Here is a 72,089-nt window from a genome sequence, read left to right on the forward strand (position 1 = left end):
GTTCTTGTGGCATTTTAATGTCCACATGTTTCAGGTTTCAAAGAGAATGAATGAATGAGAGAGTTTATGTTATCGTTTTAGGTTCACTGCCTATACGATCAGAATGAAGGGTCCTCTTACAACTGTTTGAGTACCACCCAAGAATGTCTTGGTAATGTTAGTCGTGATAGCCCCGCTTGATCGATTTAAGTAAGGACTGGTAAGATAGAAACGTTTAACATAGATATGTTATAACGTAGAAGCAATGAGATAAGATTAAGGATTCACTTGAGTATTCCACCCAGATAGATCAGTTTCCACATAGAGTTGGCCTTTCATAGAGTCACACTATAGAAGCAATATACTTTAAGTATATCTATGTATGTATATATATATGTATGCATACATACAGAATGAGTCTCACTTTTGTGTTATTTTCGTTCGTAAACCAGAATGGAAGATGCACCAAGAGGACGCGGTAGGGGACGAGGACGTGGTCGTGGTCGTGGTCGCGGACGTGGCAGGGGATTCATCCCTGAAGAGCCAATCCAACAAGTAGCACCAAATCGTACTGCTGAAGAGAAGTTTCGCAAGGAAAAACCTCCAACATTTGACGGGCTGGGCGATCCAACAGACGCCGAAAAGTGGGTTAGGGCCATAGAGCGTATCTTTAACTACATCCGTTGCGATGACGAAGACAAAGTAACTTGTGCAACCTACCAACTGGTGGACGAAGCCGACTTCTGGTGGGAATCGGTGAGGCGCACAATGACTGAGGAACAGTGGGAAAATTTCACTTGGGAAGATTTCAAGACTGAATTATACGAGAAGTACATACCGGGATGCTATAGACAGAAGAAGCAGAATGAGTTCTGGAATCTGAAGCAGAGGGCTGGGACAGTTACTGAGTACGATAGAGCCTTCAATCAGCTATCAAGATATGCTCCGACGCTGGTGGACACTGATGAGAAGCGTGCAGAAAAATTTAGGAATGGACTGCGCCATGAGATATCAATCTCCCTAGCAAGCCAGGGAGGTCTCACCTACGCACAAACTTTGAGCAGGGCTCTCACCATTGAGTCATTGCTACCAAAGGAAAAAGGGAAAGCTCCGGGACAGTCTGGATTCGTACCACCTCAAGATGGTGGTAAAGGAAAAAGAAAGTGGAACGAGGGAACTGGAGGAAACCCCGGGAATGGAAATGGAAAGAAGCCGTGGGTTGCTAACCAAAATCAGAATCAACGTCAGAATCAACAGCCGCAAGCAATGGGACGACCACTCTGCCCAAAGTGTCAGCGACCTCATTCAGGGGAATGCCTGAAAGGAATGAATATATGCTATAGATGTGGGGAAACTGGGCACTATGCTTCAGTATGTCCGAAGAAGAACGGAGGAGCACCTCAACAGCAAAACCCCAGAAATCAACAGCGACAAAATCAGGGCCCTGGAGGACAACGGGGACAACCACAGAATGCTAGGGCCTATGCCCTTAACCAAAAACAAGCAGCGGGAAACCAAGGAAACTTGGCAGGTATGATTAATGTTTTTGACGTGCCGATTATAGCTTTGTTTGATACTGGAGCGTCCCACTCTTTCATTTCACATGCTGCTTGTAAGAGATTAGAATTGACTCCACAATTGGCTGAGACAACTTTAGAAGTTAGCACCCCTGGTGGTGGAAGATTGGCTGCTAAGGACATTATCTCGAACTTAGAGCTGAACATAGGTGCTGAAACATTTAAGGCAGATTTGTATGTCATCACTATGATAGAGTTTGACATAATCCTAGGGATGGACTGGCTTACTCAAGTCGGTGCCACGATACTGTGTAGCGAGAGAAAGATCTCTTTCCAATCCGCTGGAAAGGAGAAGGCAAGTTTTCATGGCATAAGAATGGGAGGAAGAGTACCAGTGATTTCGGCGATGAAGGCCACAAAGATAATGAGAACGGGAGAATGTCAGACTTTCCTAGTCAGTTTGACAGGAGAATGTGAAGCAGATAAAAAGATCGAAGAGGTTCCAGTGGTGCGAGAATTCAAAGATGTTTTTCCTAAAGAATTGCCCGGTTTGCCACCGAACAGACAACTAGAATTCACGATTGATCTAGAACCCGGGGCAGCACCAGTGTCAAAGGCACCATATAGAATGGCCCCGCCAGAGTTACAAGAATTGAAAGTGCAACTACAAGAACTGTTGGATCTAGGTTTCATACAGCCTAGCGTGTCACCGTGGGGAGCACCAGTCTTATTCGTCAAGAAGAAAGATGGTTCACTAAGGATGTGTATCGATTATAGAGAATTAAACAAGCTCACGATAAAGAATAGATATCCTCTTCCAAGGATAGACGACTTGTTTGATCAGTTGAAAGGAGCCGGTGTGTTTTCCAAGATTGATCTAAGATCTGGTTACCATCAACTCAAGATGAAAAGAGAACACATTCCAAAGACAGCATTTCGAACGCGTTACGGACATTACGAGTTCACAGTGATGCCCTTTGGATTAACGAATGCCCCAGCCGTTTTCATGGATTTGATGAACCGAGTGTTCCATCAATATCTCGATAGTTTTGTCTTAGTGTTTATTGACGACATTCTCATCTACTCTAAGACTGAAGAACAACACGAGGAGCACTTGCGCATCGTACTCGAAACCCTGCGTAATGAGAAATTGTTTGCTAAATTCAGCAAATGCGAGTTTTGGTTGAGAGAAGTGATGTTTCTCGGTCACATCGTGTCGACTGAAGGAATCAAAGTAGACCCCGCCAAGGTCGAAGCAGTCAAGGAATGGAAGGCACCATCAAATGTCAATGAGATCAGGAGTTTCCTCGGTCTAGCAGGATACTACAGAAGATTCATCGAAGGATTCTCGAAATTGGCTAGGCCAATGACTCAGCTTTTGAAAAAGGGGACTAAATACGTTTGGTCTGAAGCATGCGAACAAAGTTTTAAGGAGCTTAAGACTAGGCTGACTACTGCACCAGTGTTAGCAATACCAGAAGAGAATGAAGAATTCGTGGTGTATACTGATGCCTCAAAACTAGGATTGGGTTGCGTGTTAATGCAAAATCAGAAAGTGATAGCATACGCGTCTCGTCAATTGAAGCCCCATGAGCTGAAGTACCCGACTCATGATTTAGAACTAGCAGCCGTCGTGCACGCGCTGAAGATTTGGAGACACTATCTCTATGGAGTTAAGTGTGAGATCTTTACAGATCATAAGAGTTTGAAATACTTCTTCGAGCAAAAGGATTTGAACATGAGACAACGAAGATGGCTCGAATTAGTAAAGGATTACGATTGCACCATCAGTTATCATCCAGGAAAAGCGAATGTAGTAGCTGACGCCCTAAGTCGAAAGACGAAGGCTAAGCTAGGGTATTTCATCACCCAGCAGAAGGAACTGATTCGTGAATTCGCCTCACTCAGTTTGGAAATTGTTCATCCTCCAGACACAGTATCGGGTTGTGTTGCTGCATTGATAGCTAAACCTGATTTGAGGGAAAGAATTGTGCAAGCACAAAGAGAAGATTGGTTCTTGGAGAAGATGCGTCTAGCTGCAAGAACGAATGAAACGAAAGGATTCACTGAAGCAAAGGATAATGCACTTATGGTTGGTGAAAGATTGTGTGTACCACACAAAGAAGAATTAAAGAACGAGATTATGAGCGAGGCTCATGATACTCCTTACACTGCACATCCAGGCAGCACAAAGATGTACCAAGATTTGAAGAAAATTTTCTGGTGGAAAGGAATGAAAAGAGATGTAGCGTTGTTTGTAGAGCGATGTCTCGCTTGTCAACAAGTGAAGGCCGTGCATCAGAGGCCGTATGGAATGCTGCAACCACTACCTATCCCTGAATGGAAGTGGGAGCACATTAACATGGACTTCGTAGTGAGCCTACCGAGGTCAGCACGTGGAAACACTGCTATTTGGGTCATAGTGGACCGATTATCAAAGTCAGCGCACTTTCTGCCAATTCAAATGACTTTTGGATTGGAGAAACTTGCAAAGTTATATGTCAGAGAGATAGTACGCCTTCATGGTGTACCTGTATCTATCACATCAGATCGTGACACCAGATTCACATCGCGTTTCTGGAAAAGTTTACAAGAAGCAATGGGCACTCAGCTGAATTTCAGCACAGCATACCACCCTCAGACTGACGGGCAGTCAGAAAGAACGATTCAGATCCTAGAAGATATGCTGCGAACGATTGTCGCAGACAAAGGTGGAAGTTGGGAGGATTTGTTACCTCTTGTAGAATTTGCTTATAACAACAGTTATCAGGCAACAATTGGAATGGCTCCATATGAGGCTTTGTATGGCCGAAAATGTCGATCGCCACTTTACTGGGATGAAGTGGGCGAGAGAAAGTTGTTAGGTCCTGAACTGGTCCAACAGATGGTTGAGAAGGTCGACCACATCAAGCAAAGAATCAAAGAAGCTCAAGATAGACAAAAGTCTTATGCCGATAAACGCCGATCGGAGTTAGAATTCAATGTTGGGGATCGAGTTTTCCTCAAAGTTTCTCCCTCAAAGGGAGTTATACGTTTCGGAAAGAGGGGCAAGTTACGACCCCGTTTTATAGGACCTTTTGAAATCCTAGATAAGATAGGCCCTGTAGCCTATAGGTTGGCATTGCCGCCCAGTATTGGAGACGTGCACAATGTGTTTCATGTCTCTCAGTTAAGAAAGTATGTGTTTGATCCAAAACACGTGATTAAGCATGATGAAGTGGTCCTAGCCCATGACTTAAGTTATGAAGAGAAACCAGTCCAGATACTTGATCGCAAGGTTCAAGTTTTACGTAACAAGAACATCGTTCTTGTTAAAGTGAAGTGGAACCATCACGGGATGGAAGAGGCCACATGGGAACTTGAAGATTCAATGAAAGTCAAGTATCCCCAGTTAGATTATCAAGGTATGTAATTTCGGGGACGAAATTTTTTTAAGGAGGGAGGGATGTAATACCCCGTTTCTCCGAGTTAAATTTAGAATTTATTTTCGAATTTAGAAGTAAGATGATTCACGCCGGATATAAAAAAAAAATTTAATTTATTTTTTAATTCCAACAAAAATGATTTACAAAAATATTTGTAAATTTAGTTATTAAATTTATATGCATTGCATATTTATTTAATTTAGCATTCAAGTATTTTTCACGAGATATTTTTTTTTTTTACGAGATATTTATTTAGCGAATACTGAGCGATTATTACAGTTTTCATAATACAACCCGAAAGATATTTTTTTTATCTACACCTACCCACCATTTCCACCCACTCTCCCCACTCACACTTTCCACTCTCCCCACTCACACTTCACACGATACTTTGCCCCCCACCAAAATAAACTTTAGCCATAATACCCATTCCCTTCCACTCACCATTTCTCCTACATACCAAGGAACTAAGTGCAGAGCTACACCCACAGAAGTTCAGCTATACCACACGGACATCCCTATCACTTCACTCATTCTGAAAATTTTCATTTGCTCACCAAGATCATTTCGACAGAATCCAGCACACAAGTAAGATTTCTAAATCAGTTTCTTTACATTCTTCCCTATGAATAAGAGCCTTCATTTAAATGGTATTCATATCTATGAACCTTCTTTTCCAGCAAACAAACAGGATCAACACTCACTGAAATTTCTCACAAGGTAGCCATTTGATTTCTTTTACCTCTGCTCATAAATCGAACTTCAAGCTGCAAGCTTGTTCAAAGCTATATACAATTTGATATATACCCAGCAACGCATTTCAAACATTTCATTAAAATGACATTCATAATCATAAGCATACAATCTGTATATATATATATATATATTCATACATCAGAGCATGATTTATAAAAGAAGAAGTAGAGGAGGACGACTTTTTGAAGCTTGGTTTCTCCATGTCTCAGTTCTTGCTTCTAGCTTGTTGAGTGAGTGTTGTGTTTCTTGCTGAGTCGAGTCAAGGAGAGGGTTGTGTTGAGCGAGAGTCGAAGTCGGTGTCACCTGATCTACGGGCGACGGCAGCCGGAGACAGGAGAGAGAGAGAGACGGAGGCAGCCTTGGAGGCTGTTTTCTACCGGTTTCAGTAAGGTACGGTCGGCGGCAGCTTCATTTCTGTTCGCCGGACTGAGTTTGGAAAGGGAATGAGAGAGAGTGGTGTGTCGTGGAGGCGGTGGCTGGACTCGCCGGGAATTTGAGAGAGAGAGGCCGAGGGAGGCGGCGGCGCCTCGCCGTTGCCAAGGAGAAAGACAGAGTTGGGGGCTGTCGGGTTGTTTCAGTGCGAAGAAAGAGAGATCGAGAGACGAGGGCGAGAGAAGGGAGAACCGAAGAGTTAGTTACTGTGGCCGCTTGCTCCGATGAGTTCCGGCAGCGGCGGATTTAGATGATGGACGAGCGGATTTCATGGGTGTGTGTGTGTGTGAGAGCCGAGGATGGCGCGGCTTCTCGCCGCTGCTCCTCCGGCGAGCGTCCGCGGCGGACAAGATCGTCCGAGAGAGAGAGAGAGAAAAGAGAGGGAGAGAGTGAATTGGGATGGGGGCGCAGCGTGAAGATTAGGAAGGTGGAGAAATGGGATGTTGGGCTTTAGGTTTGGGTTAGGGGTTGGGCCGATTTATTTTGAGTGTTGGGCCAAGTGTTGGGCCGAATTTTGTTTTATTTTATTTATCATTTGGGCCGGTTTTTATTAAATCTGTTGGGCCTTTATTAATCTATTTAATTGGGCTGTGCAGTTTTCTTTATTTAAAATGGACTACACTATTTAATTAATTAGACTTATTAAGTTTGATTAATTATTTTAATTTGCATAATAATATTATATTATTATTATGTGCATATTTAAGAAAATTTCTTATTATATGCTAAGCATGATAAGATTTGCATTATATTTTGCAATAAGAATATTTATGATTTAATTGGTTTTATTTATAATTCCAATTATTAAAAAAGATGAGTAAGAATATTGTTGGTGTTCTTAACTCAAGAGAAATATTTTCAATTATTTATTCATTAAATTTTGAAAACCCGGCTAAGTGAATCATAGAATATTAAGCACTACACCATGACTTAAGATTAGAATTCAAGGAGACCTATTGAGAATAGATTTCTTGTAGGCTTTGAGCATCAGGAGGATTAGCACTGCTATTCCGATTCAGAGATAACGTTAAACGACAGGCATTGCCTATACAGGTGGGCTTATTTTTCAAATGTATGATTTAGCTATTGAGCTTAAATATTCGTGAAATATAAACTGTTTATCCAATAAAATATTTTTGTGCACTCTACCATGTTTAATGCTCGTACAGTTAATCAATTGAGGTTCTCTTATGACCTAACACGTTGTTTGAGAATTGTGTACACTTGTTAGCTGACTCGGTGGGTTGATCTCCATCGGGCACTAACCAGAGGCGTTATAAGGGTGCTCGACGGGATGTGTTCCGGAGCATAGAAATGATAGGCCTGTCTGGATTAATTTCCGAGGTTTATTATACTTGGCTGGGTTACGCCCTCAGTTCAAGTCAGCGGGAGATAGAGATCCGTCGGTGGCTAGAGGTCCGGGATCACAGCGAGTAACAGAATGGAGTGTGCAAACGCGCGCAAAATAATTAAGTATACATATATATATGAAAATGTTTTAACATGCATAGAAGTTATTTTCTCTTTAAAACCTTCTATGTCATGTCAGTAAGATTGGATAAACTGTTCTTTAGATTATGAAATGCTTTAAAAGTTGCAGCCCACTAAGTACATTAGTACTTAGCCCAAAATTACTTTCAAATGTTTTCAGGTTAATGGCTGGTGATGACGGGGCAGAGCTGAGGCTAGGGTTCAACTCCGTATTTTGTCTTCCGCTATTGCACTAGCTTTTATTTGTCTTTTGTTTCTCCAACTTAAGACTTTTATGTTAAATTCTGAATTATGTTTTTATTGAGCTTAAACTCTCAACTTCTAGCTCTATGTTATTTAACGTTGGTTATCGGAAGCATGAAACCGAACTTGTGATCCTAAGGCTTAGAATGTTGTTGATTGATTAGTATCACTTGATTTCTATCTTTCTTCATTCAAAGGGCATTGCCCAACCTTTTTATTCTATTATCTGAATTTCACAAGGTTCTTCCCTTGATTATTTCTATGATTTTAGTCGTACCTCGATTATAATTTATTCCTTCAAGAATTGGGGTGTGACATGCATGTTCAGAATATCAGCCATGTTGAAATACATGTTCAGCCATGTAGAAATACATGTTCAGAAAATCAGCCATGTTGAAATACATGTTCAGCCATGTAGAAATACATGTTCAGAAATTCAGCCATGTTGAAATACATGTTCAGAAATTTAGCCATGTTGAAATACATGTTCAGGGGCTCTCAGTTCGCCCATCAGTTTTTCAGTATATGTGTATGACAATGTGAATTATTTGCATGTTTAAGCATATGTGAATATTTGCATGGTTTCTCACTGAGTATATTTTTCAATATGCTCACCCCTTATCTTTTCAGTTTTGCAGGTTCTGGAGTCGAGGTGGCCATGGAAGTCGAGAATGACTAGGGATAAGGATTTTATATTGAACATTATAGTAGAATTTGTTAAGTTTTAGTTTATCGTTTTATTTATTTTTATTTCATGATACTACTTTAGTATTGGCAAGTAAATTTTAAATTGGTTTTAAACTTTTATAATTCAAGAAATTTTATTTTAACTATTAGTTCTTCAAAGTTTTTAGATTAAAAAGTTTATGAAAATTGGGGTGTTACATAGTGGTATCAGAGCGGGTCTACGTTCCTGTAGACTCGTGTAAAAAAAATGCTTTCAAAAGATTAAGTAAGCCTAGTCATTCGAAACTCATGGGCTGCATCGACTCCAAGGTATGTGTTTTAATTCTTTAAGTATATGGCCGTTATGATGTTTTACATGACATATTTTTTGTGATGCCTTTATGTTCTAGTACTATTATGTTTTAGCTTCGTTAGAAATAGTTGTAATTGTGAAATTTTTTAGATGACACGAATGAAGTATGATTAGAAATTTCGAGGACGAAATTATTTTTAAGTGGGATAGGTTGTAACATCCCAAATATTTAGATTTATTATATAAGTTTAATTATTAGTAGCTTATTATTTTTTTTAGATAATTACATGATACATATAGATATGCACCATTAATTTTATCTAAATTATTATTATTATTATTATTATTATTATTATTATTATTATTATTATTATTATTATTATTATTATTATTATTATAAATTTGATTCCTATTAAAATTAAAACTCTTTTACCATCTTTATTCTTTATCCTAGTAGGAGATATACATAAAATATAATTTTTATATTTATCAAAAGCTCTTTGAAAACTGGTATAAATATAAGATCTATTTTCAAACCCTACAACACGCATGTAGAACTCGAAGCCAAATTTGAAATCGGTACATACCTTCTTCTTTTTCTTACGCAATGAATTTCTGATCTTGTTTTAGTCAAGCTTTTGAAATCAATTTAGTAATTAGACTTCGTGCTTTTATTTCTCTTTCTTCTGTAATGTTTCTCATAAAAAGAAAATTTTAATCTACCCTTTTTATATATAGTTTAATTAGTGCTTGTTATTATTTAATTCCTTTGGCAAAGATGATGTCAGCTTAAATTATATATTTACTCAAGTATATTTAAGTTAGTTTGATTAGTACTAACTAGCATATGTCGTCTGGTTGTAGATTTAAAGTGAGGAAGTGTTTTATTTATTTATTTTTTTTATTTTCTAAAGGTTCCTCTTAACAAGTTATAATTCTTTTTGTATATATACGATTTTATTTATATAGATTCGTTTATAGGATTTTAGTTTAAGTTATTGTAGGATTTTTATTGAAACATTGTATTTATTCAATTAGGAGCGGTGCGATTAAAGACCTCATTACGAATTCGATTTATTAGTTTCGACTTTAAGGTGAGGGATTATATGCTTGTGGTTATATTCATGTATGTTTTTATATGCACTTATTTCATGTTTGATTATACTTGCTCAGCCATGTAGGAATACATGTTCAGCCATGTAGAAATGCATTGTAATACCCCGTTTCTCCGAGTTAAATTTAGAATTTATTTTCGAATTTAGAAGTAAGATGATTCACGCCGGATATAAAAAAAAATTTAATTTATTTTTTAATTCCAACAAAAATGATTTACAAAATATTTGTAAATTTAGTTATTAAATTTATATGCATTGCATATTTATTTAATTTAGCATTCAAGTATTTTTCACGAGATATTTTTTTTTTTTTACGAGATATTTATTTAGCGAATACTGAGCGATTATTACAGTTTTCATAATACAACCCGAAAGATATTTTTTTTATCTACACCTACCCACCATTTCCACCCACTCTCCCCACTCACACTTTCCACTCTCCCCACTCACACTTCACACGATACTTTGCCCCCCACCAAAATAAACTTTAGCCATAATACCCATTCCCTTCCACTCACCATTTCTCCTACATACCAAGGAACTAAGTGCAGAGCTACACCCACAGAAGTTCAGCTATACCACACGGACATCCCTATCACTTCACTCATTCTGAAAATTTTCATTTGCTCACCAAGATCATTTCGACAGAATCCAGCACACAAGTAAGATTTCTAAATCAGTTTCTTTACATTCTTCCCTATGAATAAGAGCCTTCATTTAAATGGTATTCATATCTATGAACCTTCTTTTCCAGCAAACAAACAGGATCAACACTCACTGAAATTTCTCACAAGGTAGCCATTTGATTTCTTTTACCTCTGCTCATAAATCGAACTTCAAGCTGCAAGCTTGTTCAAAGCTATATACAATTTGATATATACCCAGCAACGCATTTCAAACATTTCATTAAAATGACATTCATAATCATAAGCATACAATCTGTATATATATATATATATATATATATATATATATATTCATACATCAGAGCATGATTTATAAAAGAAGAAGTAGAGGAGGACGACTTTTTGAAGCTTGGTTTCTCCATGTCTCAGTTCTTGCTTCTAGCTTGTTGAGTGAGTGTTGTGTTTCTTGCTGAGTCGAGTCGAGTCAAGGAGAGGGTTGTGTTGAGCGAGAGTCGAAGTCGGTGTCACCTGATCTACGGGCGACGGCAGCCGGAGACAGGAGAGAGAGAGAGACGGAGGCAGCCTTGGAGGCTGTTTTCTGCCGGTTTCAGTAAGGTACGGTCGGCGGCAGCTTCATTTCTGTTCGCCGGACTGAGTTTGGAAAGGGAATGAGAGAGAGTGGTGTGTCGTGGAGGCGGTGGCTGGACTCGCCGGGAATTTTAGAGAGAGAGGCCGAGGGAGGCGGCGGCGCCTCGCCGTTGCCAAGGAGGAAGACAGAGTTGGGGGCTGTCGGGTTGTTTCAGTGCGAAGAAAGAGAGATCGAGAGACGAGGGCGAGAGAAGGGAGAACCGAAGAGTTAGTTACTGTGGCCGCTTGCTCCGATGAGTTCCGGCAGCGGCGGATTTAGATGATGGACGAGCGGATTTCATGGGTGTGTGTGTGTGTGAGAGCCGAGGATGGCGCGGCTTCTCGCCGCTGCTCCTCCGGCGAGCGTCCGCGGCGGACAAGATCGTCCGAGAGAGAGAGAGAGAAAAGAGAGGGAGAGAGTGAATTGGGATGGGGGCGCAGCGTGAAGATTAGGAAGGTGGAGAAATGGGATGTTGGGCTTTAGGTTTGGGTTAGGGGTTGGGCCGATTTATTTTGAGTGTTGGGCCAAGTGTTGGGCCGAATTTTGTTTTATTTTATTTATCATTTGGGCCGGTTTTTATTAAATCTGTTGGGCCTTTATTAATCTATTTAATTGGGCTGTGCAGTTTTCTTTATTTAAAATGGACTACACTATTTAATTAATTAGACTTATTAAGTTTGATTAATTATTTTAATTTGCATAATAATATTATATTATTATTATGTGCATATTTAAGAAAATTTCTTATTATATGCTAAGCATGATAAGATTTGCATTATATTTTGCAATAAGAATATTTATGATTTAATTGGTTTTATTTATAATTCCAATTATTAAAAAAGATGAGTAAGAATATTGTTGGTGTTCTTAACTCAAGAGAAATATTTTCAATTATTTATTCATTAAATTTTGAAAACCCGGCTAAGTGAATCATAGAATATTAAGCACTACACCATGACTTAAGATTAGAATTCAAGGAGACCTATTGAGAATAGATTTCTTGTAGGCTTTGAGCATCAGGAGGATTAGCACTGCTATTCCGATTCAGAGATAACGTTAAACGACAGGCATTGCCTATACAGGTGGGCTTATTTTTCAAATGTATGATTTAGCTATTGAGCTTAAATATTCGTGAAATATAAACTGTTTATCCAATAAAATATTTTTGTGCACTCTACCATGTTTAATGCTCGTACAGTTAATCAATTGAGGTTCTCTTATGACCTAACACGTTGTTTGAGAATTGTGTACACTTGTTAGCTGACTCGGTGGGTTGATCTCCATCGGGCACTAACCAGAGGCGTTATAAGGGTGCTCGACGGGATGTGTTCCGGAGCATAGAAATGATAGGCCTGTCTGGATTAATTTCCGAGGTTTATTATACTTGGTTGGGTTACGCCCTCAGTTCAAGTCAGCGGGAGATAGAGATCCGTCGGTGGCTAGAGGTCCGGGATCACAGCGAGTAACAGAATGGAGTGTGCAAACGCGCGCAAAATAATTAAGTATACATATATATATGAAAATGTTTTAACATGCATAGAAGTTATTTTCTCTTTAAAACCTTCTATGTCATGTCAGTAAGATTGGATAAACTGTTCTTCAGATTATGAAATGCTTTAAAAGTTGCAGCCCACTAAGTACATTAGTACTTAGCCCAAAATTACTTTCAAATGTTTTCAGGTTAATGGCTGGTGATGACGGGGCAGAGCTGAGGCTAGGGTTCAACTCCGTATTTTGTCTTCCGCTATTGCACTAGCTTTTATTTGTCTTTTGTTTCTCCAACTTAAGACTTTTATGTTAAATTCTGAATTATGTTTTTATTGAGCTTAAACTCTCAACTTCTAGCTCTATGTTATTTAACGTTGGTTATCGGAAGCATGAAACCGAACTTGTGATCCTAAGGCTTAGAATGTTGTTGATTGATTAGTATCACTTGATTTCTATCTTTCTTCATTCAAAGGGCATTGCCCAACCTTTTTATTCTATTATCTGAATTTCACAAGGTTCTTCCCTTGATTATTTCTATGATTTTAGTCGTACCTCGATTATAATTTATTCCTTCAAGAATTGGGGTGTGACAGAATGGTATCAGAGCATGAGTTTTCTTTCATGTTTCTGATAACCAAAAGCTTCTAATGTTGAGTCTAGATTAGTACCTCTAGACTTCTAAGAAAGTTGTTGAACCTCAGCTCGCCGTCACACTGCCGCAAGAAAAAGGTACGATTTAAAAGTTTCAAGGTTATTAAATGTTTTAGAGTTTTCAAGAAGTGCGCGCTTCAGTAAATGATGCTATGTGAATTGCTTAACGCTTTCCATATGCTATAAGTTATGAATTGCTAATTGCTTTCATATTGTTATTTTGAGTCTCCGACTCATATAACCAGCTAAGTATCGTGTTTGGGACAACCCGAGCCCTTAACGATAAGATAAGTCAGTATCGTGTTTGGGACAACCCGAGCCCTTAACGATAAGATAAGTCAGTATCGTGTTTGGGACAACCCGAGCCCTTAACGATAAGATGAGTTAAAGTCGTGTTTAGGACTATCGAGCCTTTCACGAATACCAGATGTATGGTCGAGTTAGATTTTTGAATCTTTCCGGCAATAGAAAAGTTCTTGTGGCATTTTAATGTCCACATGTTTCAGGTTTCAAAGAGAATGAATGAATGAGAGAGTTTATGTTATCGTTTTAGGTTCACTGCCTATACGATCAGAATGAAGGGTCCTCTTACAACTGTTTGAGTACCACCCAAGAATGTCTTGGTAATGTTAGTCGTGATAGCCCCGCTTGATCGATTTAAGTAAGGACTGGTAAGATAGAAACGTTTAACATAGATATGTTATAACGTAGAAGCAATGAGATAAGATTAAGGATTCACTTGAGTATTCCACCCAGATAGATCAGTTTCCACATAGAGTTGGCCTTTCATAGAGTCACACTATAGAAGCAATATACTTTAAGTATATCTATGTATGTATATATATATGTATGCATACATACAGAATGAGTCTCACTTTTGTGTTATTTTCGTTCGTAAACCAGAATGGAAGATGCACCAAGAGGACGCGGTAGGGGACGAGGACGTGGTCGTGGTCGTGGTCGCGGACGTGGCAGGGGATTCATCCCTGAAGAGCCAATCCAACAAGTAGCACCAAATCGTACTGCTGAAGAGAAGTTTCGCAAGGAAAAACCTCCAACATTTGACGGGCTGGGCGATCCAACAGACGCCGAAAAGTGGGTTAGGGCCATAGAGCGTATCTTTAACTACATCCGTTGCGATGACGAAGACAAAGTAACTTGTGCAACCTACCAACTGGTGGACGAAGCTGACTTCTGGTGGGAATCGGTGAGGCGCACAATGACTGAGGAACAGTGGGAAAATTTCACTTGGGAAGATTTCAAGACTGAATTATACGAGAAGTACATACCGGGATGCTATAGACAGAAGAAGCAGAATGAGTTCTGGAATCTGAAGCAGAGGGCTGGGACAGTTACTGAGTACGATAGAGCCTTCAATCAGCTATCAAGATATGCTCCGACGCTGGTGGACACTGATGAGAAGCGTGCAGAAAAATTTAGGAATGGACTGCGCCATGAGATATCAATCTCCCTAGCAAGCCAGGGAGGTCTCACCTACGCACAAACTTTGAGCAGGGCTCTCACCATTGAGTCATTGCTACCAAAGGAAAAAGGGAAAGCTCCGGGACAGTCTGGATTCGTACCACCTCAAGATGGTGGTAAAGGAAAAAGAAAGTGGAACGAGGGAACTGGAGGAAACCCCGGGAATGGAAATGGAAAGAAGCCGTGGGTTGCTAACCAAAATCAGAATCAACGTCAGAATCAACAGCCGCAAGCAATGGGACGACCACTCTGCCCAAAGTGTCAGCGACCTCATTCAGGGGAACGCCTGAAAGGAATGAATATATGCTATAGATGTGGGGAAACTGGGCACTATGCTTCAGTATGTCCGAAGAAGAACGGAGGAGCACCTCAACAGCAAAACCCCAGAAATCAACAGCGACAAAATCAGGGCCCTGGAGGACAACGGGGACAACCACAGAATGCTAGGGCCTATGCCCTTAACCAAAAACAAGCAGCGGGAAACCAAGGAAACTTGGCAGGTATGATTAATGTTTTTGACGTGCCGATTATAGCTTTGTTTGATACTGGAGCGTCCCACTCTTTCATTTCACATGCTGCTTGTAAGAGATTAGAATTGACTCCACAATTGGCTGAGACAACTTTAGAAGTTAGCACCCCTGGTGGTGGAAGATTGGCTGCTAAGGACATTATCTCGAACTTAGAGCTGAACATAGGTGCTGAAACATTTAAGGCAGATTTGTATGTCATCACTATGATAGAGTTTGACATAATCTTAGGGATGGACTGGCTTACTCAAGTCGGTGCCACGATACTGTGTAGCGAGAGAAAGATCTCTTTCCAATCCGCTGGAAAGGAAAAGGCAAGTTTTCATGGCATAAGAATGGGAGGAAGAGTACCAGTGATTTCGGCGATGAAGGCCACAAAGATAATGAGAACGGGAGAATGTCAGACTTTCCTAGTCAGTTTGACAGGAGAATGTGAAGCAGAGAAAAAGATCGAAGAGGTTCCAGTGGTGCGAGAATTCAAAGATGTTTTTCCTGAAGAATTGCCCGGTTTGCCACCGAACAGACAACTAGAATTCACGATTGATCTAGAACCCGGGGCAGCACCAGTGTCAAAGGCACCATATAGAATGGCCCCGCCAGAGTTACAAGAATTGAAAGTGCAACTACAAGAACTGTTGGATCTAGGTTTCATACAGCCTAGCGTGTCACCGTGGGGAGCACCAGTCTTATTCGTCAAGAAGAAAGATGGTTCACTAAGGATGTGTATCGATTATAGAGAATTAAACAAGCTCACGATAAAGAATAGATATCCTCTTCCAAGGATAGACGACTTGTTTGATCAGTTGAAAGGAGCCGGTGTGTTTTCCAAGATTGATCTAAGATCTGGTTACCATCAACTCAAGATGAAAAGAGAACACATTCCAAAGACAGCATTTCGAACGCGTTACGGACATTACGAGTTCACAGTGATGCCCTTTGGATTAACGAATGCCCCAGCCGTTTTCATGGATTTGATGAACCGAGTGTTCCATCAATATCTCGATAGTTTTGTCTTAGTGTTTATTGACGACATTCTCATCTACTCTAAGACTGAAGAACAACACGAGGAGCACTTGCGCATCGTACTCGAAACCCTGCGTAATGAGAAATTGTTTGCTAAATTCAGCAAATGCGAGTTTTGGTTGAGAGAAGTGATGTTTCTCGGTCACATCGTGTCGACTGAAGGAATCAAAGTAGACCCCGCCAAGGTCGAAGCAGTCAAGGAATGGAAGGCACCATCAAATGTCAATGAGATCAGGAGTTTCCTCGGTCTAGCAGGATACTACAGAAGATTCATCGAAGGATTCTCGAAATTGGCTAGGCCAATGACTCAGCTTTTGAAAAAGGGGACTAAATACGTTTGGTCTGAAGCATGCGAACAAAGTTTTAAGGAGCTTAAGACTAGGTTGACTACTGCACCAGTGTTAGCAATACCAGAAGAGAATGAAGAATTCGTGGTGTATACTGATGCCTCAAAACTAGGATTGGGTTGCGTGTTAATGCAAAATCAGAAAGTGATAGCATACGCGTCTCGTCAATTGAAGCCCCATGAGCTGAAGTACCCGACTCATGATTTAGAACTAGCAGCCGTCGTGCACGCGCTGAAGATTTGGAGACACTATCTCTATGGAGTTAAGTGTGAGATCTTTACAGATCATAAGAGTTTGAAATACTTCTTCGAGCAAAAGGATTTGAACATGAGACAACGAAGATGGCTCGAATTAGTAAAGGATTACGATTGCACCATCAGTTATCATCCAGGAAAAGCGAATGTAGTAGCTGACGCCCTAAGTCGAAAGACGAAGGCTAAGCTAGGGTATTTCATCACCCAGCAGAAGGAACTGATTCGTGAATTCGCCTCACTCAGTTTGGAAATTGTTCATCCTCCAGACACAGTATCGGGTTGTGTTGCTGCATTGATAGCTAAACCTGATTTGAGGGAAAGAATTGTGCAAGCACAAAGAGAAGATTGGTTCTTGGAGAAGATGCGTCTAGCTGCAAGAACGAATGAAACGAAAGGATTCACTGAAGCAAAGGATAATGCACTTATGGTTGGTGAAAGATTGTGTGTACCACACAAAGAAGAATTAAAGAACGAGATTATGAGCGAGGCTCATGATACTCCTTACACTGCACATCCAGGCAGCACAAAGATGTACCAAGATTTGAAGAAAATTTTCTGGTGGAAAGGAATGAAAAGAGATGTAGCGTTGTTTGTAGAGCGATGTCTCGCTTGTCAACAAGTGATGGCCGTGCATCAGAGGCCGTATGGAATGCTGCAACCACTACCTATCCCTGAATGGAAGTGGGAGCACATTAACATGGACTTCGTAGTGAGCCTACCGAGGTCAGCACGTGGAAACACTGCTATTTGGGTCATAGTGGACCGATTATCAAAGTCAGCGCACTTTCTGCCAATTCAAATGACTTTTGGATTGGAGAAACTTGCAAAGTTATATGTCAGAGAGATAGTACGCCTTCATGGTGTACCTGTATCTATCACATCAGATCGTGACACCAGATTCACATCGCGTTTCTGGAAAAGTTTACAAGAAGCAATGGGCACTCAGCTGAATTTCAGCACAGCATACCACCCTCAGACTGACGGGCAGTCAGAAAGAACGATTCAGATCCTAGAAGATATGCTGCGAACGATTGTCGCAGACAAAGGTGGAAGTTGGGAGGATTTGTTACCTCTTGTAGAATTTGCTTATAACAACAGTTATCAGGCAACAATTGGAATGGCTCCATATGAGGCTTTGTATGGCCGAAAATGTCGATCGCCACTTTACTGGGATGAAGTGGGCGAGAGAAAGTTGTTAGGTCCTGAACTGGTCCAACAGATGGTTGAGAAGGTCGACCACATCAAGCAAAGAATCAAAGAAGCTCAAGATAGACAAAAGTCTTATGCCGATAAACGCCGATCGGAGTTAGAATTCAATGTTGGGGATCGAGTTTTCCTCAAAGTTTCTCCCTCAAAGGGAGTTATACGTTTCGGAAAGAGGGGCAAGTTACGACCCCGTTTTATAGGACCTTTTGAAATCCTAGATAAGATAGGCCCTGTAGCCTATAGGTTGGCATTGCCGCCCAGTATTGGAGACGTGCACAATGTGTTTCATGTCTCTCAGTTAAGAAAGTATGTGTTTGATCCAAAACACGTGATTAAGCATGATGAAGTGGTCCTAGCCCATGACTTAAGTTATGAAGAGAAACCAGTCCAGATACTTGATCGCAAGGTTCAAGTTTTACGTAACAAGAACATCGTTCTTGTTAAAGTGAAGTGGAACCATCACGGGATGGAAGAGGCCACATGGGAACTTGAAGATTCAATGAAAGTCAAGTATCCCCAGTTAGATTATCAAGGTATGTAATTTCGGGGACGAAATTTTTTTAAGGAGGGAGGGATGTAATACCCCGTTTCTCCGAGTTAAATTTAGAATTTATTTTCGAATTTAGAAGTAAGATGATTCACGCCGGATATAAAAAAAAAATTTAATTTATTTTTTAATTCCAACAAAAATGATTTACAAAAATATTTGTAAATTTAGTTATTAAATTTATATGCATTGCATATTTATTTAATTTAGCATTCAAGTATTTTTCACGAGATATTTTTTTTTTTTTACGAGATATTTATTTAGCGAATACTGAGCGATTATTACAGTTTTCATAATACAACCCGAAAGATATTTTTTTTATCTACACCTACCCACCATTTCCACCCACTCTCCCCACTCACACTTTCCACTCTCCCCACTCACACTTCACACGATACTTTGCCCCCCACCAAAATAAACTTTAGCCATAATACCCATTCCCTTCCACTCACCATTTCTCCTACATACCAAGGAACTAAGTGCAGAGCTACACCCACAGAAGTTCAGCTATACCACACGGACATCCCTATCACTTCACTCATTCTGAAAATTTTCATTTGCTCACCAAGATCATTTCGACAGAATCCAGCACACAAGTAAGATTTCTAAATCAGTTTCTTTACATTCTTCCCTATGAATAAGAGCCTTCATTTAAATGGTATTCATATCTATGAACCTTCTTTTCCAGCAAACAAACAGGATCAACACTCACTGAAATTTCTCACAAGGTAGCCATTTGATTTCTTTTACCTCTGCTCATAAATCGAACTTCAAGCTGCAAGCTTGTTCAAAGCTATATACAATTTGATATATACCCAGCAACGCATTTCAAACATTTCATTAAAATGACATTCATAATCATAAGCATACAATCTGTATATATATATATATATATATTCATACATCAGAGCATGATTTATAAAAGAAGAAGTAGAGGAGGACGACTTTTTGAAGCTTGGTTTCTCCATGTCTCAGTTCTTGCTTCTAGCTTGTTGAGTGAGTGTTGTGTTTCTTGCTGAGTCGAGTCAAGGAGAGGGTTGTGTTGAGCGAGAGTCGAAGTCGGTGTCACCTGATCTACGGGCGACGGCAGCCGGAGACAGGAGAGAGAGAGAGAGACGGAGGCAGCCTTGGAGGCTGTTTTCTGCCGGTTTCAGTAAGGTACGGTCGGCGGCAGCTTCATTTCTGTTCGCCGGACTGAGTTTGGAAAGGGAATGAGAGAGAGTGGTGTGTCGTGGAGGCGGTGGCTGGACTCGCCGGGAATTTTAGAGAGAGAGGCCGAGGGAGGCGGCGGCGCCTCGCCGTTGCCAAGGAGGAAGACAGAGTTGGGGGCTGTCGGGTTGTTTCAGTGCGAAGAAAGAGAGATCGAGAGACGAGGGCGAGAGAAGGAAGAACCGAAGAGTTAGTTACTGTGGCCGCTTGCTCCGATGAGTTCCGGCAGCGGCGGATTTAGATGATGGACGAGCGGATTTCATGGGTGTGTGTGTGTGTGAGAGCCGAGGATGGCGCGGCTTCTCGCCGCTGCTCCTCCGGCGAGCGTCCGCGGCGGACAAGATCGTCCGAGAGAGAGAGAGAGAAAAGAGAGGGAGAGAGTGAATTGGGATGGGGGCGCAGCGTGAAGATTAGGAAGGTGGAGAAATGGGATGTTGGGCTTTAGGTTTGGGTTAGGGGTTGGGCCGATTTATTTTGAGTGTTGGGCCAAGTGTTGGGCCGAATTTTGTTTTATTTTATTTATCATTTGGGCCGGTTTTTATTAAATCTGTTGGGCCTTTATTAATCTATTTAATTGGGCTGTGCAGTTTTCTTTATTTAAAATGGACTACACTATTTAATTAATTAGACTTATTAAGTTTGATTAATTATTTTAATTTGCATAATAATATTATATTATTATTATGTGCATATTTAAGAAAATTTCTTATTATATGCTAAGCATGATAAGATTTGCATTATATTTTGCAATAAGAATATTTATGATTTAATTGGTTTTATTTATAATTCCAATTATTAAAAAAGATGAGTAAGAATATTGTTGGTGTTCTTAACTCAAGAGAAATATTTTCAATTATTTATTCATTTAATTTTGAAAACCCGGCTAAGTGAATCATAGAATATTAAGCACTACACCATGACTTAAGATTAGAATTCAAGGAGACCTATTGAGAATAGATTTCTTGTAGGCTTTGAGCATCAGGAGGATTAGCACTGCTATTCCGATTCAGAGATAACGTTAAACGACAGGCATTGCCTATACAGGTGGGCTTATTTTTCAAATGTATGATTTAGCTATTGAGCTTAAATATTCGTGAAATATAAACTGTTTATCCAATAAAATATTTTTGTGCACTCTACCATGTTTAATGCTCGTACAGTTAATCAATTGAGGTTCTCTTATGACCTAACACGTTGTTTGAGAATTGTGTACACTTGTTAGCTGACTCGGTGGGTTGATCTCCATCGGGCACTAACCAGAGGCGTTATAAGGGTGCTCGACGGGATGTGTTCCGGAGCATAGAAATGATAGGCCTGTCTGGATTAATTTCCGAGGTTTATTATACTTGGCTGGGTTACGCCCTCAGTTCAAGTCAGCGGGAGATAGAGATCCGTCGGTGGCTAGAGGTCCGGGATCACAGCGAGTAACAGAATGGAGTGTGCAAACGCGCGCAAAATAATTAAGTATACATATATATATGAAAATGTTTTAACATGCATAGAAGTTATTTTCTCTTTAAAACCTTCTATGTCATGTCAGTAAGATTGGATAAACTGTTCTTTAGATTATGAAATGCTTTAAAAGTTGCAGCCCACTAAGTACATTAGTACTTAGCCCAAAATTACTTTCAAATGTTTTCAGGTTAATGGCTGGTGATGACGGGGCAGAGCTGAGGCTAGGGTTCAACTCCGTATTTTGTCTTCCGCTATTGCACTAGCTTTTATTTGTCTTTTGTTTCTCCAACTTAAGACTTTTATGTTAAATTCTGAATTATGTTTTTATTGAGCTTAAACTCTCAACTTCTAGCTCTATGTTATTTAACGTTGGTTATCGGAAGCATGAAACCGAACTTGTGATCCTAAGGCTTAGAATGTTGTTGATTGATTAGTATCACTTGATTTCTATCTTTCTTCATTCAAAGGGCATTGCCCAACCTTTTTATTCTATTATCTGAATTTCACAAGGTTCTTCCCTTGATTATTTCTATGATTTTAGTCGTACCTCGATTATAATTTATTCCTTCAAGAATTGGGGTGTGACATGCATGTTCAGAATATCAGCCATGTTGAAATACATGTTCAGCCATGTAGAAATACATGTTCAGAAAATCAGCCATGTTGAAATACATGTTCAGCCATGTAGAAATACATGTTCAGAAATTCAGCCATGTTGAAATACATGTTCAGAAATTTAGCCATGTTGAAATACATGTTCAGGGGCTCTCAGTTCGCCCATCAGTTTTTCAGTATATGTGTATGACAATGTGAATTATTTGCATGTTTAAGCATATGTGAATATTTGCATGGTTTCTCACTGAGTATATTTTTCAATATGCTCACCCCTTATCTTTTCAGTTTTGCAGGTTCTGGAGTCGAGGTGGCCATGGAAGTCGAGAATGACTAGGGATAAGGATTTTATATTGAACATTATAGTAGAATTTGTTAAGTTTTAGTTTATCGTTTTATTTATTTTTATTTCATGATACTACTTTAGTATTGGCAAGTAAATTTTAAATTGGTTTAAACTTTTATAATTCAAGAAATTTTATTTTAACTATTAGTTCTTCAAAGTTTTTAGATTAAAAAGTTTATGAAAATTGGGGTGTTACATAGTGGTATCAGAGCGGGTCTACGTTCCTGTAGACTCGTGTAAAAAAAATGCTTTCAAAAGATTAAGTAAGCCTAGTCATTCGAAACTCATGGGCTGCATCGACTCCAAGGTATGTGTTTTAATTCTTTAAGTATATGGCCGTTATGATGTTTTACATGACATATTTTTTATGATGCCTTTATGTTCTAGTACTATTATGTTTTAGCTTCGTTAGAAATAGTTGTAATTGTGAAATTATTTAGATGACACGAATGAGGTATGATTAGAAATTTCGAGGACGAAATTATTTTTAAGTGGGATAGGTTGTAACATCCCAAATATTTAGATTTATTATATAAGTTTAATTATTAGTAGCTTATTATTTTTTTTAGATAATTACATGATACATATAGATATGCACCATTAATTTTATCTAAATTATTATTATTATTATTATTATTATTATTATTATTATTATTATTATTATTATTATTATTATTATTATTATTATTATTATAAATTTGATTCCTATTAAAATTAGAACTCTTTTACCATCTTTATTCTTTATCCTAGTAGGAGATATACATAAAATATAATTTTTATATTTATCAAAAGCTCTTTGAAAACTAGTATAAATATAAGATCTATTTTCAAACCCTACAACACGCATGTAGAACTCGAAGCCAAATTTGAAATCGGTACATACCTTCTTCTTTTTCTTACGCAATGAATTTCTGATCTTGTTTTAGTCAAGCTTTTGAAATCAATTTAGTAATTAGACTTCGTGCTTTTATTTCTCTTTCTTCTGTAATGTTTCTCATAAAAAGAAAATTTTAATCTACCCTTTTTATATATAGTTTAATTAGTGCTTGTTATTATTTAATTCCTTTGGCAAAGATGATGTCAGCTTAAATTATATATTTACTCAAGTATATTTAAGTTAGTTTGATTAGTACTAACTAGCATATGTCGTCTGGTTGTAGATTTAAAGTGAGGAAGTGTTTTATTTATTTATTATTTTTATTTTCTAAAGGTTCCTCTTAACAAGTTATAATTCTTTTTGTATATATACGATTTTATTTATATAGATTCGTTTATAGGATTTTAGTTTAAGTTATCGTAGGATTTTTATTGAAACATTGTATTTATTCAATTAGGAGCGGTGCGATTAAAGACCTCATTACGAATTCGATTTATTAGTTTCGACTTTAAGGTGAGGGATTATATGCTTGTGGTTATATTCATGTATGTTTTTATGTGCACTTATTTCATGTTTGATTATACTTGCTCAGCCATGTAGGAATACATGTTCAGCCATGTAGAAATGCATGTTCAGAATATCAGCCATGTTGAAATACATGTTCAGCCATGTAGAAATACATGTTCAGAAAATCAGCCATGTTGAAATACATGTTCAGCCATGTAGAAATACATGTTCAGAAATTCAGCCATGTTGAAATACATGTTCAGAAATTTAGCCATGTTGAAATACATGTTCAGGGGCTCTCAGTTCGCCCATCAGTTTTTCAGTATATGTGTATGACAATGTGAATTATTTGCATGTTTAAGCATATGTGAATATTTGCATGGTTTCTCACTGAGTATATTTTTCAATATGCTCACCCCTTATCTTTTCAGTTTTGCAGGTTCTGGAGTCGAGGTGGCCATGGAAGTCGAGAATGACTAGGGATAAGGATTTTATATTGAACATTATAGTAGAATTTGTTAAGTTTTAGTTTATCGTTTTATTTATTTTTATTTCATGATACTACTTTAGTATTGGCAAGTAAATTTTAAATTGGTTTAAACTTTTATAATTCAAGAAATTTTATTTTAACTATTAGTTCTTCAAAGTTTTTAGATTAAAAAGTTTATGAAAATTGGGGTGTTACAGCACGTCCTGGTGGAGGGTGGCGCGGTGGTTTTGAATCGCGTAGGGGCGTGGGGTGGCGTCAAGACGGTGTGGCATTTGCAGGTGCGGAAGGCGGCAGACTGGCGTGACTTGTGGTGGTGGCGGCGCTGCTGCTCGGCGTCTGGATCTGGCGCTGTGTGCAGGAGCGACGAACAGAGGTGGTGCGCGGATGAACGAATACGGGATCTGGAGTAAGGAGGCGTGGCAAATATGCGCAGGGCGGCCTAACAACGTCCGATTGAACTGAAGTGGTGGGCGGAGCGTGGCGTCGCTACTAGAAGCAACTTGGAGACCAGGCCGCGCTCTGTGTGGCGTTCAATTGGGGCCGAGGATTTATCTGCAATTTCAGCATATTATTATATTATGCTTATAGTTTCACTAAATAATTCACATGTTTATACTAACTTCATGTTGTAATGGATGAGTATGAATTTATTATTGAAACTGTACGAATAATTTATACATTGTTAATGTAAAATTCGTACTGTGTTGCATAATAGTTAATTAATTTATAATCCAATCATTCATACTTTGATAATGCAAAATTTGTACAGAGTTGCATTTTAGTTAATTCATTCATTGTTAATGCAAAATTCGTACGTAAGCTGAAGAACTGACTTTTTATTTATTTATTTTGGATAAATGTTTTTTAAAATTGTAGAAAGAATAAAAGAAATTTGATTAAAGTAAAAAAAATGTTAGTAATAATTCATACATTGTTAATATAAAATTCGTACAAAGATGCTAGCAAAATTCGTGCAAAATTGTTAGAAAACCTATTTAGTAATAGTTTATCTCATATACATGAGCATTTTGTAATATGAAATAATAAGTATTAAATAATGTATATGAATGCTTCGTCTCATCGTCACAACAACCTAAGTATTTTTGTAGATTGTTGAATGAAAAAATATATGTTTAAAGGTAATAAATCATTTTGATTTGATTATATATGGAAAATAATATATTTTAATAAATGATATCCCCAAAATATTGGAAGAAACGGATTGCTTCAATTTATAATTACTAAGATATCCTCCTTAGTAATAACAGTGTATTTTACAAATGAGATTTAAGATTAATCTTGACCATTAGATCTTCCAAATCTAATAGTTGTTAACTTGTTATTAGATCCTATTTTATATGCTAAAAAAAGTTAAATCACGTTTTGTTAAATCACTTTAAAAATGACGCTAATTTTTTTTTTTTTACCGATTTATAGATTATTATATAGATTGTGTCAAATAAGTTAGTTGGAAATATAAGATTGAGCCCATCTCTCTGATTCCCGAAAGCCATATAAAACTATTTGTTGGAAATACAAAAACCTAAAACCCTCGCCTCTTCAAATACAGAAACTTATTTGAGATTTTATATGTACTAGTCTTTTTTTAAATTTATTATTATTTTAAGGGGTTTTTGCAAATAAAATCACGAACAATTTTGAATTTGCAATTTTAACGCGACTTTTAAAGTGTGACGAATTAAATCATAACCTTTTCAATTTTTGCAATTTCGTCCCCTCAATTTTTTCCGGCCACCGGAGTGATTGGAGCTTATGTGGATTATTTTTTTTCCACGTAATTAATTTCTGACTAAGATTAAAATAAAATCAAAACCTAATTCTTTTATTTTTCTTCTTTTTCGTCGAACTTATTTTAGTATCCCTCATTTTCCTTAAACTAGTACGCCCCCCCGTACGATGCACATCCACGATATATTTATTTATTTTTAAAATTTGAAATTATGTAAAAATATTATTATTTATGAATCAAATTAATTAATAACAAAAAATATATTAATTTAAATATTAGTATTTGATTTAAAATAGTGTATAGTAATAATTTTATCAACTTAATGAGTAGGAGTATAATATTAAGTTCAATGAGTATTGTATAATAATAATTAAATTTACCGAAATTTTTTTGTTATTGATTATTATTTTCTATTAAAATTAAAATTAAAATTAATAAATACTTTTATAATATTGTCTTGATATTTGTTGATAATTGTGCATTATATTTTTTAATTAATATTTTTAATTTAAATATTTTTATGTATGCTTTGATAAAATAATTCAACAAATAAATATTATGTTTTTTTAATCAAAAGAGAAGAGAAGATATATAAATTTTGTAGGAGAAAGAGATACAAATAGAAATAATATAATAACAAAATAAGGAGAAAGAGAAAAAAATAAAGAATATTGTAAAAGAGATAGGAGGGAGAAAAACAATCACTTTAAAATTTTAAATTATAATAAATTATTTATTTCAAATTCATATTTAATGAATTTTAAATCAAATTGAAAATCTTGTCATAATCTTTAACTTAAGATACACATCAAATATATTTTTATAAAAGACGAAAAAGAAGTAAAATAAAAGAATTAGGTTTTGATTTTGTTTTAATCTTAGTCAGCAATTTAATCTTAGTTAGAAATTAATTACGTGGAAAAAAATAATCCACATAAGCTCCAACTCATCACTCCTGTGGCCGGAAAAAATTGAGGGGACGAAATTGCAAAAATTAAAAAGGTTATGATTTAATTCGCCACACTTCAAAAGTCACGTTAAAATTGCAAATTTAAAATTGTTCGTGATTTTATTTGCAAAAACCCCTTATTTTAAACATAAAGTACATGATCAATAATGTTAGGGGCGAAAGAGTCGTGGGACAAACTTCACTGCAGTTTATCAATTTTAGGGTTTATTTTGGTTCCATGCCTTTGAATCTCATGCTTAACCCTTTTTCTAAGGGAGAAACTTAGCTGCACTGCCGCTTCTCCAAGTCGCACCGTTGTTCAGAGCCGCCTAACCCCATCGCCATGTAACGCTACCACACCCGTACCATCATCGCCCTTGATTTCCGCCGGTTTTGGTCTTGCTAAGGTAACCACCAGCTAATAGTTGATTTGCTCTTCTTCTTTGTTATTTTGATTTCATTATTGTCATGGAAACTTTAACATAGATGAAGAATGAGAAGAAAGTTCAACAATTTCTTTCAAGAAGTGCTAGAATAGGCAGAAGAAGAAGAAGAATAAGAAGAAGAAGAGGAAGAAGAGGACGAAGAAGAAGAAGAAATCAGCAATCTCTCCATCTTCCGGAAGCAATCATTGAAGAAGTACTGTCAAGATTGCCAGTGCAATCACTGTTGAGATTGAGGTGCGTTTCGAAATCATGGGGCTCTTTAATTGGCTGCGAACGCTTCATCAAAACGCATCATCAAAATTCAATAAAAAACCCATCTTTCCCCCATCAAAGGGTCTTTTTACAGAAGGAAACATTTGGTAGGTGTGTGCAATGTTCTCTGCAGTCGATTTTGAGAGCACGTGTCTCTCCATCTCCTTTAGCTGATCCAACGAACACTACATTGATGCCATCTCTAACTTTGGGCTGCTATAATGGGCTGCTCTGCATTCTCGACGAATCAAGAAGAAGAATTGAGTTGTGGAACCCATCCACTAGAATCTCCAAGAAACTGCTAGAAATTTCTAGTCCCAGTTATGTTATGAGTTCGGGGTTCGGTTGGGTTGAATCGAGTGGTGAATATAAGGTGTTTGTGCTTTTGGTTAATATAATTGATAATGACGAGTGGAAAAGAGTTGGCAAAGTTTATAGTTCAAAAACAAAAACATGGAAAACAATTGAGTTTTGCGATGATTTACTTTGGTGTTGGATAGGAGGGTGGTTTGCCGGTGGGAAGCTTTACTGGCAGAAGACGGAAGATGATCAGGAAGATATTATTTTCTTGGACTTGAAGAGTGAGGTGTTTGGAAGGATTGAGCTTCCCTTTCCCTTTCATCATAATGCGATTCACATTGACGACAAATATATTGTGGGTGTGCTTGGTGGCTGCCTTTGCGTGCTATACTATAGTCCTTTATTTTATTACTATCAAAGAGGCCTTCGAGTTTCTAGAGTTTGGGTTATGAAGGAGGCTTGGGAGGAAGTGATGACTCTTTCTCATCTTAATGAGCTGCTTCAACCACCATTGGTAAGTCTAAATGGAGAGATTTTGGTAGATTGTGGATCCATTTTGTTGGTTTACAATGTTGGTTGTAATATGTTCCGCATTCCCGGGGTTTGTTTGGATTTATGTTCACATGTCTATGTTGAAAGTTTAGTCTCGCCAGAAGATGTATGAAAGATGGAAGTATAATCTTAGAAGATGATATTTCTTGACATTAATGTATACATAGTTTGATTTGATTACAAATGGTTGTGTTTTGTTTCTTAAGAATTGAAGCTTTTATTAATACCCATCATGGAGTCTGCTCTTCGTTCTCTTGTCACGCGATGCCGTTTAGTCGTCTCTACTCGGTGCTCCATGACCGATTTGGCTGCTTGGTCTTCCTAGCAGGTTGGTTGCTTTAGTTTCCTGCATGAGGGTGGTTCTGGATTTACTTGGGGGCCTCATGCGTGTGGTTTTTTCTCCTTGCTATTTTTCTTGGCCTTCGGGTTTGTTCTTTAGACGAGTATTTTTTTTTTTCATTTTAAGGTTTTTTCCATGGCCTTTTCTTTAAAAAGGCTTTAAAGAGGCCCGGCTTTTAGTCAGCTTTTCTGTGCTTTAAGAGTTCTTTAGGTTTTCGTTTTTCTTTTTAATAAAATTTTCATTTAATTACCCATCATGGATTCTTATATGAGACTTAAAAGGGTTTTCTATTGGCTTAGCTTGAAATCATATATTGTTGATTGGATCAAAAGATGTGATCTATATAATGCCAAAGAAACAAGGGTGACTCAACCATTACCCATTTCCTCTCAAAAAAAAAAAAAAAATTAAGATTGACCGAATATATTCCAACACAAGCTTGGTCACATATTTCCATGGATTTTATAGAGGGACTGCCTAAATCTATGGCCAACTATGTTATTCTTGTAGTGGTTGAAAGATTGACCGAATATAGTCTCATTCTTCTGGGAAAAAAATTAAGATCGCGTCGAGTTTTTGAAAAAAGACGAAGAAGAACATGTGCGATTTCAGAAAGAGGTGGTCTTGGGTACAATCGGGTGTACCGTACAATTGGGTTGCACTCGGGTTGCACTCGAACCCAGAATAATTTTATTTACAGATATGGTTTCATTTATAGGATTTGGGTTAGGATGCGGGTTTGAATCAGGGTGCAAGTCAAGGTGTTAGGGTGCAGGTCAAGGTCTGAGTGCAGGTGCAACCTAATTGTAGAATACACCCGATTGTACCAAAGTTTTTGTGTTTCAGAAAACGTTGGGCTCGATTTCTTCATGGCCAAACAAAAACGGATCTCTCTCCTCAGGCGCCCACGTCATTAATTTTAAAGTGAACGATGAATAGTATTTTTAACATCAAAGTTTATTCTCGCCAGAAGTTGCACGAGAGCCATATTGAATATTTTGCGAGCAAGATATTTCATCTACATGATTGTTGGCTTATAATTAATTTAAATATTTTAAAATTACACTAGTTTTTAATGTAATTAAGGAGAATGCAATTTGTATTAGTTTTTAACGTGAATTTGTAAATAAAAAATTAGTTATATACATAAAAGTTAGAATTTAAAATATTATATAGATTTATTTAATTATGTGTACGAGTTTTTTATTATTATTATTATATAACCATTTTCTATTATACCTTTTTATATTATTCGTATTTTTTCTGATTCTTTTAATACCTTTATCATACCTTCTATATATCGTACTAAGTTTGTTTCTATTTATCGTATTTAGTTCCGGTATATTGCACTTTCACGGTAAACCAAAGTAACTGATATACAAAAATTGATAAAATTTAGTATGATAAACGACTTATTTATTTAAAACGATTATCTGCGTGTAAATACAAAAAAAATTAGCATTTTTTTGTTTTTCCCACAAACTTTATTTTTTTAATATAAATACACGAACTTTGTGCTCATCTGATTTTTCCTATAAAATTTATTTTTCCCCAAATTAATATGGACATGTCTGCCGGAGCTGCCACCGTAGAATGATCGGCCATCGGTCTTCATTATTCTTTTGAGTATTTTCTTGTTTTTCACACCAACTTCTAGTTTTTTTTTTATTTTTCCCACGAAATTTATTTCCTCAATATTTCTCACTCAATGATAGAAGTTTTAGATTCAAATATCATATTTATTAAAGTTTTTCAATTTAATTGTTGACACCATTATAAAAAATTTAAATTAACATTTTAATCAAAATCAATATTGCAACACAAACTAATTGATTGACTCTTGTTGCAAATTGCATAAAAAAGTGCTATTATCACGATTTTAATAAAATATATTGTGTTAGATAAATCAACCCTATCTGATACGTTCTGATCCAAATAAAAATACGGATAAACACCTACTTAATAGATTACCTATATGCTATCAAACATGCGTTGTAATTTTCAATCCACCCGGAAATCACGACATGTTGATCTGCGAAGGTTCAGATTAAACGAATGGAAACATTAGTTGAAGAAAAAATGGTTGAAAGTTTTGGCTGCTCAAGAATATTGATTGTTACCGCCGCTTTCCGAATTATGTCTTTGTTGAAAGTTTAGTCTCAGCCAAATCCTCACAAGAATCTTTCAGCACGTACTACTGCATTTCTGTATATGTTTTTATTATTGTGAATTAATCATCCTTCCACATCAACTGCTTAGAGAGATCCCATGTATTTATTTTAGTTGGTCTTTATAAGAACTAGTGCACCCTCCCGTGTGATGTACGAGTCACGATATATATATTTATTTATTTTTAAAATTTTAAATTATATAAAATATATTAAAATATCATTATTTATGAGTTAAATTATATAAAAAAAATTATGTTAATTCAAATATTGGTATGTGATTTAAAATAGTGTATAACAACAATATTATCGACTTAATGAGTATAATATTAAATTTAATGAGTATTATGTAATAATAATATTTAGAGTTAATATATAGAAGTGTCCACTTTCATATTGTAAAATTAAAATCTAACCTATGAAATAAAAATATTAAAAAATGGCCAGTTTTTGAGCAAAAAGTCAAAACTACCCCTCACAATAACAATTTAAAAAATAGCCTCTCTTTCTCTCACGGTTCCCCTTCTCCTCTCTCTCTCTCTCTCTCTCTCTCTCTCTCTCTCACGGTTTCCTCCGACCGATCTGCTTTCTCTCCGCCGTCGATCTCCTTTTTCTACGTCGTAGATCTTCCTTCGCCATCGCCGCCGCTTATTACGGTGAGTTGTTGTCACCATCCACTCGGCGGAGTTCCGATCAAATATTAATGGCGGCAGGCCAAGACCAGCAACAACCGCCGCCAACGAAGGCTGTGGAGCGGCTGAACTTGGTGCTTCAACAGTATCGACCTCTTCAAAGCCATCTCTCGGATCCTCGAAGAATTGGATGCCATAGTGCGCGCGAATGCCACCCCCAAAATGGTAGGAACATGCCACTTCAAGTCGAGCCAAGCAAATTTTCTGGCAATTGATCATTTTTAGAGTTTTGTTTGTGCAAGCAAGATGTTAGATCTGCTTCTCCGTAGCCTATTTCCAAGCTTGGTTTAGTTTACTCTTTTATATCTGATCTAGGGTTTCTTAGAAGTTGTTTATTTATTTATTATTTTTGTAATACTTGGACATAAATATGAAACTTAGATTTGTATGTAATTATTTTCTATTTCTAGGATGGAATATGATGAGATTTGGATTTGAATTAGCCATTTTCGGTTGCTTTTTTATAGCTGTTAATAAAAACTCAAGATTTAATGTTCTTGAATTCACAACCAAATTTATAAATTCACAACTTAATTTTCTTGAATTCACAATCAGCTCGATCAATTCACAACTTAATGTTCTTGAATTCACAACTTAATTTTCTTGAATTCACAACCAGATCTATGAATTCACAACTAAAACTCGAATTCACAACCAAAATAAATTCTAGTTTTAGGTGTGAATTTAAATTTTAAAAACTCAAATTCACAACTACTTGAATTCATAACCAAAATAAATTCTGGTTGTGAATTAAATTCTGATTGTGAATTCGGCTGGTTGTGAATTAAATTGAATTCACAACCAAATTAAAAATTTTGGTTGTGAATTCGACTGGTTGTGAAATGTGCGAATTTTTAAAGGGGTAATGTTTTAAGGGTAAAATGGTAGCAATGGCCATTTTTAATTTTTTTTTATCTTAGTGGACAATTTTTAATTTTACTAAAACAAATAGGCCATTTTCAAAATCCACTCTAATATTTAAATATGTATAATTATAATTAAATATATTGATTGTAAATAAAGTTCTCCATCCGTCCGCCAAAAGTATGACACTTTGGCGCCGGGCACGAGATTTAATAAAATTGGTGATAATTTTGATGTAATGGAGAAAGGGTCCCACCACTTTATGAGATGTGTGGTTGAGATTGATTTTGGGGTGGATTTTTTGTAAATAAAGAGTGTTTGTAAGGATAAAATATAAAAGTGGATGGTGGGACCATTGCCTTAAAAGAAAAATAGTATAATCTTTGCGGACACCCAATATAGTAATTATGACATACTTTTGGCGGACGGAGGGAGTACGTGTTTTTGGGCTCTTAAAAGTTCAAACTATATTATTATTACAAGTTCTTATTTAATAGCCCAATACTAATTTAAAAATCAAGAAAAATACGAATAATATTAAAAGAAAAACATAACAAAAAATATGTAAATAAATAAACAATTTGTACATATAATTAAATAAATCTATATAATATTTTAAATTCTAATTTTAAAATATATAATTAACTTTTTATTTATAAATTCATATTAAAATTAGTACAATTTTCTTTCTCCTCAAATGCATTAAAAATTAGTATAGTTTAAAAATGTTTAAATTTAAAATAATTATAATCAAATAATCATGTGAAGGTTTTTAAAAGTAAAAAACGACACCTACTTATTTTTCATTAATAAACGAACCAAAATGAAAAAAGAGTATGATGCTCAATATTATAGATAAGTGAGAGAGAATTAACACAAATTAACTTTGACACTTTAAACGATCATAGTTTATTCATTTCAAATTCATTTTTTATAATGTTTACATCGAATTGAAGATATTTCGTAATCTTTAATTTAGCATCCAAATTTAATACTCCCTCTGTCCGCGATATCGTTTCCACATTGTGGACGGCGCGGGTTTTAAGAAAAGTGGTGGATAGTAGTGGATAGTATAGTGAGTGGAGTTTGAGCCCCACCATAAAGGTGAAAATATAATTAGGTAAGAGAATAAAGTGTTATGTGGACCCTGCAACTATAAATGGAAGTGGAAACGATATCGCGGACGGACCGAAGTAGCAAATGTGGAAACGATATCGCGGACAGATGAAGTATTTTTTTCATTAATCAAAATTTAATAATTTTTTAAAACGAATTAAAATAGAAAAAAGAAAACATGGAGGAAAAATTTAGAGGGATAGAAAATTAATTTGGAGGTAAAGAAACACCGCTTTTATATTATATATTGACCAATTAATTAATACTCATATTGAAAGATACTCCCTCCGTTCCAAATAAAACGCCTTGTTTTTTTTCGGCACAATTATTTAGGAAAATGTTAATTATATTATTAAGTGGTGTGGTGTAGAGTTGAAAAGGTGATGTGGGTCCCAAAAATTCTACTTTTTGAGGATAATTTTTTCCATAAAAGGAAGCAAGACATTTGAAGTGGGACAACCCAAAAAGGAAAACAAGACATTTGAAGTGGGACAGATAGATATGACGATAGATATTCGAAAATAATTTTTTTTGGTTTTTTCAAAAAAAAAATAAACAAAGAAATTTATAGACCGCATCACTGTGGACTCACATAATTTGCATGAGTTTTCATAGTTTGATACTCCCTCCGTCCCACGAATCTTGACACGTATTCTTTTTTGGGCCGTCCCACGAATCTTGACACATTTCCAAATAAGGTAATAATTAGTCTTATTTAATTACATTATCTCTCATACTTTATCACTTTATTATCTTCTATCTCTTACGTTATCACTTTTATGTTTTATCACACTTAAAAAATAAATCTACAACTCCTTAATTCCCGTGCTGAAACTAAACGTGTCAAGATTCGTGGGACGGAGGGAGTATTAATTTGTCAAAATCAGCACTTGGAATCTTCAATCCCAAATTTAATCATGACCTACCCCATGCCCTATCTTTGATTTCTTTCTTTAATTTTAATATGTTGTCATTAATTTAATTTAATTTAATTTAATTTAACATTTATTACCTATATATGTTACATTAATCTAAGTAGTGTTTATAATTATTTCTTAAATATTTAATTTACATTTTTTAAGTTTAAAAATAATTAGTTCAATAAATTATTCCAAAATTAGGGTATATGCATTTTTTAATTCTTTTTTTTCCTGTAATAAATTTTAATCAGAGTTTATTATATAATATTAATTTTCTACTTTATAATAATTATTATAAAATTAATAAAATTTAACAAGCTTAGTTTGTGCTCGAACTCAAATTTATGCATTCTCTAGCTAGACAGATTAGAACAAGAACATATTTTTTGTATAGATTAGACATTCACATGTATCTTCCCCTCAAACTTAATTATAGATTAACTATATATATAAAAGTTAATTATAATGTAATTAACCTTAATAAAAATTTATCAATTAAAGTTAAGAAAAAAAATTATTATCAACCCTAATAATGAAATAATCAACCCCAACAAAGTTTTTTAATTAACATTGAAAATCCGAATAGAAAATACTTATAATTCCCAATTGAGTATGACCAACCCTAATCGATGATTTAAAATAAAATTAAATAACACAAGAAATTTGAAGAAAGTCTAAGAAACTTATAATTCCTGAAGAAAATAAGCAACCCTAAGATATCTAGAACCCATGAATGTCTTTGCTGTACTAATAATAATCTATTCCAACTATAACTAAAAAGCTATATATAAAACTGCCATCAAATTGTAAACGAAACCTTATTAACTCTTTCAGATGGATAATGCTGAGTTTCTGAACAAGAAAACCGGCAGCTCTGTACAATCTCTCCATCTCCATCAAGAAATCATCGAAGAAGAAATATTGCCAAGATTTCCGGTGAAATCGCTCTTGAGATTCAGGTGCGTTTCGAAATCATGGCGTTCTTTGATAGGCAGCAAACGTTTCATCAAAACCCACCTGAAGAATTCTACAAACAACCACAATTATTCCCATTGGAGAGTAATCATCAACTCCTAAATGGATGAAGAGAGGGTAAATATATCGCCTATCGATGATCCAACCGATGATCGTCTGATGATCACGACTGATCTCGTTGCGGGTTGTTGCAATGGGCTTGTGTGTGTTATCAACACCGATGAGTGTCGTTTCTTCGTGTCGAACACAGCCACTAGAATCTCCATCGAATTACCAGACATTGGCCTTACTTATTCATCATCTTCAATTAACGAAATTAGGGTTTGGTTGGGATGAAGAGAGTAGCGCACACAAGGTGTTTGTTGGTATGCTTTATGTAGATGATCACGAGAGATTGGGTAAGGTTTAGAGCTCGAAGACGAATTCATGGAAGACGGTGGAGCACGGGAGCCTCGACTGGCATTGCTCTTTAGGGAAGTTTGCGTGTGGGAGGCTTCACTGGGTCGCAGTGAGTGGCGGATATACATACATTGAATCCTTCGACTTGAAGACTGAGGTGTTTGGGACAATGGAGCTACCGTGCAAATTACAAGAGGGCGACGGGATACGCCCGTGGCTGTGTGTGATAGAGGGATACCTTAGTGTGGTGTGTGATGATATTGGTAATGGAAAACGCAGAGTTTGGGTTATGAAGGATTATGGGGTGAAGGAGTCTTGGGTGGAAGTGATCACTCAGCCAAGCGAGAAGTTTACCCGTTGTTGCAAAGTGTTTTTCTATCCTGAGAGTTTAGTCTCACCAATTCCTCAAAAGAATTTGGTGTAGGTTAATTATATTTTAGTTAAAAGTAGTTAACCTTGATTTGCAACAGTTTCTTGACAGTAGCTAGTTTATCATGATTTAATTAGTTAGTTCGACACACATGCACAAAATCGCATGCTCTTCATAAATCCGGCAAGTAAATAGGGGGTAGAAATCAGATGAGCGAATTTCTTTTCTTTTTTTTTCCAACTTTTTTCTTTTTTAATTCCTGCATCAGAGCCCCATCTCAATCAAAGCAGCTATGTTCTTCAATTCTAATATAAAGAAACCAAACGTAATATTGTAGAAACCTAAATAGCCCAAGCCTTCACTCTCTGATGCCAATGAAAGTGGAGAAGAAAGGAGAGAAAGAGAAGCAAAAAATATCCCTAAAATCTTCCTCCATACAAACTATCGATAAGAAGCCCAAATAACCCAGTTCACATACGCACGTAAGAGTCTCTACACCTAAATACAACTACAAACTATATCAACATCAAATGAATCCCTTGAAACATCATAGATCCATCACATGTTAATTAAGCACTTATGCTTAAGAGTGGAAGCAGAAATACATATAAGCATCAATACAAAACCATATGGCCATTCAATTTTCACTTCAAAAAATATATAATTACCTAAATAAACTTGAAGCCGCTGAATTCATTCCTCCTCAACTCTTCAATTATTTTTCATCATTTTTCAGTATTTTTAGCGCAAAAACTCAAAACTCTGAACTCTGAATTTGTCTATCCCATAAACAAATACCTAGTACATCATAGTCCATAGATATATACTATAAATAAATAAAACATATCAGCAAAAATCAATATCAATACTATATTAAAAAGGCAGTTTTCAATTTGACATCAATTTTAAATCAATTTCAAAATTGAGTTGCGATTTTGTAGTTATAATAAAATTGAAGGTTTATGTTTAAACTATATTTTTCCTTTTATTTTCCATTTCTTTAACTTCTTATTTGTTGTTTTATTTATTTTCAAAATTTGGAAATTCGATTAATTATAAAATATTTAATATGTATATCAAATTAAAGATCACGATAAGACCTTTAATTGGATATATTTATGTAAATATTCAATTTATGTGTAGCGTGACTAGTCCTTCGAACCGGTTGAGGTGCACCTGCGGGTCAGTGGTACCGTCGTAGTCAAGTGAGATAGGCTTGTAGCTCCTTGGCAAAGTATCCGCCAAGATATCAGCAGAGAATGGGCTCCGGCTAGTAGTGGTTTGGGCCCTTGATGTTTTGGCACGCTTGTCATCCTTGTATCTCCCATGCTCCCTCCTGTCTCTCGGTGAGTCATGAGCGTGGTAGCGTTTGTGGCCCCTGTGTCCCTGTTTGCCAGAGGTGTACTCCTGTTCCCGTCCCTCTGACCTTTCAGTCTGACGGGACTTCTCTGACCGGTATGACTTCTCTGCTCTACGAGATCTCTCTGACCTCTGTGCTTTCTCAACCCTCTGAGATTTCTCCCTCAGAGTATCCTCCAGATCCTTGAGTTGGTTTTTCAGTTGTGACACCTAATTTTTCAGCTTTGCGTTTTCCCTCGGCCTCTCCTCCTCGAAAACAGGAGTAGTGGAATGACTATCAGACTCATCCACTGCCTCCCTTCGGACAATGCTACTCAGCATAGCGCGGCTCCCCTCTGGGCTCCTCTACGGTTCCCTTTTAGCGGGAAATTTCTGTGTTTCTTTCGGCAGCGCAGGTTGCTTATTGGCCAGTTGTTCGTTCACCTCCAGAGCAACATGATGTGGGAGTTTAGTGTTCTGCTGGTTGAGCATTCCCAGCAGAGGAGCAGTAGCGGGGACAGTTGACAGGAGCAGAGTTCCCAGTGCCTGACGCACAACAACGTAATTTAACAGAGCCATCATCTGCTCTGCCAGGACGAAGTTTAGTGGCCCACCACCAAATGTGGGGACCAAGCCTTGCAACTCAGATCCAGCGGCCACCAGAGCAGATCTCTCTGGGGGGTGACATTCTGGCCCGTCAGTGGGGTGGCGGAGGTGTTGAGGAAGCTCGGCGGTGTAGAGAAAATAGTGCTGACTGGCAGACTGCTTAGCAGAGAGACGGACATTTCAGTACGGGTGGCAGAATTGAGCCCGATGTTGTCAAGGTCCTTCTCGAGGGTACGACGAACGTCAGAAGAGTCCATGGTACCTACACGTAAAAAATGTGAGAAAAATCCCAATAAAAGACAGATCAAACCACCCTTTGTCAAAGGAATCCTCGACATAAGAAATCCCGAATACTGGCGCGAAGGCCATTATGAATCCCCGACCAAAATACTTCCATGCGCCGAGAAATAAACCCAGGGCACGGATTCAAACGCGGAGAAAAAACAATAGAGATTCGAATTCGGCAGAAAAGACAGATTGCCAGAGAAACCACCCAGAAAACCCCAAAACAAATGAAAACAGAACAACAACCGAGAGATCGTTAGTAAAACACGTTAGATACGATAGAAAACGAAGATCACACGAGAAAACATGAGAACCACACACAATTAACAGCATAGCATGCAAAATAAACAGATATCAGCACCCGATTCTCGATTTTACCCATCCTCCAAACATGCACATATGAAAAAGCAACAAAACCCGTGAATCTATGAGTTTTCAGATGGATCGGAGCGAAAAAAGTAGATCTACCACCCCGAATCCACCTGGGTACTCGAATCATCGGACTAATCAGGGCCTGCGCACGCAAATCCGCTCGCCATTGCAGATCTGCATGCGCAAGCGGAAACTCACGCCTTAAACTCATAGACTTTCCACAGACGCCGCCAGCTGGTGAATTGTGATCGAGCGGGTGGTACTTTAATCGATGAATTGTGATTAGATTGTGAGTTTTACCTAGTGTTGATCGTGGAAACCGAAAGAAGAGAGTTGAATTGCCGAGAGGAAGTAAGTTCGCTATTGTATTGATAGAGAACACGTAAAAAATACACAATATGGGTGCATGGGATATTTATAGAGTACATTCGAGGGGTAAAATAGTAATTTCATCCTAGAAGTCATGCTCCCCGCGTGGTCGGGGGTACCGTGGTAATTTCGCTTGTCTTACTCATTCCTCTGCAAACGAGTAATTCCTCTGCTCAGGCGCTTCCCGAGTGAAGTAGTCATTCCTACCGTTGACTATTTTGTGGGTAAATCATCCCTCTGACTTTCGCGATTCCTCTGACCGAGCCCATTCCTCTGGCCGAACCCATTCCTCTGGCCCAAATGGTTCCTCTGACCCGAACGAGCGGGTGGTACTTTAATCGATGAATTGTGATTAGATTGTGAGTTTTACCTAGTGTTGATCGTGGAAACCGAAAGAAGAGAGTTGAATTGCCGAGAGGAAGTAAGTTCGCTATTGTATTGATAGAGAACACGTAAAAAATACACAATATGGGTGCATGGGATATTTATAGAGTACATTCGAGGGGTAAAATAGTAATTTCATCCTAGAAGTCATGCTCCCCGCGTGGTCGGGGGTACCGTGGTAATTTCGCTTGTCTTACTCATTCCTCTGCAAACGAGTAATTCCTCTGTTCAGGCGCTTCCCGAGTGAAGTAGTCATTCCTACCGTTGACTATTTTGTGGGTAAATCATCCCTCTGACTTTCGCGATTCCTCTGACCGAGCCCATTCCTCTGGCCGAACCCATTCCTCTGGCCCAAATGGTTCCTCTGACCCGAACGATTCCTCTATCCAAATCCATTCATCTGCTCTGTATATATTACTCCTCATCAGTATGAATTTGTACCAGTTGTACCATATATTTATATTCGATACGAAGTTAAAGTGGGTGCACTAATGCACTCAACGAAGTTAAAGATTTGTCTTAGTAAATTGCATGTCTTCTCACGAAATATAGCAACACTTTAAAAAATAGTAACTATAAATTCAAAATACTTAAATTGTGGTTCACGTAAGTCAAAATTTAAAATAATTAACCAATTTTTGCAAATTCGAAAAACTCACCCTAAGATAGTGGCCTAAATATTTTTTTACACACTTTAAACTGACACTCACGGGCCTGTGAGGAATTAAAGGAGGCCCATCTAGGCATGGCAATTTACCCGCGAGTAATTGATATCCGCGACTACCCAACCCTAGGTGCGAGTTTGAGAGACATTTGATATCCACGGATAGTTTCGTGGTTACAATTCACTATCCATTTAGTTCGTGGTTATGAGTTTGGATACTTACTATCCATACTCACGAAACTCATTTACCCGCGAAAAATATCTGTGATCCTCCGAAAATACCCGCGAAATACCTGTCAAATAATTATTTATTTCATAAATCAAGGAAAGAATGAAAGTTTTTGTACATGCCTCGAAGACGAAGAAGAAGAGTTCAATGAGGATTGCTCTATTTCAATTGTTGAGGAATAATACTCCCTTCGTCCCTGAAACGACTTCCTCTTTGGGGACGGCACAGGTTTTAATAAAAAGTTGTAAAGTGTATTGATAGTGGAGAAAAAGTGATATAATTATTATTGAAAGTCTTGAAAAGTGTTATAATTAGTATTGGAAGTGGTGAAAAGTGAAAAGTAAGAATAGATAAATTATTATTAGTGGTGGGGTAGGTGTCCAAAAATGGAAAGAAAGAAAGAGGAAGTTATTTGGGGGACGTCACAAAATGGAAAAAGAGGAATTTATTTTAGGAACGGAGGGAGTATGACTTTGTTGAATTTTAAATTTTAGTTGATGAATTTGGATATTAACTTTGGATTTAATTAAATTTTGTCAATTGTAAATTTGAACATCGATGCAAGATGTGGATTTGAACTATATGATTTGTAGTATTTTTTTTAATTTTAAATTTGTTATTAATTTATATTTAAATTATGTTTCACGGGTATCTGTTGGAGAACGGGTGGCGGATATTCAATGGGTGGCGGGTAGTGGGTATCCGACGGATAGCGGGTTTGGATAGCATTTAATATCCTCGGATAGTTTTGTGGTTGAAATCCATTATCCATTTAGTTCGTGACTATGTGTATGGATAGCCACTATCCGTGTCCGTCATACCCGATTGCTATTCCTAGGCCCATCCACCAATACCTCGACCACATAAGTCGGATCGGACTCAATCCATACTATCTTCCTATCTTAATTAGATTGAATATTATTGTTGCAAACTACATCAAAAAGTACTATATATTATCTCGATTTTAGTAAATATAAAAGTTTTTTTAATTTTCTTTTCAGGAAATAAGGATAAAAACTGTATAAAATTGACTATAAATCCGCGATTATCTCAAGCACAAAGTTAAATCACGTTTTGCTAAATCACTTTTAAAATGACGATTTTTTTTTTAAACCGATATTATAGATTGTATAGATTGTGTCGAATAAGTTAGTTGGAAATATAAGATTGAGCCCAATCTCTCTGATTCCCCGAAAGCCATATAAAACTATTTGTTGGAAATACAAAAACCTAAAACCCTCGCCTCTTCAAATACAGAAACCCTCGAAACATATATTGAAGATTTGGCAGTGGAGATCGAAAGCAGTAGTCAACAACACCATCGCCATGTGACGCCACCACACCCGTACCATCATCTTCCTTGATTTCCGCCGGTTTTGGTCTTGCTAAGGTAACCACCAGCTCATAGTTGATTTGCTATTCTTCTTCGTTAATTTGATTTCATATATTATTGTTATGGAAACTTTAACATAGATGAAGAATGAGAAGAAAGTTCAAAAATTTCTTTCAAGAAGTGCTAGAATAGGCAGAAGAAGAAGAAGAGTAAGAAGAAGAAGAAGAAGAGGAAGAAGAGGACGAAGAAGAAGAAGAAATCAGCAATCTCTCCATTTTCCGGAAGCAATCATTGAAGAAGTACTGTCAAGATTGCCAGTGCAATCACTGTTGAGATTGAGGTGCGTTTCGAAATCATGGGGCTCTTTAATTGGCTGCGAACGCTTCATCAAAACGCATCATCAAAATTCAGTAAAAAACCCATCTTTCCCCCACCAAAGGGTCTTTTTACAGAAGGAAACATTTGGTAGGTGTGTACAATGTTCTCTGCAGTCGTTGTTGAGTTCACGTGTCTCTCCATCTCCTTTACCTCACCCAACGAATACTACATTGATGCCATCTCTAACTTTGGGCTGCTATAATGGGCTGCTCTGCATTCTCGACGAACCAAGAAGAAGAATTGAGTTGTGGAACCCATCCACTAGAATCTCCAAGAAACTGCTAGAAATTTCTAGTCCCAGTTATGTTTTGAATTTGGGGTTCGGTTGGGTTGAATCGAGTGGTGAATATAAGGTGTTTGTGCTTTTGGTTGATATAATTGATAATGACGAGTGGGAAAGAGTTGGCAAAGTTTATAGTTCAAAGACAAAATCATGGAAAACAATTGAGTTTTGCGATGATTTACTTTCATGTTGGATAAGGGGGTGGTTTGCAGGTGGGAAGCTTTACTGGCGGAAGACGGAAGATGATCAGAAAGATATTATTTTCTTGGACTTGAAGAGTGAGGTGTTTGGAAAGATTGAGCTTCCCTTTCATCATAAAGAGATTTACAATGAAAAATATATTGTGGGTGTGCTTGGTGGCTGCCTTTGCGTGATATACTATAGTCCTTTATTATATTACTATCCTGGAATTTCTAGAGTTTGGGTTATGAAGGAGGCTTGGGAGGAAGTGGCGACTCTTTCTCATCTTAATGAGCTGCTTCAACCACCATTGGTACGTCTAAATGGAAAGACTTTGGTAGATTGTGGATCCACTTTGTTGGTTTACAATGTTCATAATGTGTTCCGCATTCCCGAGGCTTCTGCGGGTTTAAGTTCATATGTCTATGTTGAAAGTTTAGTCTCGCCAGAAGATGTATGAAAGATGGAAGTATAATCTTAGAAGATGATATTTCTTGACATTAATGTTTACATAGTTTGATTTGATTACAAATGGTTGTGTTTTGTTTCTTAAGCTTTTATTCATACCCATCGTGGAGTGAATAATTCCATGTCTCTATACAAGTAAAGCACATTGGTTATTCTCTTATGTGATGAGATTATTTCTTGAGTTGGTTTTTATATATATAGAACCTCAGCTCCCTAGTGATCTAGACCATCATATAATGGTTTTATTGATGACCCAACTGGATATCACCCTCTCACATTCTTTACCTCGAAAATCTTTCATAGTTTATTCATGTAATTTATGTTGTTGTTTAATCTTATTGCTCAAGTCATTCAAGATAACAAGTAGTTTGTTGTTCATGTAATTGATGTAGTTGTTTATATATATACAATCCTTTTATACGGCTGAAGTTAGTTCTCATCAATTTTGACGGCTATACTATATAGAATCCATTGTAAGGTTGAAAATGATTACTCGACCCGAATTCAATTTCCAGATTCGCATCCATTTCCCAATCCAAACCCTAATATCTGGTCATTTCGTTTCCTCAACCTCTCATCTCTCTTCATCTCCGTTTCCGGCGAAGGTTCCATGTCGCCGACACGGACGCTGCTTCCTACCGCTGCGTCTCCTTCGTCCTCAAAAAGGATGGCCAGATCCTCCGCATCGCCGCCGTCAGCGGCTTCGTCTACTCTGGTGGTATTGCAGGGGACGGATTTTCAAGGATGGCCATCCTTTTTTTTTTTTTCTAAACTCTTGCTTCAATGTTGTGTTTCTTTAATTTTGGGGGATGATTTTTCGTTTATTTCTGAATTATTATGGTTTACAATTTTTGTTTGTGTTAATTTTTTTCAAGTAGTAATTATTATTATTATAATATAAAGTAACTATTAATATAAAAAAAAGTAATATTTTAAAATGATTATATTTGTTCACAATAATTATTACTTTTATGAATGAGAATTTGTACTTTTATTTATTTGATGAAGTAAATATTATCATAACAAAATGTAATTATTGATAATACATAAATGTATGTTATATATATCAACTCTCTTTAGATGTAGCAGAGTGAGCAACTGGGGAATGCCGTTATCTCAGCGATGGGATTAAAATACTGCAAATTCGAAAACACACCATAAACATAATTGCCTTATAGAACAGCTGCCAAGACTATCAATTTCCTTTTAGAATGATTTTATTCTTATAATTCAACGTTACAAACACTAATAAAAAGCACCCTAAACTCACAATCCATTCTTATAATTCAATTTCAATACCTCATTATCCTACACGGTAAGACTATTTATCCACTAAGGGCGTGTTTGTTAGGGGTTACAAGGGGGTATTAGCTTATTTATCTCCCCTAATGTAGTGTTTGATAGAATTGCTTAATAGTGGCCTTGGCCCGCAGAAAAGCCAAGGCCCGCACATAATTCACTGTTCCTCCTAGAAATTGGAACCAGCCTCCACCCCAAGTTATATTATACCGATTTGAACAGTAATCGGTATTAATTTATGGTTGACAAATTTATCCCCCTTCAACCCAACTTCAAAAACAACAAAATCGAAAAAATGGGAAGAAACGGAGGAGAGAAGAACCGAGAGGATAGCGACTCCGGTGTAAAACCAATGGTCGATATCGACCTTACTCGCCGGATTTCGGAATAGGGGCGGCGGACCATCTGTTTTGTGAGCGGAGTTTCAGTGAAGTGGGATGAACAGAAAGAGAGAGAACCGATGAAGGCGTTGGCTTCGCCGGACTATAGGGCGGCGACCTCGCCGGATTTTGAGAAAGAAAGAAGGGGCGATTCCTTGTGAAGAAACTAGGGCTCGATTCCTTGAGCCTGTGTATTTTGAAATGATGAAATTTGAGAAAGATTGAGAGAGGATGGACGTGGGGCTGGAGCCAGAGGCGATGGAAGGGCGATGACTCGCCGGTCCCTCAACAGCGTCGCCGGCGACCTCGCGTGGACCGGATCAGAAGATGGGGGCTCGTCCCTTTTGGGCTTGATTGCGTGTCTGAGAAGAGGGGAAAAAAAGGAACGAAGGTAGCGCCGCTTGTCTAAAGAGGAACGGCGGCGGCGAGAATTGAGAAGGGAGAGAGAGTTTCAGGTTTGTCTTATGGAAGCAGAAGAAGAAAAATAAAGGGGGGGGGGGCGGCTGGGAGGTTGTGGGAGGGGTTGGAGGTTCTGTCAATAAAGAAAATGGGTGGGGGTGGGGGTAGGGGATGATGACACGTGTTTTGTCTTGTTATTTTTTTTAGTTTATTTATTTAAATATAAGGTTAAAATTGTAATTTCATCTTTAATCTAAATTTTAATCTTGATCTATCAAACAACTAATTCAAGTTATCTAGATTTTAATCTTGATCTATCAAACACTAAACTACATTACTAATTTCACCCAATCCATATTATTTTAACTAGATTTTATTTATCACTCTTTATCTCAAATAGCTATCAAACTAGCCCTAAAAAGACATCTAATATTCATTTTAGTAAAACTCAAACTGCAGATATAATACAACATTAGGAGATCACCAATTCAAGTTACTAAGACAACACAACAATATATATAGCTAACTAATACATTAGGTAAAATAAGCTTAATTAGATCAAATACCACACCAAAGTTAATTAATGACCTTCTCTCTCCTACTTTATCACTTTCTCTCTCCTATTTTATCACTTTATTACATTCTCCCCTACTTTATCACATTCTTTTTCCTACTTTATCATTTTTATACTTTATTACCTATACACTTAAAACAATAATTTACAACTCCTTAATTCTCGTGCCGAAAAAAAATGTGTCATCTTACTTGGGACGGAGGGAGTATTTTGTAATCAAGCCAGCAACAACAATTACAAAAAGTGCGTATATATAGGGGAAGTTAATGATTTCTGAAAAAGTAGCAAGCTACAAGTGTTAAATAGAATGCCCTAGACTTGTCCGCATTACTTGGATTGGGAGTTGATTACTGATTTGAAACTTGAGCGGCAAGTTGGTTTGTATTTGAAGAATCTGGGGATGAAAGAGTATGCTAGAGATATTGAATTTTCTGGTTATGATCCTCTATGTTATGAGTTCATGACTAGTGTGAACATGAGTGGTGATATGAAATGGATTAAAGCTAGGATGTATGAGCGAGAGTATAAAATTAGTTTGGCTAGAATGAAAGCTGTTTTTGGTTTCCCTATTTCTGGATTATCTGATAAACCTCGGGGATGGAATGTTAATCAAGTGTGGAATCGATTGACTGGCTGTGATAATTGGGCTAGTTCGGGTATGCCTAGTGGGTTCATTAAGGATCCAGCGTTGTCTATTGTACATAAATTTCTTGCATATAATGTGTCTGGAAAGGAGCAGGCGAATAAGGTGAATGCATATGAGGTATTTTTGCTGGAGTGTGCTTTAGATGGCACAAAAGTGTGCATCTCACAGTTTATTTGGGCTGCTATGATTCGGGCGAGGAAGCGCCCTGCTGCCCATGCTTCTTTCTCTACTATTATCACTGGTTTGGCACACAAGTTTGGAGTTCTTACTGCGACAGAGGGGCCTCAGCATGGTCAGGATGAGCTGCATGGTGAGTACATTGATTATGGTGAGCTTAAAGGAGCTCAATTGGTTTCTGACCGATTCACGCTGGTTCCTCATGAGAAGAGGAGTTGTGTAGTTAACTACATATACTCCGAGATTGCAGCAGGCCGTCGTCCCCGCAATGATCCTGGTGCCATTCCATCTGGAACCGCCGGTGATGATGAAGAAGAGGAGAACGAAGAAGAAGCTGAAGAGGAAGCCAAAGAGGCAGAGGAAGAAGACGAGGGGAATGGAGATCGAGAAGCCAGTGGTTCAATGTCGAGAGACTACTATCAGCAGTTTCATAATGATCTCACATCATTCCGTACACACTTTGATTCTTCCATGGGAGCATTCCAAGCTCATTTTGACTCCTCGATGATATCAATAAGGGATGATATGAATTGTCACAGCCCGCCCTAACTAGGGATAGTTAGGCCGAGTGATCCACGACTAGGGATGGGGTTAAAGAAGAAGGGGAAGAAAAGGGGCGTCATGTATAGCCGTAAAACTTACTCATCTTAATAAAACTCGTCATTTTTATTCATTAATACTCAATTGAAAACAGTCTATGAAAGACTGCATAAAAGTTAATTAATATCATTAATCAAGTTATACATCATATGCAACCATTCTCTTAAGACTCAAAGTATGACATAACATACTATAACATCAACAACATCTTGCAGCGAAAAGTAGCTAGACATATGTATGAAGACATATTCTAGACAGGTTAACTATTTATTAACAACCCTGGAGACTCCGCTCATTGCAGCACCATCATCACATCAGCTCAACCTGCACATTTAGAAAACATATGCAGGGCTGAGTACAAAAGCACTCAGTGGGCACGTATGCCTAGGTATAAAAATACATGCTTCAAAACTATAAATTGTCATGCCATCATAATCAGTACAGCAAGGGAGTTTTTCGCTAAAAAGGCCCAAGCTTACTAAGTTCATTTGTGATTCTTAAAGTTCGTCTGATCAGACTAAGTTCTTTTGTAATCTATCATATCTGGAACTGTGTGCCGGAGAGGTGGCCACCTCTCACGGTCACTTGACCGGCCAACCCGCTAGATGACTCACGGTCACTGGTGTACACTAGCCCTGGCAGGATAGCTATCAACTGCTCAAGACCCGAATTCGATTGCATCATTGGCAAAGCCAAAGCAGATAGATATCATACTAAAATTTAAACATTTTATGGCAAGACAATACTTGAAATAACTTTAACTCAAAGATTTTGTCATGAAATAACTTGCTTGAACGTAACATTTAAACTCATTTGATATATATATGAAACTGAAATTAACAGTTAGATCATCTCATGCATTCATTCGTATAAGAGGCCTACGACACGCAGGGGATCTCTATATACGTATAGTAAAAGTAATGCCCACCTCGTTGTGTCTCTGTATCAATGAGTAACGTCACTCTCTCCCTCAAGTCGTTACTTCCCAAAAGGACCTTCATCGTTATGAAGAATTGGTGAGAAGTTATAAAAGAAACCTCGATTAATAATCTAATCTCTTTTATGAAACATTAGTATCTCTAATGTTCATCTCTCTTGATTGTTAATCAATATAACAATTATTATCTCTCGTCATTACTCATTAATTATAACATCCTTATGTTATAATTAGCAGCGCTTCAATTAAAAGAAATATTTAACACATCGAAAAGTCCACTTTCTTAGCAGATCTATTCGCTCTCATCTCGTCTAATTAACCAATTAGAAAGTTAAACTTTCCATTAGGCATGTATTTGAGTCACGGGTCAACAAGAATTGACTATGCTCAAATTCTAATTTCACTAAAAATTTCGGCATGACCTATTCATATATAATGTCAGCCATGAGATTTCAACGCGTGAATCTCACTACGTGAACTCGTCTCTCGACTCAAAACTTAGCATCTTGACTTCTTTTCAACGCAAACCAAACAATTCAAAATCATCAAAACTCTTTATCAGTAAACTATCATTTATACTCGACACCAATTGTTCGAGTGTCAGATACCAACATTTATGTGCGTTAATCATAACTCTCACAACTCACACCATTTAGTCATATCGTATCATCCATCAAAACAAATATAATCAAGTTGTTTTCTAGAAAGTTTTGCTGTTTTTGTGTCATCTTTAAAAATTCATAACAATCAACTCAATCATCATAAACTCTCATACCAATTGATCTCAAAACTTCATGAAGTGTAGTTCACTCTAAAAATGGTAGTTAACCAAAAAGGTTAAAGGTTTTTGGAGATATTGCTCTTTTAGTGCAGGCTGTCAAAGATTGACAGTTTCTGCCAATTTTGTTTAGGCCATTAGAAACCAAGGCAAACCTTAATAAAATTCCATCAAATTTAATCATCCAAAACTAAAGGTATCCTTGAAGATTTGGTTAAAATTTCACAAGAGAAAACGTTCATATGATCTGCCAAATAAACAATGAAACTCATACACTTTTACTGTTGGACAAATATGACAGCAGAACAGGGTATTTTTGAAATAATAAACTGCTCTGTTTCAGAGGTCATAAAAATCGAAATCTTATGTTTTTAGAAAAGTATTGAAGTCTAGTTTCGTTTAAAAAAAACGGTGATGCAAAATCCTTCATGGATTAATAGATATAAACGTTTTTGTGAAGTCTACCAATAGTTGACAGATTCTGTCAAGGATTTTTCAAAATATCTTTAAAATAGCAAACATCATCCAAAAGACATGAAATTTTGCAGCAACGAAATACACATATCATAGATAAACATACTAAAATTTCAGAGCCATCAAGCAATGAAAACTCATCGAAACATAAGCTTGAAACTGCTGTAAAATTTTGACAGAATTCCAGTTTTAATTTCGTTCAACAATTATCATCCATAAATTGTAAATCAATTAGCATGCTCATGTGATATCGTAGAACACATATACGCAATAATATTCATTATGCAACGTCTCAAACTTCACGAATTTAAATAATCATACTCTAAAAATTTATACAATTTTCGTGCTTGGAAAAATACGAATTTAATATATATCGATTCTAGCATACCCCTAAGCACAAATATCAAGTCAAAACGATCAAACAAAAATCGAAAGACAAGCTAATATGTGAAAAACGGGGCTGCCCTCATGGGTTTCATAGCTACGGTTCGTTCCGTTCTTACTCCCTTCATTAAACATGCTCAACATCTACCCAAGAACAACATACTAAAATTTCACGACGATCCGACGTCGTTTCAAAATAAAGTCGAGAATCAACGTTTTTCAACGTCGACGAAAATCGAAAAGAAAACCATCAAAACGTAGGTAGAGATCTTACCTACTTAGATACGTGATCGAAAAGATGATCGGCGCTCGTCTCGGTGCTCAAATCGGAAGTCAAAAGCTCCGTCCAAGTTTAAATGGAAAATGGTGTGTGTAGTGTGTGTTTTAGGTGCCAGTGTGTGTGTTGCGTGTGATTAGTGAGTGAGTGCAGTGTTTGGCTGATCTCAGTCAACACTTGGTGAGGGAAAAGGGGTTTGGGCGGTTGGGGGGTGGTTAGGGGTAGGGTAGGTTTAAATATTATAGGATATTTAATCCTTTAGTCGTTAAATATCTCGTTTCGTCTCGTTTTAACGACTAACTACCCATACTCTTCGTTACTCGCCCTCTCAACTCCTACTCACTTTTATTATACTCGTAATTCTATATAAATATAGAAAACGCAAGCTCGTTCTCGAAATTCTGATAAACGAGCTCGGTTCGTTTATCGAGAAATCACAATTTACTATTCACTCGTCATCCAAAAATAAAAACTTTCATTATTGGACTCGTATCGAAAAACTAAGAATATTTCTCGATGACGTGCACGTAAGATTTTGAAAGTCGACAAAAAGACGAAATAACAGTATTTTACTATTCATCGTCAAAAAGTCAAAATTTTCAAAAATGTCTTAACGGACTCAGATCTCACTTCCGAGTTCACCGTTCTCATTCAAATAATTATCTCGAATTATTCGAATACTCAAACTCAATTTCGGATATAAAATCTCACATCATCCAAACATCATCAAAAGAACATCTCAACATCTTAAAAATAACAAGGGAACTTCATATAACTCCTCATCTCTTTACAAAGTAAATCAAACAAGGGATCTATACCCTAATTACTCAAACTTAAGCAATTAAACACGTCATCAAAAGCACGGGTATTACATGAATGCTCGCTTTAATGCACAAGACCAGCAGATTGCCGAGTTGCAGCGCCAGTGGGATTCTTGGAGACCACGTTTCTGATGTTTTATATCTCTGTGATTTGGTTTAATGCTGACATTGTTTTATGAGTTTGGATAATTTTATCTTTTGAATTTGGTTGATGATTAATGTTTTGGATTTGAACAATGATTAATGTTTGTTTTCATTATCCATGAATGATTTCATGTTTTGGATTTGAATTATGTTTGAATATGATTCATGAGTTTCATGTTATCATTAAAACATACTTGGATTTCATGTTTTGGATTTGAATCATGTTATTATGTTTTTATCATCATACAAGTTTACATAAATATAACGAATGATGAAGTCAAAATCAAAAAATATACACAAATTTGTAACATAAACAACCCCAAAAATATGAATTAGGGGATGTATTTGTTTGGGATTTGAGTAAATCCCCAGATTTTGTGCATTCTGACTCGGCTTCTAGCGGCCGCTGGAAGCCGAGTCAGAATGCACGAATTCTTGGGATTTACTCAAATCCCAAACAAATACCCCCTAATTCATGCTCAATTCCGTGGATTTCATCAAATCCCCAGCTAATACACCCCTAAATTATATAATTCATGCTCAATAAAATCGTCCAATATCCATTAAAAAAAATCTAAAAATAATGTCAACATCCATAAAAAATCCAACATTGGAAAAAAAAACGTTAATTCAACTACATCCATCAAAACACCGCCCTAAATATTATCTTCGGTCTCCGCCTGATCGTCTCGATCGGTTTCAGATATTTGTCTATTTTGCCACATAGCATTAGCAATATTTATTCTCCATATATTCGCTTCATTCCGCTGGGACAGTTGGCTTTGAGAAAGATATTCCAAAATGAATGTATCGTTCTCAACATCTGGTGCAACATTTCCTTCTTCAACTTCGACTGGAAATTCATCAGAACGACACTCCTTTCGGAGAAAGTTATGCAATCCAGCACAAGCCAAAACTAACTCTGCTTGTGTTTGAAATGGGAACGGAGGAGCTGTTTTGAAAATTGTGAAACGTGATTTGAAGATTCCAAAAATTCGTTCAATCACGTTTCGCAATGATGCATGTCGAAGATTGAACAACTCATCTGCATTTCTTGGATGACGACCGTCACCACTAAAATCTTTGAGATGATATCGAACGCCACGTAACGGAGCCAAAAACTGACGACGATTAGCAAATCCACAATCTACTATAAAATATTTACCTTGAGGCACGTGGAGTCCATTTGGTCTAGACAATGCATCACTTAAAATTTTGGAATCATGGGCTGAGCCTTCCCATCCACTAAGCAGATAGATGAACTGCAAATCAAAGTTGCAATTTGCCAAAACATTTTGCGAATTCACCCCATGACGGTTACGATAACAGCTCACGTCTTTATCTCTTATCATGGCCGGGATATGAGTGTCATCTATAGCCCCGATACAATCCTAAAATAATAGGTGAATGTGTTATACAAAAACCAAAAATATTTAATATAATACAAGAGCAGAAATATTATACCTTAAAGTAAGGATAAAATCTGGTACTTTCCCGAATTTTAGCGGGTATTGCGCCAGTCGGCTTAACCATCATGTCCGATGCTATGGTGTTCAATGCTCTCAAGATTTTGTTGAAGTTCTGACTAGCAGCGAAATGCGAACGATCAAACCTTGCACGAACGTTACAATAACGATCGTTGTGCCCTACAATGATGAGGAATGTTGCCAACATTTCTTCAACAGTTGTGTATCGTGTATCATCCACATGGGCTTTCTCCCTAATGATCTGGCATAATTTGATGAAGACATCAGGATACATTCTATACAACTGTCGAAACTGGCTTGGATCTCCATCCATCATGGTCGTAATATAACGGAATCCTTCCCTAGTCTTTGGTCGTCGCATCAGAGAGTTGTCAGCAGTCGGATGTAGCGTCATAATATTTTCCAATAGAGTGACAACTACCTTAGCTGCTTCCATCAGTTGCCTAGCATGATCAGAAAGTTCAATCTCCATCTCTGTTTCGATTTCATCCTCAAGTTCTTCATCTATGTCTTCTTCAATTGCAATTTTAATTTTATCTTCATAATTCATGCTGCCATTTAAAACAATGAAACAATAATTAAAATAAGAATAAAAGGGACGAACAAAAAATAGCCTTTTAAAAATACTCATAAAAATCATTCATTAATCAACAAAATAAAGTATTAAAACATAAAACCAACAAAACAATGTACTCATAGAAAGATGGTGAAACAAAAATAAAAACATAGTTCAAAAAACATGACTAAACTATTTTCAACTACTTCCTAGTCTTGGATTCTATCCATCTTTTACGTTCAGGAATAGTCATTTTCATAAATCCATCTTTTTGTGACTTTGTAACAAGCAAGTCACACTACTAGAAAAATGCACATAGATGACAGTAGATAGATGACGCTTTTTTGATAAAAGCGTCATCTATGAGCGCATTTTTGGTTTAGATGACGCTTTGTACAAAAAGTGTCATGTATGAAGTGTCAAGATTGAAAGAGATGACGCTTATACAAGAAGCGTCATGCATAAGTGTCATCTATTCATAACATATACTCCCTCCGTCCCATAATAAGTGGCCACATTTCCTTTTTCGTTTGTCCCACTATAAGTGGCTGCTTTCTAAAAATGGAAATAATTTAACTTAATTAGGATCATTAATTAAGTTACTAATTAAACCCTAAATTATGTTTAAAATAAACATATACACCCTATACACATACATAGAGAGCAGCCGCCCCTCTCTCTTCTTCTCCGGCGGGATGCCACCCCTATCGCCGCCGCCGCCGCCGCCTTTCGCCCATTCGGCCGTCGCCGCCTCTCTCCCTCTCTTTCTCTCGTTACAGATCTCGTGATCTCTCTCTCCCTCCCTTTCACCGTCGCATCCTTGGGCAATTTGGGGGATTCGAAGCTCGCCGCCCAAATGCGTGAGGTCGTGCGCCGATTTGGGGGCTAGGGCTCGCCTGCGCCGATTTGGGGGCAAGATCTGGTTTTTGATTTCTGGTGGTGGTGGTTGTTGGCGACGGTGGTGGTGGTTGTTGGCGGCGTGCTGCTGCACCATCCTCCCGTCGTCGATTCTCCGTTGTTTTGCCGGAGACTGAGCAGCGAGTGGCCTCTCCCTCTGAGCGCGGGCTCCCCCTTTCACCCCGTCGACTCCACTGCCTCTCCGGCGTCACCGGAGCCCGAATCCTCTGTGAGGGGCGAGCCTCGGCGGAGATTGATGTTCGATCCGCCCGAATCGTCTGTGGTCCAAGGGTACTCGGTCCGTTCGTCTCCCGCTGACTCTCCGGCGTCAAGTTTTTTTAATCATTTTTTTTGGCATTATGCATACAGCTGCACTGGAGGTGTTGTCAACAAATTGGAATTGAAACTTTAATTTTTGAAACTCAAATTTTTTGAAATAGCCGAAATTGTAAGGCTGAAATTTTAATTTCTAGATTTAAATAAATTTAATGAATAAACTAAAATAAATTAAAATTATAAAAAGTGCAATAGGTGGTTGAAAAGTTGGTTGAGATTAAAAATTTAATTAACTTCCACAAATACATTAAATGGTAGGGAACCACACTTAATTTCCACTAACTATCACTTTCTTAATCTCCGTGCCGAAAAGAATGTGGCCACTTATTATGGGACGGAGGGAGTATGACGCTGTATGAAAAGCGTCATCTATGTGCGTGTTTCTGAATTAATATAGATGACGTTTTATTAAAAGCGTCATCTATGTGCGTGTTTTGAGTTAAAATAGATGACGCTTTATGAAAAACGTCATGTATGATAGTGCTGTTCAAAATTTTATTTTATTTTAATTTTTTTTAACATTTAAATCCTTAATTTATAATTACTATTAAAAATTTTATATGATTTTTTTTAGTGTTTCTAATAATTTTATTATTATTGATTAAACTATTTAAATTTTGATATAGTCAATTTTTATTATAAAAATTATGATGAAATATTTTTATAAAATTAAAAGAAAAGAATGTGTTAAAAACGCTTCCCATGGGGTTTTGAACCCATGGCCTTGAAATAAGTTTAAACTTCACCCTCTACCAATTGCACTACCTAATTATATTGTTGATAAAACTATTCGAAATATATTAATAACCCAGATTTCCGCCTTGGATAAGAAACAAAATTGATTTAATTACTTATCCTTCGTCCTTAGCGAACAAACCATTTTCATTCTCTGAAATTCCCTTCGTCCTTAGCAAACCCTAGTCTGAAAGTGCCACACCTCCGACCACCACCGCATCCTTCTCCATTGTGACCATCGCCGCACCTCCGACCACCACCGCACCTCCGACGACGCGATTTCAACCACCGGCTTTTGACGAGCATTCGTGCCGGAGCTTCTCTCATTCTGCTGCCTCGGACGACGCGAGTTCCCCGCTGTCATTACTGGAATCCGACGGTGCCACCGCCCTCTGTGTCCCCACGACCTGTACTTAGATTTCGGTGAGGCAGCAAAAGCTCGTCGCCGTCGCTCCCTTGGCTTGACTAAACTGGTACTGCAAACTCTCATTTCCTCTTCTAAGATTCTAAGTTCGATAATACACAATTGATTTCATATTATTGTTATTGTTATGTGCTGCACATTTTTGAGATTTCCTTGTGAAGTTTCAACCATTGTAAAACTCAATAGGTAGAATTGAAATTTATGGTTTGGACCACGTTTACATTGAGTTTCTTCCTCTGCTCATCTCATGTCCCTTCGCTTGCTTTTCATGTCTTTATCGGAATATATATGTTATGCTGCCATTGAAGATGACAGCTTTGGTTACCAACATTAGCATTGTATAAATTGAATTGAATTACTAATCATTGATTAAAAATATATCCTCTGTATATTTTTCGAAAATGCAAAAAGAACTTTCCTTATTTCTTAGATAATATCATACTATGTTAAAATTTCAGTCATAACAGAAAATCCTGCACACCAAAATAGTAAAGTATCCAGCTGAAATTGCAGAAAAGTATCCAGCTGCCAATTTGCGCATACATCAAATTTAGAATTTAGACAAATGATAACTCCGTCAATCATCCAATTATACTCTTTGTGATCATTCAGAAAGTTGAAGCATATAAAACCCATGCTTTTGATGGTCCTGCTTCATCTGTGTTTTACTGATTCAAAAAAGAGTTTTAATTTGTTCTTAGCAAGCTACCTTCATGTATCCTTTCATCTGACTCTTCATATAAATTCAAGTCATTCATCAACCCTTATTTGGATTCATTACACCCCCATAATCGTAACAATCTGCACAATTGAAGTAAGTTCCCAAATTATTGTTGTTCACTTGCTTTTTCTTGAGATGCTCGTTTCTGATAACTTGTAATTTGCTGTTGGTGCACTATACTTGTAAAGAGTTCAATAGACAACTTAGTTAAAGAAGTTGCTGCATTACTATTTGCTATGAGCTCAGTTGCAATGAGCTATGGATATTCTATTTGCTAAGAATGTTAGATTTCTTGTGTAACAAATATCTGGTGTTAATTAAAAAGATGGTTTCACCCACACAATATCACCATATTATAGATATACATAGATCTCATCTTAATATATATATATATATATATATATATATATATATATATATATATATATATATATACACATCATCATATATTAGAGATGGCAGCAGATAAATATTCTGTTTAATTCAATAGTTTAGATCTTTCTATACCTTGAAATTTATAAATCACAAATTTAGTTTGTGCTGTCAGCTGTGTAACTCTATCTTTGATTTGTTTAGTAGGCATAACTTCAAAATAATAGAAAACTGTTGGGTATGAATAAGAGAATTTGACAATAATGTATTTTGGAAACGCTAAGAGTTGAGAAGCTTTTCGCCAAATTCACCAAGTGCGAGTTTTGGTTGAACGAAGTAACTTTTCTAGGACATATTGTATCATCCGAAGGAATTAAAGTTGACCCTGCCAAGGTACAAGCTGTACATGAGTGGAGATCACCAACTACGCCTAACGAGATTCGCAGCTTTTTAGGCTTAGCAGGATACTATCAGAGGTTTATTGAAGGATTTTCCACGATAACAAGACCGATGACACAATTACTTAGAAAAGAAGCTAAGTACAATTGTAAAGAGGAGTGTGAAGAGAGTTTATAAGAGCTTAAAGGAAATTGACTACAGCACCAGTGCTGATAGTCCTAGAAATGGATAAAGAGTATACCATCTACGCAGATGCGTCAAAGAATGGGCTAGGATGTGTTTTGATGCAAGAAGGGAGAGTTATAGTCTATGCATCACGACAACTTAGACCCCACGAGATAAATTATCCAACGCATGATTTAGAGCTTGCAGCCGTTGTGCATGCCCTGAAAATTTGGAGACATCATCTCTACGGAGTTAGATGTGAGATTTTCACGGACCACAAAACTTTGAAATACTTTTTCGAGCATAAGGATATTAACATGAGGCAAAGGAGATGGCTCGAATTAGTAAAGGATGTTGACTGCGACATTAATTATCACCCCGGCAAGGCCAATGTAGAAGCCGATGCATTGAGCCGAAAGGTCTCGTCAAAGTTAGGATGTCTTCTCATGAGAGAGGATGAGCTTATAAAGGACTTTGACAAGATGAGGATAGAGATGATAAAACCACCGGTGACGATATCGAGTATTGTTGCGACGATGCCTAGTTTGAGGAAAATGGTGATTGAAGCACAAGGAAAGATGAGACAATGAACAAGTTACGAGAAAGGATAAGAGCAGGAGATCTCAAGAGTTACAAAAAAACATCAGACAATGCTATCTTATTTGAGGGGAGAATATGCATTCACCGCGATGATGAACTTAAGAATACGATCATGAGTGAGACTCATGACACGCCTTACACTGCCCACCCAGGAGGCACAAAGATTTATCAGGTTGTGAAAAAAGAGATTTTTGTAGAACGGAATGAAACGAGACATAGCTTCGTTTGTAGAGCGATGCTTAGCTTGTCAGCAAGTGAAAGCATTACACCAACGACCCTATGGGAAGTTAAAACCGTTGGAGATTCCCGAGTGGAAATGGGATCATATAGCGATGGATTTTGTGATAGCTTTACCGAAAAAAGTCAAAGAGGAAATACAACAATTTGGGTGATTGTAGATCGACTAACAAAATCTGCACATTTCATACCGATCCTAATCGCGTATGGACCAGATAAGTTAGCACAATTGTACGTTCGTGAGATTATAAGATTGTTTTGAGTACCGATGTAAGATCACCTCAGAGAGAGATCCAAAATTTACATCACGTTTTTGGATGAGTTTACAGAAAGAGTTGGGTACAAGGATGAATTTTAGCATAGCAGACGATAGAAGATATGATAAGAACTACTATCCTTGATAGAGGAGTACATCGGGAGAATGTGTTGCCACTAATTGAGTTTGCCTATAAGATGTGAGACAAAGTTTTGAGATAGGAGACGAAGTTTTCTTGAAGGTTTCACCCTCAAATGGGATGAATAGATTCGGAGTTAAAGGACAGCGTAGACCCAGAGTTATAAGTCCTTACGAGATATTGCAAAAGATAGGTCCAATAGCGTACAGGTTGGCTTTGCCACCTAGCTTTGGAAATGTGCATAACGTGATTCATGTGTCACAATTGAGAGGATATATATTTTCGATCCAAACCATGTGGTTTACTAAGAAGAAATGATCTTAGAACCAGACTTGAGTTATGAAGAGAGACCTCAGATGATGCTTAATCATAAAATTTGGCAATTGAGTAATAAGTCGATTGCATTGGATAAGGTTCAATGGAGATATGATAGTTAGAAAGAAGTGGAAAGAGAGCTTGAGGATAAGATGTGAGAGAAGTATCCGAAACATTTACAGGAGGTACAAATTTCGGGACGAAATTTATTTTAAGGGGGAGGGTATGTAACACCCGGGCTTTTGATGACGTGTTTAATTGCTTAAGTTTGAGTAATTAGGGTATAGATCCCTTGTTTGATTTACTTTGTAAAGAGATGAGGAGTTATATGAAGTTCCCTTGTTATTTTGAAGATGTTGAGATGTTCTTTTGATGATGTTTGGATGATGTGAGATTTTATATCCGAAATTGAGTTTGAGTATTCGAATAATTCGAGATAATTATTTGAATGAGAACGGTGAACTCGGAAGTGAGATCTGAGTCCGTTAAGACGTTTTTGAAAATTTTGACTTTTTGACGATGAATAGTAAAATACTGCTATTTCGTCTTTTTGTCGACTTTCAAAATCTTATGTGCACGTCGTCGAGAAATATTCTTAGTTTTTCGATACGAGTCCAATAATGAAAGTTTTTATTTTTTTTTTTGACGACGAGTGAATAGTGAATCGGGATTTCTCGATAAACGTGTAGATCTCGTTTATCAGAATTTCGAGAACGAGCTTGTATTTTCTATATTTATATAGAATTACGAGTGTAATGAAAGTGAGTAGAGGTTGAGAGGGCGAGTAACGAAGAGTATGGGTAGTTAGTCGTTAAAACGAGACGAGACGAGACGAGATATTTAACGGCTAAATATCTACCTACCCTACCCTTGACCACCCCCCAAACCCCTTTCCCCTCACTTAACTCACGCAGCCACACACACAACTCACGCAGCACACACACAAACACCCAAAACACACACTAGAATTCACGCAAACACCATTGTTGAGAAGTTTGAGCTTTTGAGCTCCGATTTGAGCACCGAGACGAGCGCCGATCATCTTTTCGATCACGTATCTAAGTAGGTAAGATCTCTACCTACGTTTTGATGGTTTTCTTTTCGATTTTCGTCGACGTCGAAAAACGTCGATTCTCGACTTTATTTTGAAACGACGTTGGATCGTCGTGAAATTTTAGTATGTTGTTCTTGGGTAGATGTTGAGCATGTTTAATGAAGGGAGTAAGAACGGAACGAACCGTAGCTATGAAACCCATGAGGGCAGCCCCGTTTTTCACATATTAGCTTGTCTTTCGATTTTTGTTTGATCGTTTTGACTTGATATTTGTGCTTAGGGGTATGCTAGAATCGATATATATTAAATTCGTATTTTTCCAAGCACGAAAATTGTATAAATTTTTAGAGTATGATTATTTAAATTCGTGAAGTTTGAGACGTTGCATAATGAATATTATTGCGTATATGTGTTCTACGATATCACATGAGCATGCTAATTGATTTACAATTTATGGATGATAATTGTTGAACGAAATTAAAACTGGAATTCTGTCAAAATTTTACAGCAGTTTCAAGCTTATGTTTCGATGAGTTTTCATTGCTTGATGGCTCTGAAATTTTAGTATGTTTATCTATGATATGTGTATTTCGTTGCTGCAAAATTTCATGTCTTTTGGATGATGTTTGCTATTTTAAAGATATTTTGAAAAATCCTTGACAGATTCTGTCAACTATTGGTAGACTTCACAAAAACGTTTATATCTATTAATCCATGAAGGATTTTGCATCACCGTTTTTTTTAAACGAAACTAGACTTCAATACTTTTCTAAAAACATAAGATTTCGATTTTTATGACCTCTGAAACAGAGCAGTTTATTATTTCAAAAATGCCCTGTTCTGCTGTCATATTTGTCCAACAGTAAAAGTGTATGAGTTTCATTGTTTATTTGGCAGATCATATGAACGTTTTCTCTTGTGAAATTTTAACCAAATCTTCAAGGATACCTTTAGTTTTGGATGATTAAATTTGATGGAATTTTATTAAGGTTTGCCTTGGTTTCTAATGGCCTAAACAAAATTGGCAGAAACTGTCAATCTTTGACAGCCTGCACTAAAAGAGCAATATCTCCAAAAACCTTTAACCTTTTTGGTTAACTACCATTTTTAGAGTGAACTACACTTCATGAAGTTTTTGAGATCAATTGGTATGAGAGTTTATGATGATTGAGTTGGTTGTTATGAAGTTTTAAAGATGACACAAAAACAGCAAAACTTTCTAGAAAATAACTTGATTATATTTGTTTTGATGGATGATACGATATGACTAAATGGTGTGAGTTGTGAGAGTTATGATTAACGCACATAAATGTTGGTATCTGACACTCGAACAATTGGTGTCGAGTATAAATGATAGTTTACTGATAAAGAGTTTTGATGATTTTGAATTGTTTGGGTTGCGTTGAAAAGATGTCAAGATGTTAAGTTTTGAGTCGAGAGACGAGTTCACGTAGTGAGATTCACGCGTTGAAATCTCGTGGCTGACATGATATATGAATAGGTCATGCCGAAATTTTTAGTGAAATTAGAATTTGAGCATAGTCGATTCTTGTTGACCCGTGACTCAAATACATGCCTAATGGAAAGTTTAACTTTCTAATTGGTTAATTAGACGAGATGAGAGCGAATAGATCTGCTAAGAAAGTGGACTTTTCGATGTGTTAAATATTTCTTTTAATTGAAGCGCTGCTAATTATAACATAAGGATGTTATAATTAATGAGTAATGACGAGAGATAATAATTGTTATATTGATTAACAATCAAGAGAGATGAACATTAGAGATACTAATGTTTCATAAAAGAAATTAGATTATTAATCGAGGTTTCTTTTATAACTTCTCACCAATTCTTCATAACGATGAAGGTCCTTTTGGGAAGTAACGACTTGAGGGAGAGAGTGACGTTACTCATTGATACAGAGACACAACGAGGTGGGCATTACTTTTACTATACGTATATAGAGATCCCCTGCGTGTCGTAGGCCTCTTATACGAATGAATGCATGAGATGATTTAACTATTAATTTCAGTTTTATATATCTATCAAACGAGTTTAATGCTACCTTTGAACAAGTTATTTCGTTACAAATCTTTGAACTGGAAAATATTACAACTGTTGTCTTGCCATAAAATGTTTAAATTTTAGTATGATATCTATCTGCTTTGGCTTTGCCAATGATGCAATCGAATTCGGGTCCTGAGCAGTTGATAGCTATCCTGCCAGGGCTAGTGTACACCAGTGACCGTGAGTCATCTAGCGGGTTGGCCGGTCAAGTGACCGTGAGAGGTGGCCACCTCTCCGGCACACAGTTTCAGATATGATAGATTACAAAAGAACTTAGTCTGATCAGACGAACTTTAAGAATCACAAATGAACTTAGTAAGCTTGGGCCTTTTTAGCGAAAATCTCCCTTGCTGTACTGATTATGATGGCATGACAATTTATAGTTTTGAAGCATGTATTTTTATACCTAGGCATACGTGCCCACTGAGTGCTTTTGTACTCAGCCCTGCATATGTTTTCTAAATGTGCAGGTTGAGCTGATGTGATGATGGTGCTGCAATGAGCGGAGTCTCCAGAGTTGTTAATAAATAGTTAACCTGTCTAGAATATGTCTTCATACATATGTCTAGCTACTTTCCGCTGCAAGATGTTGTTGATGTTATAGTATGTTATGTCATACTTTGAGTCTTAAGAGAATGGTTGCATATGATGTATAACTTGATTAATGATATTAATTAAGTTTTATGCTGTCTTTCATAGACTGTTTTCAATTGAGTATTAATGAATAAAAATGACGAGTTTTATTAAGATGAGTAAGTTTTACGGCTATAAATAACGCCCATTTTCTTCCCCTTCTTCTTTAACCCCATCCCTAGTCGTGGATCACTCGGCCTAACTATCCCTAGTTAGGGCGGGCTGTGACAGAGTGGTATCAGAGCGAAGGAAAGCTCTGAATTAGAAGTCTTGAGTTTAGTCTAGAATGAGTCACTAGACTAATAGTTATTAACAACCGTGAGCTCAGCGCACCATCACACCAGGCTCAACGAGGTATGTAAAATTTCAAAGTTTATTTGACGTTAAATTTTGAAGAGCATGATGTTGAGGTTATATGATGAGTTATGATGTTACACTTTAAAGGTGCATAGTTTGAGTTTGAGGATGACAACATGATTCATAATGAGTTATTATGTTGTAAGAGCATATGTTGATGTTACATGATGAATCATGAGAGCGTTTATATCATATGATGTTATATGATTGAGGATGCATAATTATGAGTTATGATGTGATGTATTTGAGATGTTTTGTGATGAGAATTGTTTGAGCAGTTGTGATAAGTCACGATGATTTAGATGAAGGAATCTAATGTCATTGTTAAGAGAGATTTTTTTTACTAAGTAGAAGGATGAAATGAGAACTTAGAGCTAAAGCTTGAGAGAATTAGCAATTGCTTTAAGTACTTGTTGGTTTGAGTTATGAGTTTGAGTTATGAGCTTGAGTATAATAGCATGATTAATGATGAGTTATTAGCATGCTGCAATGAGATATTGTACGATATGTTGAGTTATTTTGTGACGCGAGTTTTGCTCACGCAACCTTAATGGTACTTGAGGAGGTATCATGAGCCATAGTCTTTGGAGATGGCTTTGAGAGAGAATTGTTGAGTTGTCTTACTGAGTCACGATGATTTAGATTAAGGGATCTAATATCATTGTTTAGAGAGATTCCCTACTAAGTAAAGACGGGACGAGATGAGAATTTAGATGTTTTGAGCTTGAGTTTTAAGATAACAGTACTACTTAATAGGAGTTTTGCTAAGTTATGTTTTGTTTATTTCTGTTGCTGGAGCCAAGTAGAGTTAGTTCCTAGAGTCACCTTTAAGTTCTCCTTATAGGTTGGCCAGGACTGTTGGCACTGCACGAAAGTGGACTGTTGTGAGATCGAACTCAGGAAAGATCGGATACGAGGACGAGGCGTACAGTATGTGGTACAGAGATACCCTAGCAGATTTTCAAACACATGTTCATAGACTATGAAAGGATGAAAGCCTTATGGTTGTTACTAGACTGGATGGCATCGTGCACCTAGTCCCCGTGCTACCAATCGAGTGGTAGGATTGAGCAAGGAAGAAAGCCTCTCAATATGATGGGACGTGTCGTTTTGAGCGCTGGACCCACAGGAGATGAGAATTGTTACAGATACCCAGATTTTCTATGCGATTATATTGACCAGATGCCTGTTTTCTACCAGGGACTCCAGAAGAGTGTAGTAGATATCGAGTCGATTCTTGAGTATCAGTTACCAAAGATGATAAAATGATAAACGATAATGAGGATGAGAAGTAGCCGAGGAGGGCTAGAGTTGATGAGGATGAGAAGAGAAGCCGATGTAGGCTGGAGCTAAGGATGATCTTGAGAGTATGAGTGGTACACCCTCGTTTTTGATTAGTTTCAATTACTTTGCGATGTATATAACTTACTTAGGAGATACTGATACTTGAGATTTTGACATGATGATAGATGAGCATGTGAATATAGTACCCTACTGATGTTAAATAGATGGATGTTCCTAGTGTGCTAAAGTAGCAACTAGATGAGTTAACTGGTAGCAATTACCGTAGGAGGTCCAGACCGAGACATAGTACTATTAATGGTGTCGGTTTAGAAGGGACATTACGATAGATACTATGGTTTTCGTAGGGTTTATATAACCCCTTTATGTAAGTCCTCTATAAAGAGGCATTCTACTGATGGATATATTTTGTGGACTCAAGTGGTCTTTATGTTAGCTTTTCGTGAGTGCTTATTGCCTTACAGATGAATGTTAAGGTTACCGTGAGGGTTTCCTTAAAGTTGAGTTCGTAAATTGAACTTGAGTTTCGAGGATGCTTAGAGCGTTGGTCGAGTTGAGTTTTCCTTTTGTGATTTCAAAATGCCTCAAAGATGTCGTCAAGAGTGTGATGTGAGGGATAGGCGGGATAATACTCCGCCACCACTACCGCAACATGAGAGGAGAGTTGAAAATGTTGAGCATTCGGAACACGAGTATAGAACATAGGACCCTGAGTTTAAGCTTTTAGCTTGCTGGTGCGAACTTAAGTTTTGTTATGTATAGTATGTTGAGGGTTTAGAAGATACAGAATATCCAAGTTCGGGATAGTATATCCCGTGTGACTGGGGAGTGATTATGTTGGACCTGGCCAGTCCGCATGATCCAAATCTCAGTAGACGTGTTTTGGGTTTATAAACCCACGTGTTTCAACTTTTGGTTGAAAAGCCAGATGGGTTCTTACTCTAGGTCATTTTTGTTCGACCTGGTAGTTACTTCATTCTACCCTTTGGTCATTCATTTGAGTCTCTTGAACAATTTGTTTTGATGTCCTTCTAGGGTTGAACCCTTACAACTTTTGAGTTATCCTAGTAGATTCTTTTAATGTATAAGACTAGTGAGAGGCACGTCAGAGGACTTTAACACCCGAGCAACTGGTAAACTACACCTGAGAACAATTCAAGGCTACTCTTGAGAAGTATGTACCGAGGGGTACAGTAAGCAGCGAGAGGTTGATTATCGAAGTTTTATGCAAGGAAAGAAATTGATTGTAGAGTATAACTGAGAATTCTGTGAGCTATCACGTTTTGCTCACCAGAAGATGGATACTGATGAGAAGATGTCTGAGTTTTTATGTGCCGAATTAAAGCAGAACTTTAAAGTAGTATTGGCAAGTCAGAGTGCATTGTCATACACCGAGGTTTTGAATCGAGCCTTTGGATATGGAGTTGGCTTCACAGCCAGAGAAAGTACTGCAGTCACCCGCACTGCCGTTGACTCAGATAAAAACACCTTGAGGACAACAGACTGTACCTCAAGGACGTAATGGAAAGAGAAAGTGGGAAGACAAAGCACATGGCAACAAAAAGCCGTGGAAAGGACATGTCCATCAACAACAATATCTTGGACAGTCATCAGGACAACAGAGGACGTCGTCGTGCGCCAAGTGCAACAAGATGCACTTGGGGGTTTGCGAAGCTGGGGCTAATAGTTGCTTCAACTATGGACAAGCTGGTCACTACTCGTCACACTGCCCGGGTAGACAACAAGAAATAGTGGGAGGGAAGCCCAATTAGAATTCGGCTCAACCCGTGAGCGCCATCATGGGATATCCCTAACCGCCGCAACAGCAGCGTCAACCGCAATGTCCACAGAAACAGAAACAGCAGCAGCAGCAACAACAACTTCCACAGCCGCCACAGCATCAGAGAGCCTTTGCGCTAAATCGGAAGCAGCCCGAGAGAAAAATCAGGGAAACCTGAAAGGTATGGGCAGGTTATTGGATGCACCAGTTAGAATATTGTTTAATACAGGAACCTCGCATTCTTTAATTGTTTGAAGCATGTTACCTTCAAACTCGAACCAAAACAAGCTAGTCCCGAGTTGAGAGTAATCACTCCTGTAGGAAGAGTTACTACAGTTTCTTACATGATTTCTAGCTTAGAGCTTGAGTTAGGATCACTAAAGATGAAAGCAAGAACCTTGCACTTAATGCCTATGTGGAACGTAGACATTATTCTAAGGATGGACTGGTTAGCAGAGAACTTTGCCCCAATTGATTGTAAGAAGAGACAGATAACTTTCCAACCACCTGGGAAGGAACAGACATGTTTTCACGACATTGATAGAAAGAAGAGAATTCCAATCATTTCGGCACTTCAGGCGTCGAAATTGGTAAAGAAGAAAGGAGCACAAGCTTACCTAGTTTACTTGAATGATGAAGGAGAATCAAGTAAAAAAAAAAAAAAAAAAACTTTGAGGATGTAGCAGTGGTAAGGGAATATAGAGATGTATTTTCCGAGGTCTTACCAGGATTGCCACCAACAAGACAGTTGGAGTTCACTATCGACCTAGAACCTGGATCAGCACCAGTGTCGAAGGCACCCTATAGAATGTCGCCTAAGGAGCTACAAGAGCTGAAGATTCAGCTACAAGAACTGCTAGAGTTAGGTTTTATTAGACCTAGTGTATCCCCGTGGGGAGCACCAGTCCTTTTTGTCAAAAGAAAGGATGACACGTTGAGAAGGTACAAAGAGTATCGAGAACTGAATAAATTGAGGATAGATGACTTGTTTGATCAATTACGAGGAGCGAGCTTTTTCTTGAAAGTTGACTTGAGATCAGATTATCACCAGTTGAAATTTTGACAAAAGGATATACCTAAGACAGCCTTTCAAATGAGGTATGAGCACTATGAGTTCATAGTTATGCCATTCGGTTTGACGAAGGCACCAGTAGTTTTCATGGATCACATGAATCGAGTTTTCATCAATAAATGGATAAATTTGTCCTAGTTTTCATAGATGATAATCTCATCTATTCGAAGAATGAGCAGGAGCGCCAAAACATTTGAGAACGATGTTGGAAACGCTAAGAGTTGAGAAGCTTTTCGCCAAATTCACCAAGTGCGAGTTTTGGTTGAACGAAGTAACTTTTCTAGGACATATTGTATCATCCGAAGGAATTAAAGTTGACCCTGCCAAGGTACAAGCTGTACATGAGTGGAGATCACCAACTACGCCTAACGAGATTCGCAGCTTTTTAGGCTTAGCAGGATACTATCAGAGGTTTATTGAAGGATTTTCCACGATAACAAGACCGATGACACAATTACTTAGAAAAGAAGCTAAGTACAATTGTAAAGAGGAGTGTGAAGAGAGTTTATAAGAGCTTAAAGGAAATTGACTACAGCACCAGTGCTGATAGTCCTAGAAATGGATAAAGAGTATACCATCTACGCAGATGCGTCAAAGAATGGGCTAGGATGTGTTTTGATGCAAGAAGGGAGAGTTATAGTCTATGCATCACGACAACTTAGACCCCACGAGATAAATTATCCAACGCATGATTTAGAGCTTGCAGCCGTTGTGCATGCCCTGAAAATTTGGAGACATCATCTCTACGGAGTTAGATGTGAGATTTTCACGGACCACAAAACTTTGAAATACTTTTTCGAGCATAAGGATATTAACATGAGGCAAAGGAGATGGCTCGAATTAGTAAAGGATGTTGACTGCGACATTAATTATCACCCCGGCAAGGCCAATGTAGAAGCCGATGCATTGAGCCGAAAGGTCTCGTCAAAGTTAGGATGTCTTCTCATGAGAGAGGATGAGCTTATAAAGGACTTTGACAAGATGAGGATAGAGATGATAAAACCACCGGTGACGATATCGAGTATTGTTGCGACGATGCCTAGTTTGAGGAAAATGGTGATTGAAGCACAAGGAAAGATGAGACAATGAACAAGTTACGAGAAAGGATAAGAGCAGGAGATCTCAAGAGTTACAAAAAAACATCAGACAATGCTATCTTATTTGAGGGGAGAATATGCATTCACCGCGATGATGAACTTAAGAATACGATCATGAGTGAGACTCATGACACGCCTTACACTGCCCACCCAGGAGGCACAAAGATTTATCAGGTTGTGAAAAAAGAGATTTTTGTAGAACGGAATGAAACGAGACATAGCTTCGTTTGTAGAGCGATGCTTAGCTTGTCAGCAAGTGAAAGCATTACACCAACGACCCTATGGGAAGTTAAAACCGTTGGAGATTCCCGAGTGGAAATGGGATCATATAGCGATGGATTTTGTGATAGCTTTACCGAAAAAAGTCAAAGAGGAAATACAACAATTTGGGTGATTGTAGATCGACTAACAAAATCTGCACATTTCATACCGATCCTAATCGCGTATGGACCAGATAAGTTAGCACAATTGTACGTTCGTGAGATTATAAGATTGTTTTGAGTACCGATGTAAGATCACCTCAGAGAGAGATCCAAAATTTACATCACGTTTTTGGATGAGTTTACAGAAAGAGTTGGGTACAAGGATGAATTTTAGCATAGCAGACGATAGAAGATATGATAAGAACTACTATCCTTGATAGAGGAGTACATCGGGAGAATGTGTTGCCACTAATTGAGTTTGCCTATAAGATGTGAGACAAAGTTTTGAGATAGGAGACGAAGTTTTCTTGAAGGTTTCACCCTCAAATGGGATGAATAGATTCGGAGTTAAAGGACAGCTTAGACCCAGAGTTATAAGTCCTTACGAGATATTGCAAAAGATAGGTCCAATAGCGTACAGGTTGGCTTTGCCACCTAGCTTTGGAAATGTGCATAACGTGATTCATGTGTCACAATTGAGAGGATATATATTTTCGATCCAAACCATGTGGTTTACTAAGAAGAAATGATCTTAGAACCAGACTTGAGTTATGAAGAGAGACCTCAGATGATGCTTAATCATAAAATTTGGCAATTGAGTAATAAGTCGATTGCATTGGATAAGGTTCAATGGAGATATGATAGTTAGAAAGAAGTGGAAAGAGAGCTTGAGGATAAGATGTGAGAGAAGTATCCGAAACATTTACAGGAGGTACAAATTTCGGGACGAAATTTATTTTAAGGGGGAGGGTATGTAACACCCGGGCTTTTGATGACGTGTTTAATTGCTTAAGTTTGAGTAATTAGGGTATAGATCCCTTGTTTGATTTACTTTGTAAAGAGATGAGGAGTTATATGAAGTTCCCTTGTTATTTTTAAGATGTTGAGATGTTCTTTTGATGATGTTTGGATGATGTGAGATTTTATATCCGAAATTGAGTTTGAGTATTCGAATAATTCGAGATAATTATTTGAATGAGAACGGTGAACTCGGAAGTGAGATCTGAGTCCGTTAAGACGTTTTTGAAAATTTTGACTTTTTGACGATGAATAGTAAAATACTGCTATTTCGTCTTTTTGTCGACTTTCAAAATCTTATGTGCACGTCGTCGAGAAATATTCTTAGTTTTTCGATACGAGTCCAATAATGAAAGTTTTTATTTTTTTTTTACGACGAGTGAATAGTGAATCGGGATTTCTCGATAAACGTGTAGATCTCGTTTATCAGAATTTCGAGAACGAGCTTGTATTTTCTATATTTATATAGAATTACGAGTGTAATGAAAGTGAGTAGAGGTTGAGAGGGCGAGTAACGAAGAGTATGGGTAGTTAGTCGTTAAAACGAGACGAGACGAGACGAGATATTTAACGGCTAAATATCTACCTACCCTACCCTTGACCACCCCCCAAACCCCTTTCCCCTCACTTAACTCACGCAGCCACACACACAACTCACGCAGCACACACACAAACACCCAAAACACACACTAGAATTCACGCAAACACCATTGTTGAGAAGTTTGAGCTTTTGAGCTCCGATTTGAGCACCGAGACGAGCGCCGATCATCTTTTCGATCACGTATCTAAGTAGGTAAGATCTCTACCTACGTTTTGATGGTTTTCTTTTCGATTTTCGTCGACGTCGAAAAACGTCGATTCTCGACTTTATTTTGAAACGACGTTGGATCGTCGTGAAATTTTAGTATGTTGTTCTTGGGTAGATGTTGAGCATGTTTAATGAAGGGAGTAAGAACGGAACGAACCGTAGCTATGAAACCCATGAGGGCAGCCCCGTTTTTCACATATTAGCTTGTCTTTCGATTTTTGTTTGATCGTTTTGACTTGATATTTGTGCTTAGGGGTATGCTAGAATCGATATATATTAAATTCGTATTTTTCCAAGCACGAAAATTGTATAAATTTTTAGAGTATGATTATTTAAATTCGTGAAGTTTGAGACGTTGAATAATGAATATTATTGCGTATATGTGTTCTACGATATCACATGAGCATGCTAATTGATTTACAATTTATGGATGATAATTGTTGAACGAAATTAAAACTGGAATTCTGTCAAAATTTTACAGCAGTTTCAAGCTTATGTTTCGATGAGTTTTCATTGCTTGATGGCTCTGAAATTTTAGTATGTTTATCTATGATATGTGTATTTCGTTGCTGCAAAATTTCATGTCTTTTGGATGATGTTTGCTATTTTAAAGATATTTTGAAAAATCCTTGACAGATTCTGTCAACTATTGGTAGACTTCACAAAAACGTTTATATCTATTAATCCATGAAGGATTTTGCATCACCATTTTTTTTAAACGAAACTAGACTTCAATACTTTTCTAAAAACATAAGATTTCGATTTTTATGACCTCTGAAACAGAGCAGTTTATTATTTCAAAAATGCCCTGTTCTGCTGTCATATTTGTCCAACAGTAAAAGTGTATGAGTTTCATTGTTTATTTGGCAGATCATATGAACGTTTTCTCTTGTGAAATTTTAACCAAATCTTCAAGGATACCTTTAGTTTTGGATGATTAAATTTGATGGAATTTTATTAAGGTTTGCCTTGGTTTCTAATGGCCTAAACAAAATTGGCAGAAACTGTCAATCTTTGACAGCCTGCACTAAAAGAGCAATATCTCCAAAAACCTTTAACCTTTTTTGGTTAACTACCATTTTTAGAGTGAACTACACTTCATGAAGTTTTTGAGATCAATTGGTATGAGAGTTTATGATGATTGAGTTGGTTGTTATGAAGTTTTAAAGATGACACAAAAACAGCAAAACTTTCTAGAAAATAACTTGATTATATTTGTTTTGATGGATGATACGATATGACTAAATGGTGTGAGTTGTGAGAGTTATGATTAACGCACATAAATGTTGGTATCTGACACTCGAACAATTGGTGTCGAGTATAAATGATAGTTTACTGATAAAGAGTTTTGATGATTTTGAATTGTTTGGGTTGCGTTGAAAAGATGTCAAGATGTTAAGTTTTGAGTCGAGAGACGAGTTCACGTAGTGAGATTCACGCGTTGAAATCTCGTGGCTGACATGATATATGAATAGGTCATGCCGAAATTTTTAGTGAAATTAGAATTTGAGCATAGTCGATTCTTGTTGACCCGTGACTCAAATACATGCCTAATGGAAAGTTTAACTTTCTAATTGGTTAATTAGACGAGATGAGAGCGAATAGATCTGCTAAGAAAGTGGACTTTTCGATGTGTTAAATATTTCTTTTAATTGAAGCGCTGCTAATTATAACATAAGGATGTTATAATTAATGAGTAATGACGAGAGATAATAATTGTTATATTGATTAACAATCAAGAGAGATGAACATTAGAGATACTAATGTTTCATAAAAGAAATTAGATTATTAATCGAGGTTTCTTTTATAACTTCTCACCAATTCTTCATAACGATGAAGGTCCTTTTGGGAAGTAACGACTTGAGGGAGAGAGTGACGTTACTCATTGATACAGAGACACAACGAGGTGGGCATTACTTTTACTATACGTATATAGAGATCCCCTGCGTGTCGTAGGCCTCTTATACGAATGAATGCA

The 72,089-nt window shown here is 37.2% G+C and overlaps 3 protein-coding genes and 6 long non-coding RNA genes across 9 annotated transcripts in view; 8 read left to right on the forward strand and 1 right to left on the reverse strand.

Annotated features, from left to right (window-relative positions):
• The first annotated feature begins 5,283 nt into the window (after positions 1–5,283).
• On the forward strand, positions 5,284–8,021 carry LOC131017687 (uncharacterized). The gene is made up of 4 exons (XR_009099783.1): positions 5,284–5,509; positions 5,602–5,641; positions 7,087–7,162; positions 7,761–8,021. It is a non-coding gene; the product is annotated as an uncharacterized LOC131017687 (long non-coding RNA).
• Positions 8,022–10,386: 2,365 nt separating this feature from the next.
• LOC131017688 (uncharacterized) lies at positions 10,387–13,132 on the forward strand. The gene is made up of 4 exons (XR_009099784.1): positions 10,387–10,599; positions 10,692–10,731; positions 12,198–12,273; positions 12,872–13,132. It is a non-coding gene; the product is annotated as an uncharacterized LOC131017688 (long non-coding RNA).
• A 5,967-nt stretch (positions 13,133–19,099) lies between these two features.
• Positions 19,100–21,828, forward strand: LOC131017691 (uncharacterized). Its single transcript, XR_009099787.1, has 4 exons — positions 19,100–19,312; positions 19,405–19,444; positions 20,894–20,969; positions 21,568–21,828. It is a non-coding gene; the product is annotated as an uncharacterized LOC131017691 (long non-coding RNA).
• Positions 21,829–27,397: 5,569 nt separating this feature from the next.
• On the forward strand, positions 27,398–28,700 carry LOC131018385 (F-box/kelch-repeat protein At3g23880-like). The gene has a single exon (XM_057947113.1). It carries the CDS (start codon positions 27,398–27,400, stop codon positions 28,571–28,573), a length of 1,176 nt encoding a protein of 391 aa, XP_057803096.1. The 3' UTR covers positions 28,574–28,700.
• Positions 28,701–35,638: 6,938 nt separating this feature from the next.
• Positions 35,639–36,359, forward strand: LOC131018386 (F-box protein CPR1-like). Its single transcript, XM_057947114.1, has 2 exons — positions 35,639–35,857; positions 35,946–36,359. The coding sequence occupies exons 1-2, from the start codon at positions 35,639–35,641 to the stop codon at positions 36,357–36,359; spliced, it is 633 nt and encodes a 210-aa protein (XP_057803097.1).
• A 5,376-nt stretch (positions 36,360–41,735) lies between these two features.
• On the forward strand, positions 41,736–43,274 carry LOC131017565 (F-box/kelch-repeat protein At3g23880-like). Its single transcript, XM_057946367.1, has 2 exons — positions 41,736–41,942; positions 42,026–43,274. The coding sequence occupies exon 2, from the start codon at positions 42,026–42,028 to the stop codon at positions 43,184–43,186; it is 1,161 nt and encodes a 386-aa protein (XP_057802350.1). The 5' UTR covers positions 41,736–41,942; the 3' UTR covers positions 43,187–43,274.
• A 4,042-nt stretch (positions 43,275–47,316) lies between these two features.
• Positions 47,317–48,625, reverse strand: LOC131017725 (uncharacterized). Its single transcript, XR_009099825.1, has 2 exons — positions 48,198–48,625; positions 47,317–47,593 (listed from the first exon to the last, which is right to left on the reverse strand). It is a non-coding gene; the product is annotated as an uncharacterized LOC131017725 (long non-coding RNA).
• Positions 48,626–59,628: 11,003 nt separating this feature from the next.
• Positions 59,629–62,556, forward strand: LOC131017643 (uncharacterized). Its single transcript, XR_009099732.1, has 3 exons — positions 59,629–59,789; positions 61,643–61,709; positions 62,313–62,556. It is a non-coding gene; the product is annotated as an uncharacterized LOC131017643 (long non-coding RNA).
• Positions 62,557–69,935: 7,379 nt separating this feature from the next.
• Positions 69,936–72,089, forward strand: part of LOC131017642 (uncharacterized) — a 2,958-nt gene continuing 804 nt past the window's right edge. Inside the window, exons 1-2 of the long non-coding RNA XR_009099731.1 lie at positions 69,936–70,096; positions 71,951–72,017. This is a non-coding gene — a long non-coding RNA (uncharacterized LOC131017642). The remainder of the gene's footprint in view (positions 70,097–71,950; positions 72,018–72,089) is intronic.

Source organism: Salvia miltiorrhiza, chromosome 3 (assembly GCF_028751815.1).
Source record: "Salvia miltiorrhiza cultivar Shanhuang (shh) chromosome 3, IMPLAD_Smil_shh, whole genome shotgun sequence".
Classification (NCBI taxonomy): domain Eukaryota; kingdom Viridiplantae; phylum Streptophyta; class Magnoliopsida; order Lamiales; family Lamiaceae; genus Salvia; species Salvia miltiorrhiza.

Bases quoted from the DNA above. Each gene is read 5' to 3' on its own strand.
- LOC131017565 (XM_057946367.1), top strand. From the start codon at position 42,026: ATGAAGAATGAGAAGAAAGTTCAAAAATTTCTTTCAAGAAGTGCTAGA.
- LOC131018385 (XM_057947113.1), top strand. From the start codon at position 27,398: ATGAAGAATGAGAAGAAAGTTCAACAATTTCTTTCAAGAAGTGCTAGA.
- LOC131018386 (XM_057947114.1), top strand. From the start codon at position 35,639: ATGGATGAAGAGAGGGTAAATATATCGCCTATCGATGATCCAACCGAT. The intron at 35,858-35,945 runs GTTTGGTTGGGA...GGTAAGGTTTAG, and splicing joins CTTCAATTAACGAAATTAGG to AGCTCGAAGACGAATTCATG.